Below are 72,089 nucleotides of genomic sequence, written 5' to 3'. Positions count from 1 at the left end.
TATTTGCTTTTAGGTGCCCTAGCGCACCTTAAATCCCTTAGGTGGCGACTCTTCAAATTCCATACCCAATTCCCAAAAGGAAATAAGTTGTTCCTAATGAAATGTCGAAACCTGGACTCCGCGAGGAAAAAGGGGGAGCGACATTACCTTGTCGAGGTTAGTTATGATACTTGTTGAGTACATGGGGTCAGTTGTACCCATACTACATTTCTGCACCTTGTGTGCAGATCTTGGAGCTGAGATGCTATGGATGACAGGAGATGGCAATGAAAATATAGATGCCTTCCGGATATAGATACCACTTGTCCTTGGTAGTTTTATATTCGAATTTATGTTTATATACATTCCAAACAGAGGTTGTATTTATTTTATATCTTTTGCAAATCTAAATCTTAGCAGCTTATGATTTGTACTACCAATCATTGAGTTATTATAAGGGAATTCAACTATATTTACTTGTTGGTTTCTTACTTATGTACATTAGAATTGTGTAACTATTGTTTGGCTTACCTAGCGGGTTGGGTTAGGTGCCATAATGACTAGGTGAATTTTGGGTAGTGACAAATTGGTAAGAGCTCTAGGTTCACAGGTTCTACGAGTCATGAGCAAGTGTCTAGTAGAGTCTTGTGGATCGGTATGATGACGTCCATACACAACTTCGAGAGGCTACAAGACATGTAGGAAATTTCTCGTGTTTCCTTCTTTATCGTGCAACATTGATTTAGCTTGAAGCGTATCTCTTTAAATTCCTTCCATCCACTCGTATATTATATTGAGCACTCGATATCGATCGTGCATTGTTGTCTTGTGATGTCATGGATAAGGTGCGAGATGTGTTCTCCGTGTTGTGGAGATAAGCCAGTCTAGAGGACTTGAAGCCAAGTTTAGACCGTAGCTTGGGCTCGGTAGTTTCCATTATATGAATATGTGCTTTTGGACTTTATATGTTCGGTAGTGTCCCTAATAGTGTGGTTGATGGCTCAGTGAGTGGTTGGATAGCTATATAAGTAGTATTGTGTGACTGAGGACTATGCTTAGATAATTTGGATGTGATGAGAAGGATTTTTGCTTGGGACGTGAAAGGAATATGGAGGCTCGATTTCTATCTTGATGTGTTGTAAAGTCTTGAGTTATGAGTGTGTTAGGGATCTTTTAGTTTCTCATTGTGGGATGAAGAAGATTCTTATGTCTTGATGACGAGTTCATACTCTAGAGGATTTAACAATTGCATAATAGTTGCGACCATGATGGGGTCGTAGAGAGATGTTGGTTTGAGGCTGAGTAGGTGGGGTATCACCTGCGAGGTGATTTACGGATGTGTGACTTTATGATGTTTCGGTGGATGGTTTTCTCTACTAATGGGTTATATGTATTGCAATTTTATTTTGGATCGCTTCAATAAGTTCACACGACTGTCGCGAAGATGGATATGCCCTTAGTGGATGACTTGAGGTATCTTATGATTAGGACTAGGTGAGCTTATAAAGGGCTTAATTGAATTACAGTGCAAGGTTATGGTAGTGATGGAGTAAGAATATTGTAGGTTATCGGATGTTGTGTTCAATGGCTTCGAGCCAAGTGGGGGAGTCTTCTATTGACGATTAGATTGCATGGTCATGTATTATATTAGTTTTGGTTTGAGGCATACTTATGGATCGGTTATGACTTGAAGAGGTTGATTTCGAGGATGACTCGAGTAAGGAAATTTCTGGATGCATGATGTATCAGATTTTATGGGTATGTAGAAATCATGGAGTGATTCGGGTTTGTTATTCATTGTGGATGTAGTGTGCTTGGATAAGGGATTCACTCGGTTGCTGAAAAATGAGGTTACTTCTTAGGTGTTTTTGTGCTAATGGAGCACAAGTCGCTCGACTCATTTTGGTGGTGCATTGGAGATTATATCAGAGTAGATAACTTTTGAGAATGATTTTTAATGAGTTCATGATTCATATGTGTCCTGACGACTAGAATGACCACCATAGAAACACTTTACCGGAGGTGCACTAATGGGAGCTAAAGGTGCACTGAACACTGTCTGCTCGGGATGAGGTTCATAAGCACCATGGCCACCTAATGTACCACGTAAAACCTGGAGTGTTAACTGTATTGATCGAGTAGCATGACCTCTACAAAAATGATCCTTGCCTCCAAACGATGAACCACTAAAACCTCCAAATTGACGAGGCCTCTTATCAGATGTTGTCTCTCTCCCCTGGCCTCGAATGCTCTCAATCCTCCTAGCAATCTCAACCACCTAAGTGAAAGAAATCAAAGTCTCAGCCTCTCTAGCCATCTGAAGTCTGATACCATAATCAAGACCATGTATGAATCTCTGCACCTTCTGCCTCTCAGTAGGAATCAGGATAGCTGCATGATGAATCAAATCAACAAAACTCGTCTCATACTGATGACTATCATACTATCCTACTGAAGAGGCTCAAATTGGCTTCGGAACTCATCTCTCTAAGTTAGGGGAATAAACTTCTCCAAGAACAGTAAAAACTGAGCTCGTGTAAGAGGAGGTGATCCTACTGGTCTACCCATCTCATAAACTTGTCACTGCATATTGGCTAAACCATGATTTGAAAGACGGTAAAATCCACTACGTTGGACTCAACTAGTCCCAAATTGCGTAATATCTCATGACAATGGTCCAAAATATGAATCGTTGAAGTGAGAAGGAGAAAACTTCAGGAACTTGACCATCCTCTTTAGCTCATCAACTGACATAACAGGCCTAACCTCAGGCTGTGCGGGAATGATAGGCTGAATATCCCAACTGATAACACTCTTGGGGTCTAATATCTCTAGTCCATCTGCTCTGGGGTACTAGTGGAGAGAGTCTAAACTCCTCCCCCAACCTGTGAAGTGTGGGGTGCCTTAGGAAACACACTGACATGAGCCATACTCTCCCTAAGGCACACTATACGGACCAAGGCATCCTGAAGTACCTGATAGCAATAAACCCCTTTGGGACCAATGCTGGTCATAGTGGCTCAACCTGAACTGGAATCTCATCATATGGGTCAATTTGAGGCTCAACTAACACTGCTCTAACACGAGCGTAAGTGGCTGTGGGTGCAGATGCACGTGCCCAAGGCTGGGCTTTAGCTCTACCCTTACCCCAGCCTCTACCTCGGCCTCTACCTCTCATAGCGGCTATGACCTAGGGCTCCGGCTCCTGATCAGTTGTAGCTAAAACACGTCTCTTCACCATCTGTGAGAGAATAAGAGAAGAAATATTCAAACTTTTAGAATAGAACAAAATCGCACGATAGAGAAAGAAAGAAAGTGAAGTTTTCTAAAAGCCTTATAGTCTTTAGAAGATAAGTACACACGTCTTCATACATATTCTCAAAACTCTAACAAGCTTGCTAATGACTCGTAAGTCCTATTAAACCAAGTGCTCTGATACCAACTTATCACGATCTAAATTCCCAACCAAAGGGTTGAGATAACGCCTAATACCGCTGGTTAGGCAAGCCAGCACTTAACATAACCAAAGGAACAATATTAGCATAAAATAATATTAAATCATAAATAAAGGATATAACCCAATAATATATAACACAACTAAAACCAACAACCATCTAACACCTCCTAGAATTGGAGCCACTGAGTACATGAGTGTCAACAAAATTACTAAGTACAACGTCTGAATAAATAATACACTATTTGAAGCAAATAAACAGAAGTAGAACTATAAAAAAAGGTGACTCCAAGTACGAGAGTGCGGCTCTACCTCGAGTATCCTCAAATCACCAGTTAGTCCGTCATCTGAGTATTACTAGGTTCGACAACAATACCTGCATAAGTGCAGAAACACAGTATGAGTAAAACCGACCCAATATACTCTATAAGTGTCAAGCCTAACCCCCGACAAGGTGTGGCGAGGCTAAGACAAGACACCTACATATAAACTTGTACAATTAAGTAACGTAAAAACAACGAGAGCCATAACAATTAAGAGAACAAGAAAAGTAGACAGTAAGATAGTAAATAAGTAACAAGTGAATAACAAGAGTAGTATCAAGAAGAAATAATACGAGGAATAATGAAAGAAATAACTAAGGAGTATATTGACTATAACCTCAAAATAACACCAAATAAGCCTTTCACAACAATTCAATTCTAAGTAATTTAGCAACACAACCATGAAGCAACATAGCCAAGCTCTCAATCCGTATAGTAAAATCAAGGAATAAGAGACAACAATCAAATGGCACGACCTCACCTTTCGTGCTTTTACTCTCATCCTCATAAGCACGAAAATACCCTTCATGCATATTCACTTTTCCTCACAAGCACGAAAATACCCTTCGTGCAATTCACTCTTTCTCACCAAGCATAAACATATAAAGCAGTACCAAGCAAGGTGGAAGCACAAACAATATCAAGAAGAGTGATTAACATAACTCGCCATATGAAAAATTGTCATCACTTTGCACCAATAGCCAAAACAACATTTCAATAGTCTTACTACCCAATATCACAACAAGCTCAATATAACTATTGAAATGAATAAGAATAGTCAAGGAATTGTACAATTTAATTAAAGCATGAAGACATTTCATGAAGCAACAAGATGTAAATAAGCTAGTTCTACCGCATGCTTGACCCATAACAAACACATGTACAGTCGTCACCTTACATATAAGCCGCCTCAATATATATAAACATAGGAAATATACACAATTATATCCTAATTCTCTCAGATCAAGGTTAACCAAGACACTTACCTCTTTCCAACACAAATCAACTCTCCAATATTGCCTTTCCTTTAGCACAAGCCTCCAAACTACTCAAATTTAGCCAATTTAATACTCAAATAATTCAAAACAAGCTTAGAAACTACCCTAATATTAAAAAGGTTTAGGGTATTATCACTTATAGCCCGTGCCAGAAACTATTTACATGTAAGGCCCCGTGAAATTTCTACTCAAAAACCCGAGTCTTGCGGTGCCAAGTTAGGATCATGTGTTAGAAATTCATAAAAATTAGCGAGCCGTGGTTCGGACCCTTTGGATTGATCTGTGCATTAAAAAGTTAAAGAATAGTGTTTTCCAGCAAAGTGCAATTCTGCGGTCAACTCTGCGGTCGCATAATAGCTATGCGGACCGCATAGTCACCGCAGACTCAAGCAGTGTGAAGGTTAATTTTGAGGTCAACTATGCGGCCAAATATGCGATCGCATAATCGATATGCGGGCCGCATAGTCGTCGCATAATCACCCTAGAACTTTTGCGAGGAGCAGTTCTGCGGTGCATTTTGTGACCGCAGAACGGGTATGCGGACCGCATTCTGGTCACATACCCAGGTAGATTGTTCAGGTTTTTGGGAGCATTTTTGCGGTCCATTCTGCCGGCCGCATATCAATTTTGCAATCGCATATGCGATCGCAGATCTGAGTCGGGGCTTCAGATTTCTAAATTTTACACCCGACCCCCTGTCGTTATATTCTATGCAATAGCTCATAAGAGAGGGGAAGTGCCTTTCATCAAAAGTTCTCCACAAATCCTTGTTAAAAACATTGAAGATAATCAAGTGGAGCACCAAAACCTTCATCCCAGGAGGTAATACTTCATCACATCAGCTCTTAATTTTATACATAGCTATAAGGGATCATTAGTGAGGAAATTCATGGGGATAAGGGTGATTGCATTGCATGCATGTGTTCTTAGAAAATATGGGAAAATTATAAATAGAGAAGCATGGGAATGGGCTAAGTGTAATCTTGCATAAAAGGACCATAAGGCCTTAATGAACACTTAATGCTTATGATCTTTTCCTGATTATGGGTTCAATTGTGCTATATTGCTTAAATAGATTGAAGTGCGAACATTCCGGAACGTTATAGGATTAAGGAAAGCTCAGTTGAGCTATGTATGACTAAAACCCGGTCTTTTAGAAATCAAGCTCCGTCGGTGTTTTCATAATTATGGTAAGATTAGAGTTGAATTGTTGTATGGATTGTTGTTTCACATGAATTTGGGGTTGCGACTTTATATGCGTGAAAGATGTGTCTCAATATGATAAATGTGCTATTCTTGTTAACTTGAAAGGGTGCCAGAAATATGAATCATGTGCTGAAATGCCTAGACCTTAAATTGAGATTGAAGCTGTCTATATTGTGTCCTCTATGTGAAGTTTCATCTACACTTACAACTTTATTTGCTCTTGTGTGCACATATTATCCTAAATTACCAATCTAACATTGAAATTGGGAATGATGTGAAATGTGGCCTAGTGACAAATATATGACGTGATAGCTGTGGCCCCAAGTGCCTATGAAATGATATATGTGATATAAAGATTGAATTGAGATGATTGATGGAAAAGGGAAATGCCTTGGTAAGGTGGACTAGCCGATCGGGCCGAGATCGGACGCCATGCCGCACACAGGGTGGTATTGTGTTGATATTGAACCCCGGATAAAAAGGGGAAAATGAGATTGTGATTGAAGTGTATGTCTCAAATGAGGCAACCTAGCCGATCGGGTCAAGATCGGACTCCGCTCAAGCTAGCGGTGGTATAGCGAACAATGATGAACAATATGAAATGCCCCAAACTAAAGGCTATGGAAACATAATGTGAAAATTGTATGATTCTTCAACATTGATAACGTTGTGATCGTTTAAAGCTTTTGAGTTATACTTGTGCTTTCCTTATGTTTGGTATGAAAGTTCTTTCTAACTAGATGGTGTTTCGTTATACATACTAGTACTATTCCATAGTACTAACGTCCCTTTTACCGGGGGCGCTACATTTTTAAATGAATGTAGGTGGCTCCATTGCGGATAGTGTCGATCGCGCGTAGCGGAGTACCTTCTTCTCAAAGTCTTGGTGAGCCCCTTTCTCCTTCAAGGGGTTATATTGTACATCTTTTGTTGTGGACTTTCACTTTTGAGGTATAGTCGGGGCCTTGTTGTCGGCATTGTCATACTTGTCTTTTACATCTTTAGAGGCTCCGTAGACATATGTGTGGTGATGTACGGGTGTTGGATGGGTCTGCGAACTATGTTGTAATTCTAACTCTTGCTTCTCTAAAGTATAATTGTATGGAATCTTGGAACTTAACTATGACTTAACGTTGTGATATAAAATGAACTAACAACGTTGTATGTACTGTCTTTCCTCGTTTAAATAAATGAAAGCATGGTTTCCTTATTCATATCGTGTTGGGTAAAAAGTGTTTGATAAGGCTTGCTCAGTTGGGTTCACTCGATTGAGCGCCGGTCGCGCCTCCCGAGGTTGGAGCGTGACATTACATCTGATAGCCAAAGAAGTGTATAGAATTTGTATAATTTTTGTATATAACATACCGAATGTACATATATACAAAAAATATATAAATTTTATATATTTTTTCGGCTATTATTTTTACAGCGGCTATAAAGTGTCATTTTTTCAAAAGGTTTGGCCTATGACATATTTGAAAAAGTTAACAAAAAGTCAACCCGGGCCCACATGGCCGAAATCCAAAATTAAGACCAAATTTCGTTTACCCATTCTCCCTCGAGTCCAAATATGTGAATTGTATCAAGATTGGACTTCAAATCCCCAAAATTAGCCCTCAAAAGTTTTTTTCAAAACTCCACTTTCTACACTTTAAAGTACTAGATTTAGGGATAAGAATTTATGACAATTAACAAGAATAAATCAAACTAGGTAAAAATTACTAACCTTAGAAGTTGATATGAAAATTCTTTAAAAAATCTGCGATCTAGGTCTCAAAAAGGTAAAAAGTGGCTAAATCTTGATTTTCAACACTATTTATAACTAGGCAAACTTTCTTCTTCACGTTTGCGAAGGGACCCCCGCGTACATGAAGACCATGGTCTGTGACTACCGTGTTCGCAAAGCCCAGCTCGCGTTCGCTTAAGGCAATTTCCCACAAGCCTTCACGTTTGCGGCACAACCTAGGCGTTCTCAAAGGGAAAATCCCACTATGCCAAGAAGGCCTGGAAGCCTACTTGTTCGTGATCCTACCTGCTGTGTTCGCGAAGAACAAATGTCCCCTGGCCCCTAACTCCTTCTACTTGATCGCTAGACCACCATCACAATAGTGGAGAGCATTTCCCCCCAGTGCTAGAAGACACTATGCAATTGCGATACTTACGAAGAACAACCTGCCCCTAACCCCAATCCTCTTACATGATTGTGAGACAAACTTTGCGATCGCGAAGCACTATAAAATACCAGCAGATCAACTATCTCAACGAGGTAAAAAATAATCTGAAATACTCCTAAACTCACCCAATCCCTCGGGTATCCACTCTAAACATTCACACAAGTACATAAATTTTCATACAAACTCGCTCGTAAAGTCAAAATACCAAAATAACATCAAGAATCAACCATCAAAACTCAAAGATTTCAAAGTGCTTAAGTTTAAATTTTTAACTTTCCACAATAAGAATTGAAATGGCCTTAGGCCACCCGAGACCCCAACCACACATGCGTACAAGTCTAAAATCATTATACCAACCTACCGAAATTATCAAAACATCAATCCGAGGTTACTTACCAACAATGTTGACCGTAGTCAACTCTAACAATTTTAAAGTTCAATTTTTTTTTTTTGAAAAATCGCACTTAAAACTTTCCAAAAATTAAAACAAACTACGCACACAATTTATAAACCATCAAATTAGGCCATTCAAATTCTTAAAGCATGAAATGAAAAGTTAGAACTTAAAACGACCTATCAGGTCATTATATATAAGTGTCTCAAATGTGGCTGTAACAACCCGACCGTTCATTTTGTGTAATTGCACTATATTTCCCTTTTTGATGCTTCACACATGCGTGTTTATAGTTTTATGACTTACGAGATTGATTGATTTTGTTTCGGAAAGATTTCGGGTTGAATTGGACCCTTTGATTCTTGGTTTGGAAGCTTGTGTTGTTTTTGTTGACCAATGATTAACTTTTGTGAAAATAACTCTGGAATGGTATTTTTATGACTCCGATATCTTCGTATCGTGATTTTAAACTTGGGCATATACCCGGAATCGAATTCAGAAGTCCGTAGGTTGATTTGTGTTGTTTTGCCGAAATTTGGCAATTTGAAGTTTAGAAGTTTGACCAAAGGCTGATTTTTGGATATCAGGTTTGGAATTTGATTTTGAAACTTGGAATAGGTTCGTTATTCTATTTAAAACTTGTTTGCAAAATTTGGTATCGTTTGGAGTTGATTTGATAGGATTCAGACGCTTAGTTGCAATTCTAGACGTTCTTGAAATTTACTTTGAAATTCATGCACTTTGGTGCCTGATTCATAGTTCTAGATGTTATTTTTGTATTTTGATTGCTTGATCAAGTTCGTATAATATTTTTAAACTTGTGTGGATATTTGTTTTATAGCCCCGAGGGCTCGGGTGAGTTTCGGACATGTGTCAGAATGTTATGGACTAAAAACAGGACCTGGTGTGCTGATGCCTTTGGTGTCGCATTTGCGAACACTGGGTTCTAAATTGGGAACTTAACAGGGTCGCATTTGCGATAAAAATGTCGCATTTGCAATAAAAATATCACATTTGCGACCTCCTCTTAGGCTTCCAGTGGCCGCATTTGCGAGAATTTCTTTGCAATTGCGAATTGCGAACCCATGTTGCAATTGTAACGTCTGCAGCTAATTATAAAGGCTGGGAGTCGGGAATTTTCAACATATTCACTCATTTTAGAACTCTAGACTCGATAGGAGGCGATTTGGAGAGGGGATTTTCATCTATAAACATTGGATAAGTGATTCTAATCAAGTTCCAACTATATTTCATGATTATATCTTAAATTTAACATCAAATTTATGTGAATCGAAAAGGAAAAATTGGAAAACTTTGTCAAGTTTTTGAAAAATAAGAATTTGAGTTTGAGAGTCGATTTAGATTCGTATTTTGAAACTAATCACATATATGGACTTGTGGGGTTATGCATAGTCATAATCTACCCTTGGACCCGGATTTTGACCGGACGAGCCCCGAGTTGACTTTTGTTTACTTTTTGAAAAAAGTGTAAATATCATAACTTTAGCTATTGTAATTATTCTTACTTGCATTGTTTGATTATATTAAGTCAATTTTGGTAGATTTGAGCCATGAGGAGGCGAATTTTAGGGGAAAAGCTATTTTCGAGGGTTGAGTTGGCCTAGTTGAGGTAATTATCTTGCCTAACTTTGTGTGGGAGAACTACCCCATAGGAATTGGTTTGTTTGTGCTAATTGTGTTATATGAAAGCCGTGTACGTAAGGTGACGAGTGGGTACATGGGCTATATTTTGTATATGACCGGTTTAGGCTATTTAGACTCTTACCATGCTTTTACTTGAATTGTCTTAGCATGTTATATATTTCATTATTAATCCACCCTTTTCATGTGCTAATCTACACTTACATGCTTTATTTGATATTGTTAACACTTGTTTCACCTCTTACTTGCTAATTTAATCTTATATGCTTTAGTTGAAGTTATTGTCTTTCTTGTATTTTGTTACATCTTTAAATTGTTGAATTACTTGTAATTGAAGTTGTTATTTCGTGAAATATCTTATTGTTGAGTTATTGGTGCTGAAATTGAGAAATCCGTTATCACATTGAGGCGAAGTTGTTAATTGTTGAGTTATCTTTTTTGTTGAGCTATTCACTTTTATTTTGTTATTGTCGAGATTCTTGTGCACATTATGGTTGAGCCATGGGCTATTTATTATGAAAATATTGATATTGTTGATTCTTTTGACAAGTTGTGGCATATGAGCACTTGTGGTGATAGTTGTGATATTGATACACATGCTGTGGTATAAGACTTGGGATTGATATGCATGCGGTGAGATAAGGTGGGCTTGATACGCGTGTTGTTAGTAGGGAAACTACTTGAAGCCACGCGGTGTGATAATGTGATCTAAAACGCGGGTAACTATTTAAAAAAAAATGACTTTTAAAACTAAATGTAAGGCTCTCGCGGTGATATAAGAAAGATTGTGATTGAAATTGAGAAATGTGAATTCGAGGCAGTACCTCAGTTGTGATTCTTGTTGCATACGAGGTGATACCTTGGTTGTGATTCTTGTTGTATACGAGGAGGTACCTCGTTTGTGATTCTTGTTGTTTATCTCATGTTATAAAGAGTTATTGGTGAACCAGTTCTTATTGATTTCATTCTTCCGTGTCTTACCAGTTTTGTCCATATTGACTATTGTGGTTCTCTTTATTTGTTTCCTTCTTGTTATCTCTATGCTTATAATCCTGTCATTAGTCTATGTTGTTAACCTACTCCATTATCACTTATTTCTCCATTTTCTATTAGGTCTCGTTATTAAGTTTTCATTCTGTTTATTAAGTCCTAGAAGGTATCTTGACCTGGCCTCGTTAATATTCTACCGAGGTTAGGCTTGATTCTTACTGGGTACCGTTGTGGTGTACTCATACTATGCTTATACACATCTTTTTGTGTAGATCCAGGTACATCTGTCTGTGCCGAATGTTAGTGTTTGATTGTAACTGTTATCCGCAGACTTCAAGGTATATCTGCTCGGCGTTCGGAGGACTCAGAGTCACCTTCCCTTATCTTTTCATTATGTTGTATTTCTCATTCTGACGGTGTTGAAGTACACATTCTAGATTATTCTGTAGAGCTTATGACTCAGTTCCTTCGGTTTTGGGAGAGTTGTGGTTGAGATCCTAATTTGGAAGTTTATATGAGTTTATCAGTCTTGCTTTATTATTTCTGTTTGATTATTTCTGTTAAGTTATTATTGCATGTTAGGTCTACCTAGTCTTAGAGATTAGGTGCCATCACAACATCCTAAGGTGGGAAACTGGGGTCATGACAATGGCAAAGACAGGAAAAGAACTTCACCTGTATGAACATAGAAGTGGTGCTGCTTCGAATGAGAGGTGGAGTTACTCTCATAAATGTTCATGAATTTTGGATAATATATGACCATAAAAGTGCTAAGTGTGTTTGAGTGGAAAGCAAGAATAAAATATTTATATTTTTGGTGTCATCGATGTTATCACAAGGAATAACATGTTCAAATCTATTATGCTACATGAGATTTCAATTTTATTTTGTGACATTGTACTAAGGTAATATTGAAATCGAAAGATACATTACTCTATGGATAAACATAACTTGATTTTGAGTTTTAATTTATATTTAGATAAGTGGAGGATTGTTAGAAATTATTTAAATAAAATTAAATATTTTAAAACTAGAAATTGTGCCTTTTATGTGGAAGGATGTACCTTTTCAAATTTGTAACTACTTTTGTCTATTTAAAGACAATTGGTCTCGCTTTCAAAATAGATTCCAATGTTAACTTTGCAGAGAAGATACTTTATTCCTTTTACAATTTTCCCAAACTCTTTTCTCTCTTACATTGAATTGATCAAGTTGAGAGTTCTTGCTTTCCTAGGATGAATTTTTTCTCTATTTGCTTAGTGTAGAATTCAAAAGGTTTGTTGTATCCTCTAAATCTAGTTGCATACAATCTCATAGCAATCTCGCGGAGAAGAGCGAACAAATATCGCTTTCAGGAAAGCGTTTCATATATACGTGTTTCAAACGTTAGATTTGTGTTCTTTTAAAATTTTCAAGCCTTCATCTTATGTTCTTCTTCATAAATATTTTACCACATCAAATACTTATCAATAAACTCTTGACTAACTAGACCGTTGTCACTAGCATTAGCTACCAAAAACCCTATGGGAACGACTCCAACTTAAATTAAGAATCCAATTCTACTTATATTTTTGGTTAAAAGATAGTATTTTCATATATTATGCATCACTAAAAACTAGTGGGTTCGTGGAGATATTGGAGTCCTTTGTTGTATAGCTATTACAAATATTAGCACAATTAGCCGAAATACATCTTTCAAAAGGAGTTCCTAGACCAAAAAGCTTCCTTTGCAAACACGAGAGGAACTGCTAGTGCTATCAAAAAGTTGCTTGTGCGCTCCTTCCTTAGCTAACGAGTCCGCCATTCTGATTTGTTTCTTGTAGCAGTGTCTAAGCTCAGGGTCCCCTAAGCGCGTCATTAATAACATGCATTCATTCAACACATTAAAAGTAAGTATCTTTATTATTGTTTAATATATAAGGTAGTAATTACTTCCATTGAGTGAATATGAATTTGTAAAGGTTGGTGGTTGTTTTCTTCTGCTATTTTTTATCAATGCAAAAGAGATTCAGACATGTTCGTACTTCTTTGGAGACCTGATCATGAATCACAAAATCCAGTTTCCCTTATTATCTCTACAAACTCCTCATGTTCCCGATCGAGTTTCTTAATGAAGATCTCCGTCCGTGTTTAGCATATGGTATCCAGGTTTAGGAGCTAGCTTCCCGGTTCACCAAAATGGTTTTCTTATCCTTTGAAGGATTCAATATATTAGTTAGTAAATGAAAATCTCTTAATGGTATTTTTAATAGAAATGGAATTATTCTGATTTTTAAACAGGTTTTTCTGCTTAACCAAATATTCCAGAGAATTCTTAAAATATAAAGCTCTCTTTTCTTTTGATTTTATGTTGCCACAATTGAGTTGACAATTGAATTTGGTGGTGTTGCTATCTATGAATTTATAGGCTGGATTGGTGGTAAAGATTCTTGAATTATATATTCAAGGACCAAATAAGAGAATCTTTCCCCTTGGCAAGCGTAAGAATAAAAATGTTAGTGATATTGTGCTTAATATGAACTGGGAGATCAAAGGAAATAGTTTCTAGAGTAGTATTTTTGGATAGCAAAGTACTCTTAAAATATAAAGCTCGCTTTTCTTTTAAAATAATTTTATGTTGCAGCAACTGAGAATTCTTTTCCTGCTCATTAGCTATCTGAATATATACAACCAAGCAATCTTAAACTCCAAATAATCCCATCCATTTGCTCTCAAAAACTATCAGAAAACGATTCAAAGACTTTCGATAAAAAGATAACCAATCCATGCACTCAAGATTGAGAAATTGATTCATCGCTACAAGTTCATAAAACTGATTTATGTACTACTAGTGTTGTTTTGGAATTTCATGGCCCGAGTTATATACGCTAATTACTGAACTAGAATTCACTAGATAAATTATTACACGTAAACGTTATTTTCAAATTTCATGCTGCTATTTATTTTAATGAGTGATAAATGTGTTTCACAAAGTAGAGAAATCATGTGGTTAAACAAGGGAATAATTGTCGAGTGAATATATTTAAATGTAAAAAGATTAAAAGGCAGAAACTGAAAAAAACTAGTACATTATAATAACGCATAATACAAACCGGCTTTCATTCTTCATTGCTGCAGTATGTCGATACACATTGTATTTAGTTCCTTACCTTATAGACATATATTTTAGAAACTCAAACTAGATTATGAGTGATCAAATTTGTATTTTCTTTGATTTCACAAAGTAGGAAAATCACATGATAAAGAAGAGTGTAATTGTCAAATGAATATATAAAATTCTTTTTAAAGGTAGACGATTTTCAACAGAAGAAAATTAACGCAGAATAAAAATTGGTTTCATCAATTCTCTATTGCAACAATCTATCAATATACATGGTATTTGATCCCCTACTATATGCAGTTACTTTAATTTAGAAATTCAAATTAGATTTTGAGTAATCAAATTTGTGGTTTCTTTAATTTCACAAAGTAGACAAATCAGAGGTTAAACAAGGATATAATTGTCAAGTGAATATACAAAATTCTAAGGTAGAGAATTATAAACAGAAGATACTTCAACATGATAATAACGCAAATTAAAATACGAACTCAGTTTCATTCTTCATTGCGATAATTTGCGTATACACATTGTATTTAATCCTTTACCTTCTAAACAAGTACTTTGGAAATGCAAACTAGATTATGAGTGATCAAATTTGTGATTTCTTTGATTTCAAAAAGTAGAAAAATCACGTGGTTCAACAAGGGTATAATTGTCAAGTAAATATATAAAACTCCTTTTAAAAGTAGACGAAAATTCAACATGATAATAACTCATAATGCAAATTGTATTTCATTCTTCATTGCAATAATATATGGATATATATGGTATTTAATCCCTTACTTTCGGCAGTTAATTTAGAAATTAAAACTAAAATATGAGTAATCAAATTTGTGATTTCTTTTCTTTTGCAAAGTCGGAAATCACATTGTTAAACAAGGGTATAATTATAATTATCAGGTGAATATATAACATTGTCTTAAAGATAGACGATTTTCAACAAAAGAAACTTGAACATCATAATGACGCTGGATACTGTTTGATTAAACCCAGGGCCGAGAATAACAAGTTGTGTACCTTTTTGATACAACGGAGATTGTTGAACTCATCACCGAAAAAATTATCCCAAGTCAAACTTTGAATCTCTTAAAAACAAAGTTAGAATTTCACGAACTAAGCATCTTTTATCTTGTGTGGTTTTTGAAGAGGGAGAATTGTCCTTGCTTAGCCAAGCTATTCATTCGACCCTGTCATATGTGACCTAATCTTGCATGTCATATAATAACATCAACATCATTGTTACTAGAATAGCATGCTATAGCACAACAATCAACATAATAGTTATACGTAGAAGGATTACAATCTAACATAATAAAACTATCATAACGATGTCCAAAATCATAAATAACATTGTCTAGAGTAATTCTAAACAATATTACTGCTGAGACGAAATCTATACAAGAAGAACAAGTACCAACAAATATAGCACTTCATCTCACTTTTATCTTTCTTCTTGTTATACCGTTTACCCTCTTAGAATTTGGCAGGTTACTTTTCTTGGAGGATTTATCTTCGGTCACCTTTCTCTTTCCCGCCCTTTATTTTTTAATTATACATATGCTTTAAGATTGAAAGCTTTTTACCACATGATTTTGTAGGCACTAGGTATATAACTTTAGCAGCATCAAGCAGCTCATCTTCAAACTCCACAAAGGCAGACAATATCAGCAAAAGTTTTGATGTTATTATTAAAGGTTATATTAACCTTTAAAAGTTTCCAACTATTGGGAAAAAGACTGAATCACTCCTTGAACTTGTTTCTCATAAGAGAGAATATGACCAACATTTTTTAAGTTGAGCAATTATTTATGGATATGTCATGTGTTGGTCAGTATTACCCTCCTTAGGGTGAATCATAACATGGTTTATACCTTCCAGAGTATCTTGCTCTTCCAGTACATACCACATCTTACGACTCAATATATTATAATTTGCCATTCAGCTTATCACCCTAATTCATATTAGCAATTATATATTTTGAAGCCATAGTCTGTTATACTTATAAAAGATAATCATGCAAGTATCACTCATCAATTATGCATGTGATATACATATTCAAGCAAATCACTCATAATGACTTCCCATTTATGTCACGACCCCGGTTCGCCCTCCGTGAACCATCGTGACGGCACCTAGTCTCTACAACTAGGTAAGTCTAAAATGCGGAAGATAAACCAAATTTACGGAAGAAAACAATTTAAAACAGGAATAAAGTAATAAAACAACGTTTAAAAGTGTCGCTCGACATACACAATATTAACTCGTAAAACCAATATATTTTTCCCAAAACCCGAAAACCCATGAATCACAAGCTACGAATATAATAAAAATGCTCTAACTCCAGAATGTCTACATCAACAGAAGAAAATAGAAGGGCTATCACTACAAGATAGAATGGAAAGGGACTCCTCGGTCTGCGAACGCGACATATATACTTCGAAGTCTATGGAGCAGTTGCCTCGCCTCAAGGGTGATAGGACTGAGTCAAAGTACCTGGATCTGCACATGAAAAACATGCGCAGAATGGGCATGAGTACACCACAGCGGTACTCAGTAAGTGCCAAGCCTAACCTCGGTAGGGTAGTGTCGAGGAAGGTCAGGGCCCTACTGAGATTAAATAAAATATAAAGTTCGACAATGTAGAACAGAACAGTATAAATAAGTACAGCAGTAAAAGTAACACAAGATATAAAGGGCAACAACAACTATTACAGAGGCAAGGTAAACACAGAAAGAAATACGGCTCAATACCAAAATAACAATCGGGGATCTCCCTGGATACCATCCTGTAGTCCCAAATATACATATCCAATGGATCTCCCGGGATCCCGTGCCGTAGTCCAACTCATAGTGCGCGGGGATCTACCGGAATCCCATTCCGTAGTCCCAAATGTAAATACCCAGTACTGGGAAAATCTACCGGGTTCAGTCCCATAGTTCCATATAATTGTGCAGGGAGATCTACCGGAATCCCACATCCGCATTCCCAAATAAACAGACAAGGGGGAGCTACCGGAATCCCACATCCGTAGTCCCAAATGTAATTACACAGCAGCATCAGGAAAATATTCAGAAAATGTCAATTTCATATTAAGGCAAACAAGTAATTCTAGCCTAGCATGCTGCACAGAATTCAGGTAAAGCAGTTTGAGCAAATAAGGCAATTAAAACACTTAGACATGCTTTCCTAAGCTAACAACAGACTTTAAGTGTAGGTAATATAAACAGGAAAAGAAACATACTAGTAATTACTTAATGAAAACAGGATTTTCAACAATTAGCACAAGTACGCACTCGTCACCTCACGTACAAGATATTTTGAATTAACAGTAATAATACCAAATCCTAAGGGGAAGGTCCCCCACACAAGGTTAGGCCAGCCACTTACCTCGAACCGGCTCAAAAATTAACCCGAAACCACGTTCTTGCCACGAGTACCAGACTCCAAATGGCCCAAATTTATTCAATTCAACTTCATAATGTAAATAACACTTCAAGTAACTGATTCTATAAAGAAATTCTAAGCTAGTACGCGAAATTAGATAAAATGACCAAAATGGCCATCGGGCCCACGTCTCGGAATCAAGTAAAATTTACATTTCTAGAATCCTCACACTCTCACGAGTTCAGTCATACCAAATGTACGAAAATTGGACCTCAAATAGTCCCTCAAATCATCACTCATAGGTCTCTAATTAATCAAGCCTTAACCCCCAAATTACCACTGATTTTCCTTAATTTTTCATGCTTATAATGATAAAATCACTCCAATAATGAGTTTAGGGACCAAAGACCTTACCCCCAATGAACTCCTCTGAAAATCTCTCTTGAAAATGCTCCCCAAGTCTTCTTCCCGTTTGAAAAGAGGTGAAAAATAACTCAAATTCGCGAAGGCAAGAATTTATATGTTTCTGCCCAGTTAATCTGCTTCTGCAGTCATGGGACCGCACCTACGGTCCCGCTTTTGTGTACCAACGGTCGCATCTGCAACAATCACTAACCCAACCTATTTCTGCACCTGTGATTCCCCATTCGCAGATACGGTACCGCTTCTGCGGTAAATTTTCCACATTTGTGGACCCTGCTGCTCCTGCCCAATTCCGCTTCTACGATGACAAATGCTGCTTCTGCGGCTACGCACCTGCGGGACCCAACCGCAGGTGCGGTTATGACAGAAGATCAGCAGCTTCAGCTGCAACTCCCAACTCAAAATCCTTCCGTCAATCATCCGAAATCATCTCGAGGCCTCCGGGACCTCAACCAAAGACACCAACAAGTCCAATACCCCTATTCAAACTTATACCAATCCTTAAAACACCTAAAACAACATCGAAATGACGAATCAACCACGAATTCAAGCCTAAGAACTCAAAAACTCTAAAAATACGCTTTCGATCAAAAAATCTACCAGCCCTCGTCCGAATGACCTGAAATTTTGCACACACATCACATTCAACACTACAGAGCTAGTCCAACTTCCGTAATTCCATTCCAACCCTCGGATCAAAATCTCACTATCAAACCGGAAACTTCAAAATTCGAGCTTTCGGCATTTCAAGTCTAAATTAGATACGGACCTCCAAAATACAATCCGAATACGCCCCTAAGCCCGAAATCACCAAACGGAGCTAATGGAACTATCAGAATTCTATTCTGAGGCCGTCTTCATACTGTTCTGACTACGATCAAATTTCCAACACTTGAGCTCTCATTTAGGGACTAAATGTCCCAAAACTCTCCGAAACTCAAAACCGAACATCCCGACAAATCAAAATAGCACAAATAAATACGGAAAAAGCAGTTAATAGGGGATCGGGGTGTTAATTCTTAAGACGACCGGCCGGATCGTCACAATTTAGTGTAGAGTCAAAAGATCACGTAGTTTCCAATCATCATCTACATTACCTAACGTTTAATCAAAAGTGAAAATTACTTCTTAGTGTGTCTTAAATTGCATTTATGACTAAGATCACATAGATTTTTTAAGTCTCATCCTCTTACAATAGTCCGTTATACATACAAATGAGCAGAAATATAATAGAATAGACAAAACATTTGTTCATAAAAGAATTTATAAAATTATAAGTCATATAAATATTTGTCTACGTTTACATGTCATTGTCCTTATTATACTGCTGATGAAGATTTATAACACTATCAGCCAAAGTCTTAGCCAGCTTATCTATAGAAGAATGTTGATAAAATCAGGCTTAGGACATGTCTTTAGATGCCATGATCTCTTAATTTTAGCTTCAACGTCCTTTTTCTCTCACTCAGCTTCAAGCGCCCGAGTGTATCCCCAAAAGTTCTCACTTAGACCAAAATTATGATAAATACTAGTCAAAACATCGCCCTAATGACTTGAGAGAGAATCCATAAATATAACTAAAGCTCTCTATGTATTGACTAATATATGATAAGAGAACAGTTCTGCTAGTTTCAACCTAAAAAGGTGAAGATAAATTGGTAGAGTAGCAGATGAGTCCATCTTGAACTTTTTAAATTCTTCATATTTTCTTCTTCCTTCCCTACGCCGAGCTCTGTCATCCCTAAAGATGTTTTGTATTGAACTCGAAATGTCATTCCTAGTGACTTCAGAATCTGAATCTGAATCTGAATCATTACTAAAACAGGTCCTTCGACGATACACTCTTCTACGTTGTCTCCTTTCTCGACTTTCAGTACCACTCTCATTTAGCGTACTTCGAGTAGGGATGACAAACGGGGCGGAGCGGGGCAGGGCGGGGCAGGGCAAAACCTCAATGGGGTATGGCAAGGCAGGGCAGGGCAAAGTCTTAATGGGGCAGGGTAGGGCGGGTCAAAACACATTTTAAAAAATTAGTAATTGGGGCAAGGGCAGGGCAGGATTTTAGTTGTCGGATGTCAATATAAGGAAAAAAATTAGTTTTTCACAGCCGGTGGATTTGTTGGTGAAACCACGTAATATCCTTACTTGCCCTCTTCTTTTTTTCTCTTTTATGAAAAACAAAAGTTCTTTTACATAATTAAGAATTTTTTCTATTTTTTTTTTGGTCAATTTTTTTTCACCTGAACCAATTTTACAGCAACATACTGTTGTTGCGAAAGGAAGAATTTGATGCTTATATAATATCCAGTTTATACAATCACAACATCAAAAACTTTCAAGCAACTTTGGACAGTTTCTTTACCCCTTCAACTCTATTATTGTTATGATAAATATCACATTATGGTGGATGTCTACTCTTCTTCCATGATCTTCATCTCAAATGCTTAATGACATATTCAATGACATATTTTGTATGTTCAATGACATATTCCATGACATATTTTCTTCACTTTTTATGCCTATATAAAGGCCTTGTAATAGATAGAAAAATACACACAATTGAAGAAGAAAATCTCTTCCTTCTCTCTATCTCCATTTCTTGTTCATGTTTTACTAAATTGCTTTTATTTCCTTGTTCCATATTGTTACTTTGAGTTATATTTCATAACACGTTATCAGCACAAGACTCTACCATCTCAAGAAGATCTTTGAGAAAATTAAGGTATAATTTTTCTCAAATTTGTATTTTTTTAAATTATGTCTGATATTATGAAAAAAAGTTTGTTGTCCTTGAAATTTCGGGCAAGAACTATATGACATGGATATTGGATATTGAAATCCATTTAGATGCAATGGGTCTTGGAGACGCCATTAAAGATAAAGATAAAGCATCTACCCAAGAATGTGCTAAGGCCTTGATTTTCTTGCGCCATCACCTTGATGAAGGGTTGAAAATTGAATATCTCACAGTGAAAGATCCACTTGTTTTGTGGAATAGTTTAAAGGAAAGATATGACAACTTAAAGTTGGTCACTCTTCCACAAGCACGATATGATTGGGCTCATCTTAGGCTCCAAGACTTTAAGTTTGTTTCTGAATATAATTCTGCTATGTTTAGAATTACTTCTAAATTGAAACTCTGTGGAGATAATATCAGTGACTATAATATGCTTGAAAAAACGTTTACAACGTTTCATGCCTCCAATATGGTCTTGCAACAGCAGTACCGAGAGAAAGGCTTCACAAAGTACTCTCAGTTGATTTCTCTTCTACTTGTGGCTGAATGAAACAATGAATTGCTTATGAGAAATCACGAAAATAAACCCACTAGGTCTACACCATTGCCTAAAGAGGATGAGGTGTATTCCCATTATGCTAATCGTGGAAAAGGTCGTGGTCATATTCGTGGTCGTGGTCGTGGCCATATCCAAGGAAGAAAATTTCCTGGTGTTAATCATCCTCCACTGAAAAATAACTTCCAAAAATGGAAAGGGAAAGATGAGAAGCGAAATGCAGAGGGTTCAGAAACTAAATGCTATTGTTGCGGTAGAAAAAGGGCATTGGGCAAAAATTTGTCGCATACCAAAATATTTGGTTGAGCTTTATCAAGCATCTCTGAAGAATAAAGGCCCTGAAGCCAATCTTGTCTATGACAATGAATTTGACATCACGCACTTGGATGTGGCAGATTTTTTTGAGCACCCTGATAAAGCAATTTAATTTTTATGCTTTCCTACTCGTAGTATGTAATGAATAAACATCTCGTAATTTTTATTGCACTTTATAATTCTTCTTATGTAGTTCTTAAGAATATTTTTATTTTCGAAATTTTATAAATTTCACAAACAATGAGTAATATCCTATTAATTAGTATTCTAGTCTTAGTGATCTTTTAACAATTTTAACTGTTCTTTACGTTGCTTTAATTCTCTTTAAGAAAAGGTTTACAAGCACCCTGGAAAAACTTTTGTTACTTCACCCTCAATTTTTTTTTATGAGTATGTTCTTTTCTTAAACGGATCAATTATTTTTCATACAATGTGTAGGAAAATGCAAATAATTTATACATGTAAATAAATTTATTGTAGTTGTATTAGTCATATGTGTACTTGTATTATTTTTTGCGTAATTATTTGTATAATAATTAGAATTTTCCAGAAAATGCATTAAAGGCTGATATTGAATTATTGGTTTAACTTTATTTCTTTTCCATTTTTCTCTAAAATATACTAATATTTATTCATATACTTCTTTTGTATGTCAAACTACGGGAAGCAAATATGGATATCTTTCAAAGCAAACTTGGATCAAAGTTCAATTATAAAAATATTTGCTTAATTGATTCATGTACGACACATACAATATTCAAAGAGAAGAAATATTTCTCTCATTTAAGTATGTGTAAGGCAGATATTACTACAATTTCTGGTAGTAGTAATCTAATTGAAGACTCTGGAAGAGCTACTATAACTCTGCCTATGGGAACAATAATTATCATAGAGAATGCAATGTTCTCCTCCAAGTCCAAGAGGAACTTGTTGAGTTTTAAAGATATCCGCAGAAATGGATTTCATATTGAGACAATAGATGAGAATAATATGGAATATCTCATCGTTACCAAGAATGTCTCTGGCCAAAAAAGAATTATTGAGAAGTTCCCTCTTTATCTTGTGGCCTGTATTGGACAAAAATTAGTGCAATTGAGGCATATTCTACCTTAAACCAAAAGGTTACTGCTTCCAATACTTTTGTACTTTGGCATGATCGATTGGGCCATCCTGGATCAATTATGATGAGACGAATCATAGAAAACTCAAATGGGCATCCATAAATAGTGAATTTTCTTGCACTTCTTGTTATCAAGGCAAGTTAATTATAAGACCATCACCAACAAAGGTTGGGATTGAGTCCCCTGCATTTTTAGAACGTATACAAGGGGACACTTGTGGACCTATTCACCCACCTAGTGGGTCGTTTAGATATTTTATGGTCTTAATAGATGCATCTTCTAGATGGTCTCATGTATGCCTATTGTCATCTCGCAACCTCGCATTTGCAAAATTAATGGCACAAATAATCCGATTACGGGCACAATTTCCCGATAATCCAATTAAGTCTATTAGACTTGATAATGCTGCTGAGTTTTCATCCCAAGCATTTAATGATTATTGCTTATCAATTGGGATAAAAGTGGAACATCATGTAGCTCATGTTCACACTCAAAATGGCCTTGCGGAGTCTTTAATTAAACGTCTGCAATTGATAGCAAGACCGTTACTCATGAAAACGAAGTTGCCCACTTCTGTTTAGGGTCACGCCATTTTGCATGCAGCAATGCTAATTCGTCTTAGACCGACAAATTATCACAAATATTCCACGTTGCAATTAGTTTTGGGTCATGAACCTAATATATCTCATCTAAGAATTTTTGGATGCACTGTATATGTGCCTGTAGCACCCCCATATCGTACCAAGATGGGTCCTCAAAGAAGGTTAGGAATATATGTTGGGTTTGAATCGCCCTCCATTATTCGCTACCTTGAAACATTAACGGGAGATTTGTTCACTGCTCGTTTTGCAGATTGTCGATTCGATGAGGCATTTTTTCCAAAATTAAGGGGGAAAATTAGTGAAACCGAACGTGAAATTTTGTGAAAAAATACATCATTGTCTCATCTTGATCCATGTGCCTCTATTTGTGACACAGAGGTGCAAAAGATTATCCATTTGCAGAAAATAGCAAATCAAATGCCAGATGCATTTACGGATCTGAAAAGGATAACAAAATCACATATCCCTGCAGAGAATGTTCCAATCCGTATTGATGTCCCTATTGGACAATCTTCTAGTGTCATAGCTAATGAGTCAAAAGCATGCCTAAAACGTGGCAGACCATTAGGTTCTAAGGATCAAAATCCTAGAAAAAGGAAAACAAATGATCAAGATGACACTACGAAAGAGTCTCATAATGAAATTCACGATTTAACCAATCCTGAGATTCATGGGGAAATCAATGAGCCTGAGACTCAAGAAAATAAGGAACTATCAATAAATCCAATCGATATTGAGACAAATTTGAATCGAATGGATATAGTGGCAGATTACATCTTTGCATATAATGTTGCATCTAGCATTATGCAAGAAAGTGAGGATCTTGAACCTCAATCTGTTGGAGAATGTCGACAAAGACTTGATTGGCCAAAATGGCAAGAAGCAATCCAATTAGAGTTAAGTTCACTTGCAAAACGTGAAGTTTTTGGGCCTATAGTCCAAACACCTAATGGTATTAAGCCTGTTGGCTACAAATGGATCTTTGTACGCAAAAGAAATGAGAAAAATGAGGTAAAAAGATATAAGGCACGCCTTGTTGCACAAGGATTTTCACAAAGGCCTGGTGTCGATTATGAAGAGACATATTCTCCTGTTATAGATGCTATAACATTCCGTTATCTCATTAGTTTTGTTGTCCATAAAAATCTCGACATGCATTTAATGGATGTAGTTACAGCCTACCTTTACGGATCACTTGATAATGAGATATACATGAAAATTCCCAAGGGATTTAAAATGCCTAACGCACAGAATTCAAAGTCCCGGGAAATATTTTCAATCAAATTGCAAAGATCTTTGTATGGTCTAAAACAATCATGAAGAATGTGGTATAACCGTCTTAGTGAGTATTTATTAAAGGAGGGTTATATACATGATGCCATTTGTCCATTTTTTTTATAAAGAAAACAACATCGGAATTTGTTGTACTTGCCGTATATGTCGATGACATAAACCTTATTGGAACTCCTACAGAACTCCAAAAGGCAATTGATTATTTAAAGAAGGAATTCGAGATGAAAGATCTCGAAAAGACAAAATTATGTCTCGGTTTGCAAATTGAACATTTGACAAATGTGATTTTTGTTCATCAATCTGCCTATATTAAAAAGGTATTGAAACGGTTTTACATGGATGGAGCACATCCATTAAGTGCTCCGATGATTGTTCGATCACTTGATGTGAATAAGACCCGTTTCGACCTCAAGAAAAGAATGAAGAGCTTCTTGGTCCTGAAGTACCATATCTTAGTGCAATTGGTGCACTAATGTACCTTGCTAACACTACAAGGCCTGACATAACTTTTTCGGTTAATGTCTTAGCAAGATATAGCTCTGCTCCTACAAGGAGACACTGGAATGGGATCAAACACATATTGCAATATCTAAAAGGGAGTATCGATATGGGCTTATTTTATGGCAATGATTGCAATCCTGATCTTGTTGGTTATGCCGATGCTGGGTATTTATCTGACCCGCATAAGGCTCGATCTCAAACAGGTTATGTGTTTACATGTGGCGGCACTGCCATATCTTGGCGATCGACTAAGCAATCAATCGTGACTACTTCTTCTAATCATGCTGAGATAATTGCTATTCATGAAGCAAGTCGAGAATGTATTTGGTTGAGGTCTATAATACATCTTATCCGAGACAAATGTGGTTTGAAGTGTGAAAAACTACCCACAATTTTGTATGAAGACAATGCAGCATGCATAGCCCAATTGAAGGGAGGATTCATAAAAGGAGATAGGACAAAGCACATTTCACCAAAGTTATTTTTTACACATGATCTTCACAAGAATGGTAATATGAATGTGCAACAGATTCGTTCAAGTGATAATATGATTGATTTGTTCACCAAATCTCTACCAACATCAACCTTCAAGAAACTGGTGTACAAAATTGGGATGCGAAGGTTCAAGGATGTGAGTTGATGCTCTCATCAGGGGGAGTTAATACGCGTTGTACTCTTTTTCCCTTAAAAGGTTTTGTTCCACTGAGTTTTCCTTGCAAGGTTTTTAACGAGGCAATAAAAGGCGTATTTCTAATCATGTGTACTCTTTTTCCTTCACTAGATTTTTTTTCCCATAGGGTTTTTTCCTAGTAAGGTTTTAACGAGGCACATTATCTTTGGACATCCAAGGGGGAGTGTTATGATAAATATCACATTATGGTGGATGTCTACTCTTCTTCCATGATCTTCATCTCAAATGCTTAATGACATATTCAATGACATATTTCATGACATATTTTCTTCACTTTTTATGCCTATATAAAGGCCTTGTAATAGATAGGAAAATACATACAATTGAAGAAGAAAATCTCTTCCTTCTCTCTATCTCCATTTCTTGTTCATGTTTTACTAAATTACTTTTATTTCCTTGTTCCATATTGTTACTTTGAGTTATATTTCATAACAATTATTTGTTTTTTCTAGATTTATGCTAATTATTATCTACATACGCATGTAAATCTTACTTTATGAATGACACTTTTGTAGTCTTAGTTGCTGACTAGATTTGTATATACTAATATAGTAATCTTTATTCCTTTGAAAGTGTCACTTTTGAGAATCTAAGTGTTTGTGGATTGCCAATTAGATTGTTCAATTTTTGCATCAAATGGTATTTTTGACATCCTAAAGTGTATTGTGAATTGCTAATTAAATTGCCTCAAGAATTACTGGATGGTTTGTGGAAAATTCCATTTGGTTCAGACGGGCAGATAGTAAGAAAGCAGTTCACATCAAAACTGTTGTCGGATGTTAATATAAGGAAAAAATTAGTTTTTTTTATAAATTATATAATATTAATAAAAATTATATTTATTCAACCAATATGCACAAACAACTCTTATTGACATCACAGTTTTAAATATTTCAATAGAAAGTTGAAAAGGTAAAAGAAATTAAAAGCATACTACGTACAAAATAAAAAATAAAAAGAAAAAAAATGAAAAAGAGTCTAAATGGGGCAGGGTGGGGTAGGGCTTAATAGGGCGGGCGGGGCAGGGCAAAGTTCTGACATAAGGCTAAACGGGACAGGGCACGGCGGGTCAAAATTTTAGCGGGTCAAGACTTGTCGTGCCCCGCCCTACCCTATCCTGCCCTATTTACATCCCTAACTTCGAGCTTGTTCCCGTCCGGGCATTTCTAAAATGGGAACAAGGAAAAAATTCGAATTATTTTTCATAATTATTCTATGTGATAAAATATGTCATAATCACGTGTAGAAGAGAAATCAAAGTTTAAGGGTCATTTATTTATTTAGAAATAAACATTCGACCCTCTATGACCAGTAATGTATCAGTAAGAAATGATTGAGACTTGGTTGAATCCTTTCACTCAGGGAACAATGAGTACACTATAGATCATATCTTTAAATATTTAAATACTTAGCCCAAGCATTTAGAAAGCATACGACCACATATCTAAGTTGAAATGTCTTATGTGTTAGTAGTATAATTGTATTCATTATCTACCCATATTAAATATGGTCAAAGAGATGACACCAACCAATCAAACTTAACTTTGCAATTGTAGATAACCAAAAAAATATCATACAGAGTTAAACATTGGGTTTAACTTCTCAATAATTATTATTAAAAGAACTGCTTTTTGCAACTTACTTGGGGTAAAATTAAGAACAACCAACCCCCGCTCCAAGTAATGACAACCAAAAAAGAAAATTTCTGACACATTTTTAAATGGAGGTTAAGACTATTTACGACAACAACAATAACGATCCAGTGTAGACCCACAAGTAGGGTCTGAGGAGGGTAGTGTGTACTCACACCTTACCTCTATCTTGATGGGGGTAGAAAGGTTGTTTCCGAAAGACCCTCGGCTCAAGAAGACGAAAAGACAAAAAGAGATAATATATCAGCACCATCATGGAAATAATAACAACAACATAAGAACCAGCGAATAGATGAAAGGCAGAAACAATGACCAGTAAATAAGGTTCGTCATGAAAATGGAAGAGTAGTGTAAACACAACACTGACCACTAGCAGTCTAAGAGTAAATCCTATCAGCCTAGCCTCACACTAGTAGACTAAATATGCTCAACTACCTTCTAACCCACAACCTTAATGCTCGACCTCCACAACTTCCTATCGAGTGTCATGTCCTCGGAGATCTGAAGTCTCGCCATATCCCGCCTGATCACCTCTCCTCAATACTTCTTAGGCCTCCCTCTGCCTCTCCTTGTACCCACCAACGCCAACCGCTCGCACCTCCTTACCGGGGAATCCAAGCTTCTCCTCTAAACGTGCCCGAACCATATGAGTCTCGCTTCCCCATCTTGTCATCAATAAGAGCCACATCCACCTTCTCCCGAATATCTTCATTCCTAATCTTATCCATCCTAGTGTGCCCGTACATCCACCTCAACATCCTCATTTTTGCTGCTTTTATCTTCTGGGTATGTGAATTCTTAACTGGCCAACACTTAGCTCTATACAACATGGTCAGCCTAACCACCGCCCTATAAAACTTACCTTTGAGTAGCAGAGGCACTTTCTTGTGACACATGACTCCAGATGCTAACCTCCATTTCATCGATACTATCCCTATACAGTGTGTGAAATCCTCGTCGATCTCCCCATTCCCATAGATAACTGACCCAAGGTACTTGAAACTGCCTCTCTTGGAAATGACCTGTGATTCAATCCTCACGTCCATGCCCGCTTCCCTCGACTTGGCACTGAACTTACACTCAAGATATTCTATCTTCGTCCTGCTCAACTTGAAATCCTTTTATGCTAGGGCCTGTTTCCAAACCTCCAACCTCTCGTTAACGTCACTCCGCATCTTGTCAATCAGAACAATGTCATCAGCGAATAACATACACCATGGTACCTGTAACGACCCGACCGGTCATTTTGAGAAATTGCATTCGGTTTGGCAGTTTGAGGTCACGAGCAGCGTCATATTATGTGTATCGACTTGCATGCAAGGTTGAATTCAGTTAACGGATAATTCAGAGTCAAATTGGAAGAAAGAAACTAGTTTTGGAAGTTTAAACTGTGAGAATTTGACCGAAATTGGACTTTTAAGTAAAAGTCCCTAGAATAGGTCGTGGGTGATCTAAACAATTTTTTATGGTGATTTTGGACTTAGGCGTGCGTCCGGATTCGGATTTGGAGGTCCGTAGGGTAATTTGAGGCGTTTCGGCGAAAGTTGGAAAAGTTGTAAGTTTGGAAAATGGAGAATTTTGACCCATGGTTGACTTTTGTGATATCGAGGTTGGAATATGATTCTGAGAGTTAGAAAGCTACGTTATGTCAATTTGGACTTGTCTGCAAATTTTGGAGTCATTCTGGGTTAATTTGATAGGTTTCGGCACAAGTTTTGTAAGTTGGAAGGTTTGAAAGTTCCTAAGTTCGATTCTTGGTGCGATTCGTCATTTCGGCATTGTTTGATGTGATTTGTGACCTTCAGCGAGTCCCTGTTAGGTTATATGACTTGTTACTATGTTTGGACGGGGTCCCGGGGGGCCTCGGGTGTGTTCCGGGTGGGCTACGGGTCATTTTCCCATTGTTTGGACTGTTGTATTCTGCTTCTGGTATTCCTTCTTCGCGTTCGCGTAACACGCCTCGCTTTCGCGATGTGTTGTTGCTGGTCACCTCATTTTCCTTCTTCACGTTCGCGTAACACGCCTCGCGTTCGCGAAGTTCTGCCTTATCCTTCATCGCGTTCGCATCCCCCTCACGCATTCACGTAGTTATACCGCTCCACTCTTCGCGTTCGCGTACTAGTTCACGCGTTCGCGAAGAGTAATCTCTGGGCCATAATATTTTCCTTTTTCGCATTCGCGTGCATGCTGTCGCGTTCGCGAAGCACAACTGGGCAGCCTTCCTTTTTCTTCTTCGCGAGCGCGATACTTCCTCCGCGTTCGCGATGCTTTAAGACCTAGGCAGAATAAATAGTACTCTATTCCGAGGGTTTGCCATTTTTACCATTTTTGGAGTTCTAGAGCTCGATTTTGGGCGATTCCTTGTGGGTTTTTCAAGCAAAATGATTGGGTAAGTGTTCTTCACCTAGAATTGATTATATTCCATGAATTTGTCTTCATTTGTATCATTTAATTTATGATTTGGGTTGAGGAAAATGTTGGTTTTTGAAGAAAATTCCTAAAATGAAAAATCATGATTTGAGGGGCCAAATGGTATCGGAATTTAATAAATTTTATATGGTTGAACTCATATTAGAATGTGTATTCGGATTTTGTAAAATTTGTCGGGTTTCGAGGCGGGCCCAGGGTCGACTTTCGGACCAATTTTTGGATTTTGTTAAAGATTGTGACTTTATGATTCAGAATAGTTTCTTATGTGTTTTATTTGTACTTTGAAGTTAATTTGGTTAGATTTGAGCCGTTCAGAGGTCTTTTTACCCGAGAAGTGCATTTTAGAGTATCGGTTTGTCGTCTTTGAGGTAAGTATCTTGTCTAACCTTGTGTGGGGGACTCCGCCTTAGGATTTGAGTCTTCTATGCTAATTGTAGTTCGTGCATGTGAGGTGACGAGTGTGTGCTCGGACTTATTTGTGGGAAATTTGCTCTAGGGTTCTTAGGTCCTTATGTTCATTTTGTGGAAAGTATCCTATTATGATTGGGTTTAATAATTGCTTAAATTATCTCTATATTCTCCATATGATGTTGTTAGCTTTCCTCTAATCCTCATGTGTTACATTGACCCTTAATTGCCTTAATTAGAGTGATTGTCTTCCTTATTGTTTTGATACTTTTTGATTGTGAGTTCCTCTATGACTTCGTGTAAATAAGTTACATGTCCAATTGTTGTGGTTACCGGTGTAGTTATCATGTGTTTATTATGTCTTGTTTGTTTTGTTGAGGTTATCGTGCTTCTTGGTTTTTCCGTGACCCTCATTATGTACCTGTTGTTTCCCTTGCCGGAGTGTTATTGCTTATGATATTGTTTCCCTTGCCGGGATATTGTTGTTATGTTATTGTTCCCTTGCCGGGATATTGTTGTTATACTAATGTTCCCCTGTCGGGATTCTTTTGTGATTGGTGTTGATTTGTATATTAGGATTGGGTTGCACGCCGCAACAGTACTATATAATTGGGATCGGGTTGCATGCCGCAACAAGAAAGAATAAAAAAGAATATTGATTCTTATGGTGAGAACGAGAGTAAAAGCACGAAGGGTGATGCCGTGCACTTTCTGCTGCTGTGTTTATTTGTTGTTATCAATTCAAGTGTTTAAACTGTTTAAATTCCTTTATTGGTATGATCATTTGTGTTAGAACCCACACTGTTTTCAATACCTCACCGTATATATATATACCTTCAAATACTTCAAACTTCAAAAATTGTTACATCCTTAATTCAATTAGTTTCTCAATTATATCTCCTTAAACCGTCTGAGGTTGAATTTTTCTTAAAAAGGAATTTCTACTAAGTTTTAAGTTATTAACTCTCATATTAAAGGTAATAATTCATTTAATGTTGTATTTTAACTTAAAAGGGGTACTTTCTTTACTCAAATGATTTCAAAAGGAACAACTTCATCTTTTCTCGTTGGCTTTCCTAATTAGTTTAGAAATTGTAATTTACTTATATTAGGTAAATGAGACTTCTTGAACATCTTGAGTGCATTTGTACGGACATTATGTATTGTACAGCATGTGAATTTTGTTGTTAAAATTGAGATGGAAAATATGGGGGCACAAGGTGCCATGTGTGCTGAAGGTTCGGAAGTTGAGATCATGATATGAGAAATCGAGGATTGAGATGGTCAGGATTGTGTATTAGACATGATGTGATTGATTGAGTTGGCATTGCCTTTTTTTGTTTGAATACATTCTTACTTGTCTTTGTTCCTGTTATGTCAGTGTTGATTTACTTGGTTATCTGATTTACTTGGTTATCTTCGTTACTACCCGTGTCTCCCTTTATTGTTCCTACTATTTGTATTTTGATTTCTCTCCACTATTGATATTACCTCGTTATCTTTATATTGATATTTTATTATCATATCCTCTTCATTTTATTTGACCAGTAGGTGTCTTGATTGTCCCTCGTCACTACCCTACCGAAGTTAGTCTTGATACTTACTAGGCACCGTCGTGGTGTGCTCATACTACTTCTATACATTTTTGTGTACAGATCCAGGTATTGATCGATAGTAGCTGTGCGGGTCATCGCGGTGGAGACTCACGGTAACCTGTTACTGCGTTCGCAGGCCTCGGAGTCACCCTCATTTGTATTTATGTTCCATTGATTCCTTCTCGTTCTGAAACAGTGTTGTATTTATTTTGTATAACTACTCTTAGAAAGGTTTATGACTTGTACCGCCGATTTTGGGAATTGTTTATTGAGAGTTAATTAATTTGAAATCAGTAAATATTAATATTATTTCAGTAAATGTTAAGCTTACCTAGTTTAGAGACTAAGTGTCATCACGACTCCTTCGGAGGGATTTTGGGTCGTGACAATACCTCTCCTTGAACATGGTGTGCCAGTGCATCCATTACCAGAGCAAACAAGAATGGGCTGAGCGCAGATCCTTGGTGTACCCCATAACAACCGGGAAATGCTCGGAGTCGCCTCCCACTGTCCTAACTCGAGTCTAGCTTCTGCAAGGAGTAACGAGTTCAATGTCAATTTAAACTGTAAATCTGGATAGCTCCGTAAATCATGAAATATTTATAATATCATGCATATGCGTGCGAATGTCATGTCGTGCATAAGTACATATTTCATAACATCATCAAACCTCTGAGGGCATCCCATCATATCATTTCAGCCACTGTGGGCAATATCATCATCGTATACCAGCTGATCAAGTGGTGGTGCGTATATAACGCCATGACCTTTTCCCATAGCCCATATACATATATACGCGTATATAACGCCGTCTGAGTCATATTTCAGCCACTGTGGGCAACATCATCATTGTATACCAGTTGATTAGGTGGTGATGCGTATATAACGCCGTAACCTTTTCCCATATCCCATATATATATATATATATATATATATATATATATATATAACACCATCTGGTCATGGGTCAATGCACATGTATAAATGAATGAAATGCATGAAAAATACGTAATAATCTCAATATTCCTTCCGGATAAAATTTTCCAACTGTGTATTATTTTGAGACCCATGAACAGAGGTTAATAATAATTCTCATGGGGAATCAAGAATATAGACACCCCTACTATTTCTATGAATAGAGTAATTTATGAAAACTGTGTATTTGCTCGTTTCTTCAGTATAATTTGGATCATGCCAAAAGAAAGAAGGGAGGACCATAATATACTTGATTATTATCAGTTAGCACAGCTTCTAACAACAACTTGCTAAAATCTTTAATTCTTCTTATCTTCCACAGACATTACCATAGCAGCTTTGTATCCTTCAAAAATATGTGCAAAATGAAAAATAAAGAGTCCTATTGCTTTTCACAACCTCAAAAGAATGTCCTCATGTGTAAAGTTGGCATATGTCAGATGCAATTTTGTCTTGTCCTTATGGTTTTGAAGAATATACCTCTAGCAACCCAATTTGTACGGTTTCAAAATGGATATGAAGCTGCCAAACCAAGCCTAAACAAATAAAGTATTTCCATCTTGCTTGAGCAAGTTTATGCTGTTCTGCACTCTTCAGTCCCATAAAAAAAAAACTAATTTTAGCAGATATGATATAGGATCAGGACATCTCCGGAAGAAGGGTAAATGTTATTGTTTTAATAAAAGGGCCCTATGTTGGATTGATTGCCACATACTCTCATATGACTTAAGAGTCATACATATTCTTTAAGGGGGTGTTGCCACGTGGGGGTGGGGTATTTTAATTTTTGTCTACTTATTAGGTAATTAACTAGTGTCCCGCTACTCGGTAATTGAGTCGGTTATTAATCGATTACCCGCATAACTAAGAATTATCCCAAATTACTTAAAATACTACTCACTTTTAATACACTTTATGTACCCTACTATCATGATCATGTGGTACTATATATAAAATAAAGACATACACTATTGTTTCATTAAAACATTCATGTAAATATACATATACTTTTTCAACTTCTAATTTTTCTAATCTCATATAAGAGTACAATTTTTCGTACGCTTAATTCTTAAAATGGTAAAAAGATAACCTCTTTTTCTTGTAAAAAAATAATTTCTATCTTTACAATAAAGAAAATCTCATATTAGGTATTTAATTTATCATATCCGAAAATAGTAATAATGGTAACTATCCAAAATTATACTTATAAAACTTTTACTAAAATACTCCACTTAAAGAAAATATCACACTAACATAATATTTAATGATATTAAGGTTGTAAACTTACAGGGTCTCATAATAATAATGTCTTAAGCCCTCTATAACCTCCTAATAGATATAATTCCTTCGAACTCATGTGAATTTACTATGGCACATCCTAATGCTAAGGTACGAGATGTAACAGTTGAACAAAGTAACAATTAAGAACAAGTATCCCCTGCCTCGCATTGATGATTTGTTTGACCAGCTTCAGGGAGCGAACGTGTTCTCCAAGATTGATCTCCATTCAGGTTATCACCAGTTGAATATCAGGGACCCGGATATTCTTAAGATAGCTTTCAGGACCCGATATGGTCATTATGAGTTCCTAGTGATGTATTTTGGGCTGATCAATGCCCCAGCAGCATTCATGCATTTGATGAACAGCGTGTTTCGGCCTTATCTCGACTTGTTTGTCATAGTTTTCATTGATGATATTCTGGTATATTCACGTAGTCAGGAAGAGCACGTGGAGCATTTGAGAGTTGTGTTGCAGAGATTGAGGGAGGAGAAGCTTTATGCAAAATTCTCCAAGTATGAGTTTTGGCTCAGTTCCGTGGCTTTCTTGGGGCACGTGGTGTCCAGCGAGGGTATTCAGGTTGATCCAAAGAAGATAGAGGCGATTCAGAGTTGGCCTAGACTGTCCTCGGCTACAGAGATTCGCAACTTTCTTGGTTTGGCGGGTTATTACCGCCGGTTTGTTCAGGGATTTTCATCTATCGCATTACCCTTGACCAAGTTAACTCATAAGAGTGCTTTATTAAGGTGGTCAGGTGAGTGTGAGGAGAGCTTTCAGAAGCTTAAGACTGCCTTGACCACAGCTCCAGTGTTAGTTTTGCCATTAGCTTCAGGTTCATATACTGTATATTGTGATGCCTCGAGGGTTGGTATTGGGTGTGTGTTGATGCAGGAGGGTAGAGTTATTGCTTATGCTTCTCGTCAGTTGAAGCCCCATGAGAAGAACTACCCTTTTCATGATCTGGAGTTGGCTGCCATTGTTCATGGGTTGAAGATTTGGAGGTATTATTTGTATGGTGTGTCTTGCGAAGTGTTTATTGATCATCGTAGCCTCCAGCACTTGTTCAAACAGAAGGATCTCAATTTGAGGCAGCGGAGATGGTTGGAGCTGCTAAAGGACTATGATATCACTATTTTGTACCATTCGTGAAAGGCCAATGTGGTGGTTGATGCCTTGAGTAGGAAGGCGATGAGTATGGGAGTTTGGCATACATTCCAGTTGTGGAGAGACCTCTTGCAGTTGATGTTCAGGCCTTGGCCAATCGGTTTGTGAGGTTGGATATTTTGGAGCCTAGTCGGGTATTGGCTTGTGTGATTTCTCGGTCTTCCTTATTTGATCGCATCAGAGAGCGCCTGTATGATGATCCTCATTTGCTTATCCTAAAAGACAGAGTTCAGCACGATGATGCCAGAGATGTGACTATTGGTGATGACGGGGTATTGAGAATGTATGGCCGGATATGTGTGCCCAAAGTGGATGGGCTTCGGGAGTTGATTCTAGAGGACGCCCATAGCTCGCGGTATTCCATTCATCTGGGTGCCGTGAAGATGTATCAGGATCTGAGACAACATTATTGGTGGAGGAGAATGAAGAAAGACATTGTGGGATTTATGGCTCGGTGTCTCAATTGTCATCATGTGAAACATGAGCATCAGAGACCAGGTGGCTTGCTTCAGCGGATGGATATTCCGGAGTGGAAGTGGGAGCGGATCACCATGGACTTTGTTGTTGGGCTCCCATGGACTTTGAAGAAGTTTGATGCTATTTGGGTGATTGTGGATCGGCTGACCAAGTTCGCGCACTTCATTCCTGTGTGTACTACCTATTCTTCAAAGTGGTTGGCAAAGATCTATATCCGGGAGATTGTACGTTTGCATGGTGTCCTGTTTCCATCATTTTAGATAGGGGCACTCAGTTTACTTTACAGTTTTGGAGGTCTGTGCAGCGTGAGTTGGGTACTCAGGTTGAGTTGAGCATGGCTTTTCATCCTTAGACAGACGGGCAGTCCGAGCGCACTATTTAGATATTAGAGGACATGTTGCGTGCTTGTGTCATTGATTTTGGAGGGTCATGGGATCAGTTTCTACCACTCGCAGAGGTTGCTTATAACAACAGTTACTAGTCGAGTATTCAGATGGCTCCATATGAGGCTTTGTATGGGAGGCGGTATAGATCTCCAGTTGGTTGGTTTGACCCGGGTGAGGCTAGGATATTGGGTACAGACTTAGTGCAGGATGCTTTAGACAAGGTGACGGTGATTCAGGAGAGGCTTCGTGCAGAGCAGTCGAGACAAAAGTGTTATGCTGACCGGAAGGTTCGGGATGTGTCCTACATGGTTGGTGAGAAGGTTCTATTGAAGGTTTTACCCATGAAGGGTGTTATAAGATTTGGGAAGAATGGTAAATTGAGTCCTCAGTTCATTGGGCCTAGAGGATTGGGGAGGTGGCTTATGAGCTTGATTTGCCACCCAGATTGTCGAGTGTGCATCCGGTATTTCATGTTTCTATGCTTCCGAAGTATATTGGCGATCCGTCTTATGTTTTGGATTTCAGCACGGTTCAGTTAGATGATGATTTGACTTATGATGTGGAGCCAGTAGCTATTTTGGAGCATCAGGTTTGAAAGTTGAGATCAAAAGATATAGCTTCAGTGAAAGTGCAGTGGAGAGGTCGGCCCATGGAGGAGGCTACCTAGGAGACCGAGCGGGAGATGCGGAGCAGATATCCTCACCTATTTGAGGCTTCGGGTATGTTTCATGGACTCGTTCGAGGATGAATGTTTGTTTAAGAGGGGGAGGATGTAACGACCCGGTCGGTCATTTCATGTGTTACCGCTCCATTTCCCCCATTTCTGCTTCTTATTATTTTTTTCAGCTATGTTATACGTTATCGGGTTGATTGATTCGGGTTCGGAGAGGTTTTTGTAAGGTTTGAGACACTTAGTCTCTTTTGAGTAGGCTTGAGTTGGAAAAGTCAATCGAATGTTGACTTATGTGAAAAAGGGATCGGATGTGAATTTCAATGGTTCGGATAGCTTCGGAAGATAATTTGGGACTTAATAGTGTGATCAGAACGTGTTTTGGAGGTCCGTAGTAGATTTAGGCATGAATTGGCGAAAATGGAATTTTGGCTATTTTAGGTTGATAGGTGAGATTTTGATATAGGGGTCGGAATGGAATTCCGGGAGTTGCAGTAGGTCCGTTGTGTCATTTGGTTGATTCGATGTTGTTTGAGGCGTCTTGAGGATTGGTATAAGTTTGGATATTGGTATGTGACTTTTTGTGCTTTTGGTTGAGGTCCCGAGGGCCTCAGGGCGATTTTGGATGGTTGACAGAAAGTTAGGAATTTGGAGTTGCAGCTGAAGTTTATGGCTGCTATCATAACCGCATTTGCGGTTGAGAGGCCGCAGGTGTGACTCCCGTAGATGCGGAATCAAGCCACAGAAGCGGCCAAGAGGTGAGACGTGAGGAGCCGCAGAAGCGGATGCCTCGACGCATCTGCGATGGCGCAGGTGCGAGTGAGCGACCGATGGTGCGGTCCCAGGACTTTAAGTGAGAACTGCAGATGCGGTGGGCTAGACCGCAGAAGAGGGACCGCAGAAGCGGGACCGCAGAAGTGGGAAATGGACCGCAGAAGCTGCAAATGGACTGCAGGTGCAGAATCCCTGGGTCAGAAAGTATATAAGGTTTTAATCAAGGTATTAGTGGGAATTAAGGAAGAAAATTGAGGGATTAGGGCTTGATATTTGAGAGCTTTAAGTGAGGATTTGAGGGGCCATTTGAGGTCCGATTTCGATGCTTTTGGTATGAATAGACTCATGGGAGGATAAGGATTCTATTGATGTAATTTTTATGAAATTTGGGGACGTGGGCCTGGGGGTCGGGTTTGGATCAATTTCGGGATTCTTGATGTAATTTGATTATTTTAGCATGGGCTTCGTTCTCTTAGCATATTCTAATGTTATAATTCTGATTTTGGGTAGATTCGGCGCGATTTGAGGCCGAGACGAGAGGCAAAGGCATCGTGAAGTAGTATTTCATCCGGTTTGAGGTAAGTAACCATTGTAAATATGGAACTAAGGGTATAAAACCCCGGTATTTCGTATTATTTTGACAAATGAGGTGACGCACATGCTAGGTGACGAGCATGTGGGCGTGCACCAGTAGGGATTTTGACTTGGTCCGTCCCTTAGCGACTATTAAGCCGCGTAATTAATTTGAAATCTTATGATATCACGTATTTTAGAGATTAATACTATATTATGAGTTGTATGCCATGTTTGGGGCCTTGTGCCGACTTACTGAGACCCTTAGGGGCATTTTTACTGTTTTCCTCACTCTATTATCTTGAAAGCATATCCTCAGTCACGTTTTACTTGTTTATTATTTAAACTTGGTTTTTAAAATGTGAAAACTGTTTGGGCTGATTTCCCTGATTTCTACTGTTGTGCCCGAGTGGTTGTGAGGTTAATGACTGAGAGAGGTTGAGGACCTAATGGTGAGGATATATATATATATATATATATATATATATATATATATATATATATATATATATATATATATATTATGGATCGGGTTGCACGACGCAATAATATTATATGTATATTATGGATCGACCTGCAAGCCGTAGCGATACTTATATGGATCGGGTTGCACGTCGCAGCGATATATATATTGGATCGGGCTACGCGCCGCAGCGATATGACACTTGGGCTATAGGATCCCCTCCGGAGTTTGTACACCCCAGTGAGCGTAGTCGACTATAAACTTTGGATCGGGCTGCACGCCGCAACGGTTATTATGATTATTACCATTATGAGATATTATTGAACCTGAGTGCTGAGTGTGAGTACTGTGTGACGAGAGATGAGTCACGAGTGACTGAGAGACTTGCCCGAGAGGCTATATTTATGAGTGATAACTTGTCCGAGGGCCCCATTTATGATATTTTTGCTCATTTCACTCTTCTTTTATAATAAGCCTCTGTTGAAAAAATGCTAAGTAAATGATTTCAATGTATTTCAACTGAAACTGAAGTTTTACGAAGAATTTGGCTTTTAAACTGTTGAGTTTGATTTGATACTCTGTTGTGTACTCTTATATATGATTTTTAACTGCTCATCTCTGCACTCAGACCTTATTTACTTTAGTTATTTACTGAGTTGGCGTACTCACGTTACTCTCTGCACCTTGTGTGTAGATCCATGTGCCCGAGCGGCAGAGTGAGGGTCCCCAGCATTATCGAAGCTTACCGGAGATTGTAAGGTAGCTGCACGGCGTTCACAACCCTGCTTTCCTCCTTTCTATCATTGTTTTCTACATTTTAGGGCTTATTATGTATTAGTCAGTCGAACTTGTTGTATTTAGAGGCTCTAGACTTGTGACACCAGAATGTTGGGCTGTGTTTGGGTTGTTGTTATACTGTCTTTCCAAACATTTCAGTGATTTAGATATTTCTAATGCAAATTTAAAACTTAATCAGTATTAGAAAAATAGTTTACTAAAAGGAATTTACTGTGATTAGGGGTTTGGGTTGGCTTGCCTAGTATTGTGATAGGCGCCATCACGACTGGTGTATTGGGATCATGACAAGAAGTAAGTTTCTTTCACGATCCGGAATTCCCACCGTCGAGACCGTGATGGCGCCTAACATTTCACTTGCTAGGCAAGCCAACATTAGAATATTTTATCTATTTTTAACATTTTAAAATTAATTAATAAGGAAGAAATGAATAAACTACAATAACCAAAATAAAAATACAGAAGCTAAAACAACCAAACGTTTGATACAATCCCTGGACTGGTGATACGAGTGCACAAGCTACTAGAATAGTACAAACAAGGGTCTGAAATAATCATAAAGTTGTCTGAAAAGAAAGTACACAACCAAATTAAAAAAAGGAAGGGGACTCAGGAGCTGCGGGCACTGAGCAGTTGTACCTCAAGTCTCCACAAGTTGTCTGATTCGAGCACGCTAATAACCGCCGTTGGGACCGACTCCAAAATCTGCACAAGAAGTGCAGAGTGTAGTATGAGTACAATCGATCTCATGTACTTTGTAAGTGCCGAGCCTCAACTCGACAAAGTACTGATGAGGCTAAATCAAGTCACCTACACTACAACCTGTATGCAGTATATAATAAGGACAGAAAAGGAAATACAAAACAAAATAAGATAGTCAACGGAAGATAATAGCTACAACCTTAAGAAATAAGCAAGTGAGGATCAGAATTACCAATCCTTAGAGTTTTAAGTGAAAATACCGAAAACCATCACAGCTCAAGGGAATAGAAACACATAGGTTGCTGCTGCACACAATCTGATCCCACCGTACAACACAGAATCCTCCCTTATTTCATCGTAACAACATCAACAACAATAAATAATATATATATTGCGGCATGCAACCTGATCCCACTATATAACAATATCAATATCATAATTCACCTTATTCACCATAATAATCTACCCTTATTCCACCTGTTGCGACATGCAACCCGATCCCACCGTGTAAGTACAAGTTCACCCTTATTCCACCATATCAGTCCACCCTTATTTCACCTATTGCGGCGTGCAACCCAATCCTACCATATAAATATCAAATACTTAATGTACATAGTCAAATCAATAATTCAAATTACAAGAACCTTTACGATCAATAAATACCAAGCTGAACCAAAAAAGGAACCTTGTACCACATGGGAATTCACACAGGTAATACTACACAACAAGTCAAGTCCGGTAAATGACATTTAGAAGGTGCAAGTAAGTTAGTTAAGGTAAGCAGCAGTGAATCATGAAAATTTGAAAGGATCTAACATTATTAACAGAAGAAAACATTGATTAACAGGTAGCAAATAAGCGTGGAAGGCATTTAGAGCATATAACATGTTACGCCCTGCAGTATTACGTCGATGTTATGTTGTGCAGTAATATATTACGATGATGTTACCCCTGCAGTAATATATTACGATGATTTTACACCTTGCATTATTACATTACGATGATGTCACGCTTCCCAATATTAAGTTACGACAATGTTATACCCTAAAGTATTGTACGTTGAATTTGTCGTAAGGTAATTGACATCAGTCCAAGTAAAAGATTATTTGAAAATTATAAGGATTATGCTATTTCACAAGTGATAAGTAAATTCGTGAAGGTGAAAGGGGAAGTAAGTCAAAGAAAATAAATTTTTGTCAAAGCTTGGCATTTTGGGGTAAAATACGACCGAGCTAAAATACCCGATATTTATGAACTAGTACCATACAAGGTATCCCATGGCCATAATAGTAAGGTATATAAGGTGTGCTAAAAGTAGTTAGTATTTTAAGTGATGTGAGATAATTCTTAATTATATGGATAATTAGTTAATTATTGGATTAGTGGGAATTAATGAATTGATTAAGGAATTAGGTGGATAATTTTTGGATAAGATTTATAACCATTTATGTGGCAGCCATAGAGGTCTTGAATGATGACTCTTAATTTCATATGAAAGGTGGCAAAGATTGGAGAAATTATTGGCCAACTAAGTCATAAAGTGGGGCCTACTGTCAAAGGTTAAAGATTCATATGGTTGTGACGTGATTCTCTTGAAGCAGAATTCAAATGAAATTTCTTAGCAATGTGAGATTTTACAATTTTAAGGAAGTACGGTGCAATTTTTCTCAAGAATATTATACGAATTTTTCCCTACTTTTATTCGCCGTTACATAGTTTATCGCAATCAACGTGTGTTAGAAGGATTGACAAGAGAATTGGCTAAGGTATGTTAAGGCTATCCCTTCTTTCTTTTTGGCATGATCCATACGATACGAACGAAACGTGCAAATGCACAAATTCCATAAATGACTCTATTCATAGAAGTATTAGAGATATCTATGTTCTTGAATTTCCATGTGTCATAATATTTTATCATTTGTTCATGGGTCTCAGAAAAATATAAAAGTTGAAAAGAGTTTACTTTATGATATTACTCAAAGGCAAAATGGTCTTATGACATTTCGAAAGATTTTATTAATGTACTTTTCATGCATTGCATTCATGTACATTGATCCGTGACCAGATGGCGTTATATACGTGTATATATGTATGTGTATATATGTGTATGGGATATGGGAAAGGTTATGGTGTTATATACGTACCACCACCTGATCAGCTGGTATACGTTGATGATTTTGCCCACAGTGGCCGAGATGATATGATGGGATGCCCTCAGAGGTTGATGATGTTATGAAACATGTACCTATGCACGACATGACATTCATACGCATATGCATGATACTATAATTATTTCATGATTTACAAAGTTATTCAAACTTATAGGTGGAGTCATTTACTCTATATTTCCTCCATGTCTGTTATGTACTTATTTATGTGCCTTAAATAATCAGTACATTATTCATACTGTCCTTTTGCCTGGGGATGTTGCGTTTCATACCTGCAGGTCCCGATAGACAGGTCGAGAGCCCTCCAAGTAGGCTATCAACTCAGCGGAAGATGTTGGTGCGCTCCATTTGCTTCAGAGTTGCTTGTTTGGTTAGTATGATTTAGACGTGTATTGTTTGGTATGGCGGGACTCTGTCCTGACCTTTATGATGTTTATGTACTTTTAGAGGCTTGTAGACATATATCGTGTACGTGAAAGATTGTACGGCCTTGTCGGCATATGTTTTAAGTTTATAAATGATCATGTTGGCCTATTACGCCCGTATGTCACGTGTATATGATGATGTAATAAGAAAGATACATTATATTGGTACTCGGTTGAGTAAGGTACCAGCTTCCCATCGTGGCCCATCGGTTTAGGTCGTGACACAACATATAAGACAGGGAAGGAGATAATAAGGAAAAGCATAAGATCAAGGAAAACAAGTAATTCGGTGGCGTATACGCACTCATCACCTTGCATATACTCCGCAACACATGAAATTCACATAGCACATAGTCCGAGGGTTCCTAATTCCCTCAAGTCAAGATTAAACTCAACACTTACCTCACTCCGTAGTCAATTCAGAGCTCTACCGGGGCCTTTTCCCTAGAATCCCCCTCCAAACCACTCGTATCTAACCACAATTCACTCAATAATAACAAATATTGTTAAGGAAATCAACTACAATGCATAAATTTAGAATTTCCAAACTTTTCCCCAAAAAGTCAAAAATTAACCTCAGGCTCGCTTGGTCAAAACCCGAAATTCGAACCAAAATCCGATTTCCCATTTACCGCCGAGCCTGGTTATGTAATTTGTTTCGAAATCTGACTTCAATTTGTGGTCTAAATTTCAATTTTACAAAAATACTTAATTCTACCAAAACCCGCAATTTCTACCATGAAAATCCTAGATTTTAGGTGGAAATTTTATAAAATATAATGGGTGATTGAAAGGAAGTAGATTAGAATAAATTATCACCAAATTGGGGAAGAAAAACTCTTGGGAAAATCGCCTCTAGGGTTTTCTAGTTTTGAATATTGAAAGAATGGGCAAATTCCCATTTTCGGACTGTTTTAATCATTGGCGTCAGGTGTTCATCGCGTTCGCGTGAACCCTGACGCGTTCGCAAATAGTAGAGACTGTTTGGCTTATGCGATCATAGGAAACTCAATGCGTTCATGAAGGTATAGCCTGCCTAACCTCCTCATTCGCGAGACTGGACTCGCGTTCTCATAGAGTCACCCAGATTCCCTACCCCCACCTCAATACACTACGCATTCGTGTGTGATTGGCCGCATTCGTGTAGAGCAGGACCCCAGTGCTCCACGTTCACGACCAGTGTCTCGCATTCACGTAGAAGAAAAACCCACCCAGCTCAGTTCACTCTTCACGATCGCGAAGAAGGAAACCAGATGACATCTGAAGCTGAGGAAAACACCAGATTTTTTAAGTCTAAAACCATCCGTAGCCTATCCGAAATTCACCAGAGCCCTCGGGTCTCCAAACCAATTATGCACACAAGTCCAAAAACCTAATACGAAATTGCTCGCGATCAAAATGCCAAAATAAAGCCTAGAACTACGAATCAGACACCAAATCAAATGAAATTTTCAAGAAAACTTTAAAACTCCTATTTTAACAACCAAACGTCTGAATCACGTCAGACTAACTTTGTTTCTCACCAAATTTGACAGACAAGTCATATATATAGTAATGGACCTATACCGGTATCCAAAACCAAAATACGGACCCAGTATCAACAAAATCAAACATTGATCAACTTTTAAAAATCATCAAACTTTTAAACTTTCAATTTTCGACAAAAATTAATAACTCGAGCTATGAACCTTTGAATTCGATTTCGGACATACACCTAGGTCCCAAATTACAATACGGACCCATCGGGACCATCAAAATACGGATCCAGGTCCGTTTGTTCAAAATGTTGACCAAAGTCAACCCAAATGGATTTTTGAAGAAAAAATTCATATTTTAGTTTTAAAGTAAAAGCTTTTTGAAAAAATACCCAGATTGCGCACGCAAATCGAAAAAGGTTAAAATGAGATATTTGAGGCTTTGAAATAATGAATTAGGTTCTAAATCTTTAGATGATCTATCGGGTCATCACATTCTCCACCTCTAAAACAACTGTTCGTCCTCGAATGGACATAGAAAAGTACCTAGGCTGGTGAAAAAGTTGGGATATCTACTCCGCATGTCCGACCCGGCGTCCCAAATAGCTGCCTCGACCGGCTGGCCTCTCCACTGCACTCGAACTGAAGGATAATTCTTATACCTCAACTGTCAAACCTGCCGGGCTAGAATAGTCACCGGCTCCTCCTCGTAAGTCAAATCTTTGTCCAACTGGACTGAGCTGAAATCTAGCATAAAGGACGGATCATCGTGGTACTTCCGGAGCATGGACACATGGAACACAGGATGGACTGTTGATAAACTAGGTGATAATGCAAGCCTATACGCCACCTCTCCCACTCTCTCAAGAATCTCAAAAGGTCCAATATACCTAGGCCTCAACGTTCCCTTCTTTCCGAACCTCATCACACCCTTCATGGCTGAACTACCCCAACTGGCGGGGCTGCTGGAGTCTGATACTGGATAGCCATCTACTCCGGAGTATGAGTAGCGGGAATCTGTGCTCCTCCCCCAGCCTAAGAGACAGATGGTTCCAAAGGAAATGTACAGGCCTGGGCTACACTCTCCATAAGGCCCACCAAATGGACCAAAGCGCCCTGAAATACTAGGGTGGCGATGAACCCCTCTGGGACCTGAGCTGGTCCACCGGGTACAGTCTGAGCTAATCTACCTGAGGCTTCATTGTTGGTGCTGTTGCTCGAGCTCTAGCCTGAGCTCTGCCTCTGCCTCGACCTTTGGCACGATATCGGCCTCGACCTCTGCCCCTAATAGGAGCTGCTGCTGGGGGCTCCGGCTGCTATCCAGTTGAAGATGCGGTGCGTGTTCTTGCCATCTACGAGAGAACAAGTAGAAGGGTTCAATCAGAAATGATAGAATAAAAATCACACGATATAGAAGAATAGAAGTTAAATTGTTCCTAACTCCATAGCCTCTAGAAGATAAGTACAGACGTCTTTGTGCCGATACTCCAAATTCTACTAAGTTTGCTCGAGACTCGTGAGACCTATGTAATCTAGTGCTATGATACCAACTTATCACTCCCCCAAATTCCCACCGTTGGGACCGTGATGACGCCTAACATTTTACTTGCTAGGCAAGACAACATTAGAATATTTTATTCATTATAACAGTTTAAAATTAATTAATGAGGAAGAACTGAATTAACTGCAATAATCCAAAGTAAAAATGCGGCAGCTAAAACAGCCAAACGTCTAATACAATCCCTGGACCCGATGTCACGAGTGAACAAGCTACTATAATAGTACAAACAAGGGAATCATAAAGCAGTCTAAAAAGAAAGTACACAACCAAATAAAAAAAGGAAGAGGACTCGTAGAGCTGCGGGCGCTGAGCAGCTCTACCTCAAGTCTCCACAAGCTGTCCGATCCGAGCACGCTAATAACCGCCGCTGGGACCGACTCCAAAATTTGCACAAAAAGTGCAGAGTATAGTATGAGTACAACCGACCCATGTACTCTGTAAGTGCCGAGCCTAACCTCGACGAAGTAGTGACGAGGCTAAGGCGGGTCACCTACACTACAATTTGTACGCAGAATATAATAAAGACAGAAAAGGAAATACGAAATAAAATAAGACAATCAACGGAAGATAATAGCTATAGCCTCATGAAATAAGCCATGATGATTAGAATTACCAATCCTTAGAGTTTCAAGTGAAAATACTGAAAACCAACACAACTCAAGGTAATAGAAACACATAGTTTCTTGTGGCGCGCAACCCTATCCCACCGTACAACATAGAATCCTCCCTTATTTCATCGTAACAACATCAACAATAATAAATTATATATATGTATATATATGTATGTTGCGGCGCGCAACCTGATTCCACCATATAACAATATCAGTATCATAATTCACCTTTATTTCACAGTAACCATTCACCCTTATTCAACCTGTTGCGGCATGCAACCTGATCTCACTGTATCAGCACAAGTCCACCCTTATTCCACCATATCATTCCACCCTTATTTCACCTATTGCGGCGTGCAACCCGATCACACCATATCAATACCAAATACTCAATGTACACAGTCAAATCAATAATTCAAATCACAATAACCTTTACGATCAATAAATACCAAGCTGAACCAAAAAGAGAACCTTTTACAACATGGAAATTCACATAGGTAATACTACACAGCAAGTCAAGTCCGGTAAATGACAATTAGAAGGTGCAAGTAAGTCAGTTAAGCCAAGCAGCAGTGAATCATGAAAATATGATAGTATCTAACATTACTAACAGAATAAAACATTGATTAACAGGTAGTAAATAAGCGTGGAAGGCATGTAGAGCATATAAAATTTAAGAAAGGGAATGAGATAATTAAGGAAAAGCAAAAAATCAGGAAAAACAAGTAATTAGGCGGCGTATAAATACTTGTCACCTCGCATATACGCCGTAACATATGAAATTCATATAGCACATAGTCTGAGGGTTCCTAATTCCCTTAAGTCAAGGTTAAATTCAACACTTACCTCACTCTGTAGTCAATTCAGAGCTCTATCGTAGCCTTTCCCCTAGAATCTGTCTCCAAATCACCGTATCTAACCACAATTAACTCCATAATATCATATATTGCTAAAGGAATCGATTACAATGTATAAATTTGAAATTTCCAAACTTTCCCTCAAAAAGTCAAAAATTGACCTCGGGCCCGCTTGGTCAAAACCCGAAATTCGAATAAAAATCCGATTACCCATCCACTTTCGAGCCCGGTTATGTAATTTGTTTCGAAATCCGACCTCAATTTGAGGTCTAAATTTTAATTTTACAAAAATCCCTAATTCTATCTAAACCCTCAATTTCTACCATGAAAATCCTAGATTTTAGGTGAAAATCTTAAGAAATGTAATGGGTAATTGAAAGGAAGTAGGTTAGAATCACTTACCAATAAATTGGGGAAGAAAAGCTCTTGGGTAAATCGCCTCTAGGGTTTTTTAGTTTTGAAATTTTGAAAGAATTGGCAAAATCCCGTTTTTGGGACTGTTTCAATCACTAGCGTCAGTTGTTCATTGCGTTCGCGTGAATCCTGACGCGTTCACGAAAAGCAGAGCCTGTTTGGCTTACGCGATCGCGAGAGACTCTACGCGTTCGCGAAGGTATAGCCCGCCTAACCTCCGCGTTCGCGAGACTGGACTCGCGTTCGCATAGAGTCACCCCAGATTCCCTACCCACACCTCAATACACTACGCGTTTGTGTGTGATTGGTTGCGTTCGCGTAGAGCAGGCTCCCAGTACTCCGTGTTTGTGACCAGTGTCTTGTGTTCGCGTAGGAAAAAAAACCACCGAGCCCAGTTCACTCTTCGTGATTGCGAGAGTACCTTCGCGGTCGCGAAGAAGGAAACCAGATGACAGCTGAAGCTGAGGAAAATACCAGATTTTCTAAGTCTAAAACCATCTGTAGCCTATCCGAAATTCACCCGAGCCCTCGGGGCTCCAAACCAACTAATCACATAAGTCCAAAAATCTCATACGAACTCGTTCACGCGATTAAAACGCCAAAATAACGCTTAGAACTACGAATCGGACACCAAATCAAATGAAATTTTCAAGAAAACTTTAAAACTTTTATTTTAACAACCGAACGTCCGAATCACGCCAAACCAACTCCGTTTCTCACCAAATTTGACAGACAAGTCATATATATAGTAATGGACTTGTACCGGGTTCCGGAACCAAAATACGGATCTGGTATTAGCAAGATCAAACATTGGTCAATTCTTAAAAATCATCAAACCTTTAAACTTTCGATTTTCAACAAAAATTAATGACTCGGGCTAGGAACTTCCGAATTCAATTCCGGGCATACGGACTCAACGAACTCAACGGGACCGTCAAAATGCGGTTCCGGGTCCGTGTGCTCAAAATGTTGACCGAAGTCAACTCAAATAGATTTTTGAAGCAAAATTTCATATTTTATCATTTTTTAACATAAAAGGAAAAACACCCGGACTGCGCACGCAAATCAAAAAAGATTAAAATGAGATATTTTAGGCTTCGAAATACAGAATTAGGTTATAAAACTCTAGATGACCTATCGGGTCATCACAATTTCTTTCTTTTCTTTTCTTCTAGAGAAAGGGAAACTCAACGTGATTCATGTAAAATAGAAGTTAATCCTCATTAAAAAAAATAATAAATTAACCCATCACTATTTAACTGTGTATTATGATTTATTTTGAGTAACTTTCTTTTACCTTATCTCTTTTAGATGGTCGGGTCAGCCCACATAAAGCGTCCGAGATCCAAATTCAATATTCAACAGATACAAACTGGATTTTATTCTTCGTTGTGACAATCTGTCAATATACATTGTATTTAATCCTTTACTATATGCAGATACTTCAGTAATTCAAACTAGATTATGAGTGATCCAATTTGTGATTTCGTTGACTGTAAATGTATAACTGATAATTATAAACTCTAGTATTTCACTAAAACAAAGTAAATTTTTTTGTATTTAATATCATCATATCTAAACATTCACTATTGAAACACATCTAAACTATTCACCTTTTCTTTATGGGAAAATAAAAAATTATAAAATAATACTTTTATAGCAATATTACTTGTCTTTATGTTTTTTCACGCATACATACACACTTCTACACACATAATTTCCATCTTTATTGTTAAAAACAGGAACTAGATATTATGCTATAAATAATTGATGAAGGATGCAGGTTGATTTATAAAATCAGCCAAATAATTACTAACTACCAGTCAATATGAAAACAAAGGGGACTATGTAATTCATAATTTCCGTGCTTATTATAAAACTTTACAATTTTACAATTATCATTTATAATCTCAAACCGCGAGATAAAGGAAAAATAGAGTAGCCATTTAATATGCCTTGTAAAATAATTCAGATTGTATGAAGTCAAACTTTTGTTAGATTGAATAACCAAAAGAAAGGGGAACTGGCCAAAATTATTTATTTATTGGGTGAATAGATGAATTGGAGCAAGGCTATATATAGGGTGTCAACTAAACCAAGTTTGTATTAGAACAAAATTTATGTGCTAAATTTTGTCCAATCTATTAGCGCCAGTAACTAATTATATAAGCTTGATCAGTTTGCACAAATTAATTAAATATTGAGCTGACCACATTAATTAGTTCATTGATTAATGCTATAGATGTCAACCACACACTGCATATTTCTCCTATTAGTTCCAGTTTTCATTAATAAGTGTTTCAAAACTCAAAGAGAAATAGGACTGAAAAATAAAGGTTGAACATAACAACTAATTTTGACTTACTTCCCGTTAATTTGTTCCATTTGCAATTATATAAAATCTTGACAAGGTTTATGTAATCTTATTACAATGTTCAAACAAACATCTCAAACACCATAAAATGGCCTTCTCCATTCTTTTTTCTTCATTCTTTCTCATACAATCAACCTGCAGTTTGATCCTATTTAAGATTCATTCCCATCCTTCTCCTTCTCCTTGTCACAAATGGCAACATCATCTAATTCTAGGGAAAAATATATCATGAAAGAGTCGAATGAATTGATGAGAAACTTCCCATCGAAAAGGCTTGATGTGTCTTTTAGAAATTCCCATACGCTTCTTCCTTCACTCACCTATATCCCTATCGATCAACAAAGTGCTCCTAGCCCTCTTGAGTCTTTGTTCATGTTTAAACAACCCCAACGAACTCCATCCAACATCTGTTTCGAATACGGGTGGAGGAATCCTCAGGACAATTGGTCCTTATGGGTGCGAAACATGCATTCAAGATTCCAGGATGTGTGGAGAAGAGCTGGTATCTATGATTCCATATGTGGTTCCGTTTACAAAGTCCATAAAAACGTAGATTTATTGTTTGTTTTCGGGGAGAAATGGTGCCCGAAAACTAACACATTCGTCTTTCCATGGGGTGAAGCAACGATCACCTTAGAGGATGTGTTCGTTTTGGGAGGTTATTCCCTACTAGGGGAATGTGTAGTAACTTCAGCTTTTCTTGTTTCAGAAGATGAAGTAAGAATAGACGATCGATTATTGGAAGCTTATACAGAAGGAGTGAGAACTCCTAATCGCAAAACCACTCATTCTTGGTGGTTAGAACAATTTATGGGGAAGGGTAGCGACGTTGAACACGAAGCCTTTCTCGCTCTATGGCTGTCGCGATATGTCTTCCCGGGGAGTTTGAATAACATGGTAAAGGAAGTCTTCCCCTTAGCGATTCGTCTTGCTCGGGGTGTACAAGTTTGCCTTGCACCTGCCGTACTCGCTAGCATCTATAGAGATCTACGTTCACTCAAAAATGCTATATTAGAAATGAAGGATGGAGATTCTCCGCGAGTTAAAATTCAAGCACCTTTCTTATTAGTTCAACTCTGGGTATGGGAACGATTCCCCACCTTGCAACCAAGGCCTAACGCGATAAGGCGTGGGGAACCGAGGATATCTCGTTGGGGCTCGACTAGTAGAGGATTTAGCGTTCAGGAAATCCAATTGGCTATCCGTGTTGCAGCGCCCGATTTCTTGTGGCGCCCTTATGCCAAGGATCTGGACGGATTCGTGCCGCCTGCATTTTACAGTGAGGAAGAAGAGTTGGAATTGATTGGGCAAAATGTAAGTGGAAAAGCTTGGTTACTTGTTTTGTGCATAAGGCCAAGTGTGTTGGTCGGGCTAAAAGGGCTGCGTGAAAATTATTTTCCACATCGAGTAGCAATGCAATTTGGATACGATCAAGATATTCCAGCAACCATAGAGTTCAAAGCTGAGAATTATATTGTAGCTTGGACAGACTTTACAAGGAGAGTTCAAGACAGGAGCCTCTACATTCCATCAAAAAACTTTGTGGCTGGTGTTACTGATAGATATGATGCATGGTGGAAAGTGTTTATGGAATGCTGTAGGATTAAGGGTTTAGATATATTAAGAGCATAAATAGGCCTTTTGCTGTCATATGATGAGCATTTTACCCTTTAGTTATTCTGAGTTTGAAATTTTTCCTTTCTTTGTAATGTCATTGTCAATGGACTTGATTCTATCTATAATTTAATGAAGATCAAATGTTTGCGCCTGCTAAATCTATCATGTTGAACCTTTACAAGCTTTAGAATAACATCCTTATTTAAAAATAAAAATAAAAAATGGGGATTTTACTTTTTTTTCTTGCCTTCCTCGAGTATAACGACATGTGAATGGTAAAGAAGTTGAAAATTTCTGTAAAGTATTAGATGAATTTTGATCAAGTTTACATTTATAGGGCTCAGCCGCTCAAATATCAAGCCGGCAATAGAAAAGGAAAAAAGAAAAATTGAATGTAAACTCACAAAATAAGTGACTCATGAAATAATTTGTAGATTTACAATGCAAGATGTGAAAAGAGAACTACTGCCAGTTTGGCCAAGTTCAATAGTTTTTTTTAAATATTGTAACTCTATAAGTGTGTTAAAAAATTTAATAAAAATATACGCATTAAATTTAAAATTCAATTATTAACACTTGAGATCATTATTCTAAAATTCAGAATACATAAAATTAAAATTTTGGACTCCACCTCTTTCTATATCTCTGGCATTAACGTGACACAAATAGTAAGTTAACTGTGTATAAATATTATATTTGACGTTGCACTCAAAATTTTCATCATCATCGCAGACGGATGACTCTAAATATATAGAATTTCTTTCGAGTGGAAATGAAGGCCAATATTTATTTTGGCTAAAAAGATATTCAAGCTAACTAATTAGCAAACCACTGATCCCACTTTTGTGATCACAGAGTCAGATCACTTGTATTAGTTTAATGTGAGCCAGATCATCTAGAAGATCATTCTCCCAATTTGGTGCTAATCATTGTGGAAGTTAATTTAAACCCTCTTGATTATGGCTGTTGTAGTACTACTAAAAAGGTTACCATGTATTATTAAGAAAGACTATCTAATTTTCTTTCAAAATTCTTTCCTTTATTTCAACAGAAGTTCATTAATTTAACATTGATATTATTCTTTTAATTGCTTTTCTCCGTTGTATATATTCTTAAGTAAATGGTTGATAGAAACTAAGAGTCCACCAAACTGTATAGAGAACCAGGTTTTCTATCAGTTCCCACAGTACACGGCAGTAAATAAAGAATGCACAATATTTATGTGGAAAACTCCCAGCTCACGGGATTAAAAACCACGACCTACCCTCGTATGATTTCAACGTCACTAATTGAGCAAACTTTAGATTACAACCTATTGCAATCTAGGAATCAAACTCTTAATCCCTCACCTCGTACAATAACTCTATTGTAAGCTCTTTGTAATAACTCTATTACAAAACGACTCTCTTGACTAACTCTAGTCAATAACCAAAAGCAATGATAGTTAAATAATCTCCTACTAAATGCTTCTAAAAAGCTGTGTAGGAATTACAAATAAATAATATAAGACAAAGACATAACAATACTAAAGGACACACGGCATATTCAATGTTATGATCTGATCCTTTGTTTTGTAGCTGCTTTGTTCTTCAATGCACCTGAGGGAAACAGAGGCGACTGCACAGTTGAGAGATTATATGTTTTTGCAACTGCAAGTGTTAGGTCAAATCCTTGTAACATGTTGTATATATAAGAGAGATCATGAGAGTTGTTACAAGCGCATTTCCGGTCTCTAGCGAAATGCAGATGTGTTGTTGCAAGTACAATGCAAAAACTTTAACAACTGTAGATTTGACTATCTCAAGGACCGGGGGACCTGATGTTATATGTTCCCTGTGCAGTTCCTTTGTCTGTTTTCCTTGAGAATGAATCCAGACAACAGGACATCTCTTAATGAGCAAGAGGGACCTGATTATATCAGGTTCCTTATCTGGTTCTTTCATGAAGTTTCACAAATCATCAATCAAACTCGCGTAACTTATCAATTTTCCCCTTTTGATGATGAAAAACTTAGAATTGATGTTGCCTCTTGAGAGTCAGATTTGCACATGAGAATCAGACACTTTTCCCCTGAGAACCGGCTTTCTCCCCTTCAATTTTCTTCCCCTTTTCGGCATCATTAAAAGAATGAGACAGGCAAATGCAAAAAGAAGTCCAGCAACATTAACTCATGCCACTTGTGTGCACACAACATAACTAAAAACAAAATGCGAGAGTATAACATTGCATAGAAATAGGCAGCTATGCTCAATAATTATAAGAGAGAAGGAAAACATAGGAGTAGCAAAACCTTATCACACAAATCAAAAAGCTTAATGTACCATGATCAATAATTAAAATCATCAAGTAGGAGAGGATTGGGAAAAAGTGCAAAAACTAGGGACACTGGATGGGGGACAAGAAGGATCAGGGAGCAAGGGCCTTGATGAGACTATCCATTTGATAATTTGCAGCCCTTTGATCATTGATCAACTGCTCCTTCAGGTTCTTCACTTATTTCCTCAGCTCAGCATTCTCAGCTTTCAGATGGGAAACCTCTTTTCCCTGAGCATTGGAAAAACCAAGTTCCTTGCTTGCCTGAGTGAGCTTAGACTCAAGAATAGCATTTTGTGCTTGCAGACGCTGTCGTGCCCCCTTTTTTTCTCGCGGGAGTTCGGGTTTCGATATTTATGGGGAACAACTTATTTTCTTTTGGGAATTGGGTACTTGAAGAGTCGTCATCTAACGGATTATGGTGCGTTAGGGCACCTAGAGAGATTAACTCATGTAACTAGTTTGCATTACCAGAGATTAGGGTAAGGGCTCAAAATAACCTTGAGGGGAAGGTGTTAAGAACCCCTTGCGGTCCACAACGGTGGATCCCGGCCAAACTTAAATTATGTAAATTAGTCCTTTTAACAAGTAAACAGTTTCAACACGTATTTGCAAATAAAGGTAGTTTTCACATTATAAAGACATATATGATCAAGGAAATTCAGATAATGAAAATAAGAGAGGTTTGAACAGCTTACACATGTATATGTAAAGGAGAGGAAGTTTATAGAATTTAAACGCATAGGGGAATTGGGAAAGGGAAGTCCTAAGTTGATTAGCCTACAGGATCATACCCATGCAATAACTGGTAATCACTCCTCAATGAGAGAGGCTACACGTGACATTAACGTGCATGTCATCATATTCTTTTTCTACCCATTACCCTCCCCTTAGCGGTTATATAAGCGAGTTTAATTAACAACCTCTAAGTGTGCTACTACCCGTCCCTTTCTTATGGTCCTAGAGGAATTTAGGACTTCTAAATCTGGACAGTTCTAGACAACCTAAGGTTTTTAAAAGGTAAAAATCTAGACGGCAAGCAAATAACATGTTGGACAAGCAAATAGGGACAAATAGTTAGAAGGCTCATATTTACCTCCGCACGTATATAGGCAAACAAACAGCACGTCTAAAACACAGATTATGAAGAAGTTAAGAAATCCTAAGAACATAATATCTACAGGATATGCATAAAGAAAGTGGAAAAATCCTAACCAGTTTGCCTATTGGTTTTATAGCCTGTTAAGCTTAAGCAGTTTAACACAATCAAACGAAGTTTCCAATTTAGATACTGATAACCTAAGGCTTGCCTAGGCGGAAGACTGTTTGCAATCACAATTACAGAAGACGATTAACAGTTTAAGAAATTGTTCAAACTACAAGCATTGCTATTCCGGATGACACAGATTATAACAAGTGTTTTATTTTATTTTAAGACATGATGCTTGTGTGTGAGGCTGTTTAAACCTTTTCATAGTCAGTTATTTATTTCAATCGAAATAGATAGGGTTCAAATAGATGCAAGCAGAGTTCTTAAAGCAGGATATCGAATGCATACATGGGATGACTATGTTTATTTAAAACGGGATTATTGACCTAATGGCAGGATCTCTATGGGATAGTACTTATGCACCAATCAAAAGTTGGAATAATGGTACATGATATGTAGTATGCTGAAGCGATAAACGTGCATGCCCTAAATCAGGATGTCTAGTGCACAAGTTTGGCATGGTTTGAATGCAAATAGATATAGTAATCCTAGAGCATGATTTCTAACATAGATTTACACAATGTAAGACCTAGAAGCATGTTTTCTACCCAGTTCTACCCACAGTACTGTACAACTACCCTTCATTTTCACTAGTCACCCGAATATTTGTTTACAATTAATTATTACAGACCAATAGCTGAATAAATTACATAAATATAAATTAAGCTATAGGGAGCCTGAAGTAGGCCCCAAAGTAAATCCTGGTGTACCAAGCTTTCACTAGTCTCAAATACCCAAGATTCATTGCCATACTTGTGTCCAAGTGTGTCAGAGTTCCCTAAGGACCTCAAGGATCCCAGGCAGTGCTCATACCCAAACTTTCTCAAATAAGGACTGATTATGTGCAGTGTGGAAGAGCCAGCCCCGATATGCTAGAGTTCAGAGAGATCTCAAGGGTCTCTAAGCAATACACACAGCAGAGGGGCAGGACTTAATAATCTAAGAATAAGTGAGAGTGCACAACTTTGAAAGGGTTTTGGTGAACAGTGTAAAGAAGGGTCTTAAAAGTGAAAGATTTTTTGAAAACCAGTACTAGTTTGGTGGTAAAACAACTTGAGAAAAGCATGAAAAACATTTTGAAATCAGACCACAAGTCACAGAACAAACAGCTTCAGAAACACTTTGGCAAACAGATTCCATACATGGAGAGAGGGGTTGGGGACACATAGAATACACCCTAGTGTATAAGCAAATAGATGCACAGACTTCTCAAGAATTTGTAGAATTGATAAGTTAGTTATAAAGATTACAACAAAGACATGTTGAGAACATATAGACCTTAGACACACAACTAGAGTTGCCTTGTAAGATCCCATTAGTAAAGTAGAGTAGGCAAGACTTAAATGAACAAACTAGGCATGCACTACATAAACACTCATAGTTTAGAGATACTGATCACATATAGAGCAAGCAGAGTTTAGACATGCTGGATGAGACAGTAAACAAGCAGTGTAGTTTGGACATGCTAATGAGCAACAAGATGCATGCAATTACCACAAGACAGGATTGGGCATGCTAAACAAAATAGTAAGCAAATCATTGTGGGTAAATAAAATAGTCACAGATTCTGACAAGATAAACTCCAACATGCCAGGTGAGATAGTAGTTAGGCAGTGTGATCTAGGCATGCTAGCTACACATTGAGCAACATGATAGTAAACAATAAACAAGGTTGGAAGTCACAACTAATGAATTGAAACAACAATGAAACACATAGAGTTTTGGACTTTGAATTGAATCAGGACGTACTAGTTAAGGAGAGAGAATACAGAGTATAGAGCATATATGGTCCAAATAGCTAGCCTTGGCTTACAGACGGCTAGGTCAGTGAGAATTGCAAGTAATAGAGAAGAATAGATAGAGAGATTTTAAGAGTGTAAGAGTATTTTGTGAACCAATATTCGTGTCCAGAAGTGAGAATAAACGAGAGTATATATAGTAGTTAAGAGCAAGGAGAATAAGGTAAAGAAGATCAATCATTCAGCAAATTAAGGAACCCACAGAATCAATTACACACAAATTAGCATAATTTTCCCTTAATTAAGGGTAATTACCCAACGGTAAAGGCAGAATACATTTAAGGAAAGAAGAATCAGGTGAAACTTAGGCATATAATGGGTAATTGGGGGTAAATAACAGGGGTTTAATTAAGGAAACAATTAGTAAGAATCACCAAGTATCGTAGACAATTCAAATAAGGCAAGAAATTAAATAAGGCTGCAAATAAAGAAATAATCAAGACTCAACATTTAAGTTTTAACAAAATAAATTAGTAAATCAATAATTCAAAACAACACTGATTTAAGGAGAAAAATATAGGTTTTCCATGAATAAATAGAATGAATATAGACACATAGAATCAGTCGAGGAGTCGAATCAGGAACCTTAATAGAGGCACATTAGGGTAAAAATCACAAGACATCGAATTAAGCTAAAGAAAATCACAGGAACCAAAGCATAGAACCAAGTCAGTGCACAAGTAACCCGGACAAACTCAGAATCCAAACAAAATATCGAAAAATTGGGGTTTTAGCACAAACTAGTTAGGGTTAAAGCAAACTCTACGAAATCGGTCAAAAACATATAAGAATGGAAGATTGAATATTTAAAATTAGCAAAACGTTTTGAAAAAAGAAATTCTCGGAAACCCTAGTTTAGGAAAATGGAAAACCACTCGAAAATCAAAAGATTTTTGTAAAACTCATGTGAAATAGGTTCGATCCATCTCAGATCTTGCACAGATCTGGGAAGTTCAAAGGACGAAATTAGAATTTCGAGAAAAACAACACAGAGATGAAGAAGTAGGCTTAGAAATCCATAGGTTTAAGGCGAAATAGGAAGATCTTACTCGAAATCGAACCGAAACAGCCTGAAACAGGCAAGAAAGGGTCATAGGTGTAAGCGGACTAGCCCTGGTCCCTCGAGGACCTTTGAGATGGCGATACTAGCATAGGAGAGGTCATTAGAGGTCTGATGGTGGTGAGAAACCGCCATGAACGGCAGTAGATGAGTGACGATAAGGGTGAATTAAGGTTAGGATTGGAGAGTATTTGAGAGGAGGAGAGGTGGGTGACGACGGTGAGAGGAGAGGAAATGAGAGGTTTAGGGGGGGTCATTAGGGTTTAATTATGGTAGGAAAGTTCTGGGCCGTTGATCAAAAATGATCAACGGCCAGGATTTAACAAGAGTTGGGTCGGGTAGATAAGGGGTTTGGGCTTAGGGTCTTTGGGCTGCCTAATAAGGGTATTTGGGCTGGTAGATTTTAGGTATTAAAAGGATTAAGTTTGAAAATAAAAAGGCTATTTGTTAAATACCCAAGTACTTGAATAAAAATTATTTTATAAAATAACTAATAATGAGAAAAAATAATTTTCATGCACGGGGATACTTTAAAATAATTATTAAATATTTTAAAAATATATCGGGCTAATTTCTGGTAAAATAATGTAGTGATGTATGTCTGGCTTATAATTGCAAAATTATTGCAATTGTAACCAAAAGATGTAAATCTGGCTATTTATGAAATAATTTGAACTTAATAGGACCATAAATAGTAATATTAAATCAAGGAATGTTTTAAAACATTTGTGATGCAATTTTGTAATTATTTATATGAATAAAATATTGAGATAAATTAATTTAAAAATGTAAAAATTATGAAAAAATCCCAATTGATGCTAATGTGTAGTTTTAAAGGTATATATGCATTTCAAAAATATTATAGGGAAAATTCGGTATCAACATACGCTTAATCGCTTCATTTGCAGCCTCCTGAGCATCAATCAACTGAGATACAATGGAGTTGCTTCCTACTCCTCCTTTCCTTACCACACACTCACACTCGTCCAAGGTATTCATGATGAATATTTACTTTCTCATCCACATATATGCTTTTCCCAAAGGAACCTCAAAATGTTCAAAGACCTTGGTGAGAAGAAACTCATAGGGGAGACCATGATTACCATCCCTGAAATCTACCATTTTTAGCGTGTGTTCAATCATAATCCCAAGCAGACTGATGGAAGAGAAAGAGTCCAGTGGTTCTAGAAGAACCAGGTCCGCAATGGAAGCGATAGACCTTTCCTCAGCTCTAGGTAGCCGCACCTTGTTCACCAACTCAAACAGCAGTTGGTATTCTGGTAGAAGTGCCTTTTTGTGCATTCTTTCCCCCGTCTGAATAACTTGCTTCTCGATGATCAGTTTCCTGAAGTCAGGGGAACCAATTCCCTCCATAGTCTTTAACCCAGTAGGTGCTCATCCATAACAAAGTCAAGTCTACTGGCTATTAGATATAAAAGAGATCCAATGATACCCATATATATAGTTATATTAAAAGGAGAACCAAGTTCGTCCATGTCCAGGCAAGTAGCAGTAGCAATGGTATTATCGATGTTCTTTGAGCTTTCCATGAACTTCTGTTGACTTATCATAGTACCTTTTGAGGTTTTCTTTACTTATAACCCCAGGAAGAAGTTTAGTTCCCCCATCATGCTCATCTCAAATTCACTTCCAATGAGCTTTATAAAATCCTCACAAATAGAATCATTTGTTTCACCAAAAATGATGTCTTCAACATAGACTTGCACAATCAACAAATTTCTCCTTCGTTTCTTCAGAAGTAGAGTGTTATCAATTTTTCCTCTAGTGAAGCCATTCTCAAGAAGGATCCCGAACAATCTCTCATACCATGCACGAATATAAAGCTCTTGTCAAGCTTGAAGACATGTTCAGGATGTTCATGATATTCAAACCCAGGTGGTTGCTTTACAAAAACATCCTTCTACAAATACCCATTTAGAAATGCACTTTTAACATCCATTTGGAATAGTTTGAATTCCATATGAGATGCAAAAGCTATAAGAATTCTAATGACCCCCATTCGAGCAACGGGAGAAAAAGTTTCATCATAGTCGATCCCTTCTTCTTGATTGTAACCTTGGACCACCGGCCTAGCTTTATTTCTTGTTGAATTGACAAATTCATCAAGTTTGTTTCTTAACACCCTCCTAATTCCAATCACTGTTCTATTTGAGGGCCGGGGAACTAGGTGCCACACTTTGTTTCTCTCAAACTTATGAAGCTTTTCTTCTATAGCAGCAATCTAGTTAGCATTTTTCAATGCTTCCTTGATGTTTTAGGCTCAATTTGGGATAAGAAGGATGATAAGGCAAACATATTTTTTGCCTTAGAATTGTTTTGAATGCCAGAATCCAAAGGAGTGATCACATTTTATTGAGGGTGTGAACTCATGTGCTTCCAGTTAGATACATGAATTTCAGAGTGCGAGCGACTAGGTTCCCCCACATTTGACCCATCATTAGCATCAACAGAAGTATGAACGCCACTTATTTGTCTTGCATCAGGAGTACCTAATACAACATTATCAACCTTATAATCAGCTTCAGTTGCGGTGATAGAGGAACCAAGTTCCTCTATTTTGGCTGAAGATTCCGCTGCATCTTCTTCACCGACATACTTGACTTGACTCATTAGATTAGTCTTCCTATTTTCCATATCTATGGATTCTCCAGGAATATTTAAGAAATCTCCATTTTGATCATCCTTTTCTTGTGAATCCTTCCCACTTGAGTGATGAGATTCATCAAAGATCATATGCACACTTTCGTCTACACATTGAGTCCTTTTGTTGTAAACTTTATATGTGTTGCTTTGAGAAGAGTAATCAAGAAAAATTCCTTCATCACTTTTTGCATCAAATTTTTCCAATGCTTCCTTGCCATTGTTGAGAACAAAGCATTTGCATCCAAACGCCCTTAGATAAGTCAGCTTTGGTTTTCTCCCATTAAGTAGTTCATTAAGAGTCTTGTCAAGCAGGGACCTGATCATGCACCTATTAATCAAATAACATGCAGTGTTAACTACTTCACCCCAAAAGCTCTTTGGCACACCACTGTCGATCAATATTGTTCTAGCCATATCCTCGAAGGTCCTATTTTTTCTCTCCACAATACCATTTTGTTGAGTTGTTCTAGGAGCAGAAAAAGTATGACTTATACCACTTTCAGCACAGAATTTATCAAATTTGACATTATCAAACTTGGTGCCATGATCAAATCTGATACTCACAATATTATAGCCCATCTTCACTTGAATCTGCTTCACAAAGGCAACAAATATAGGAAAGGTTTCACCCTTGGTCCTCAGAGATAAAGTCCATGTAAACCTGGGTAGTCATCAACAATCACAAAGATATACTTCTTACCTCCTCTGCTAGGTATCCTCCTAGGTCCACACAGTTCCATATGAAGATGATCTAGTGGCCTCGAGGTGCTCACCTCCTTCTTTGGTTTGAATGAAGACCTAACTTGCTTCCCTTTATACACGCATCACACACTTTATGATCCTTGAACTTTGACTTAGGCAGCCCACGAACCAGGTCCTTCTAGATTCGCTTGTTCAACAAGAAGAAACTTGCATGCCCAAGTCTTATTTGCCATAGCTCAACATCACCATCAATAGAACTTAGGCATGTAAGATCCCTACAATTTAGAAAGTTGAAATCTGCAATATAGATGATTCTGAACCTTTTTGCAAACAGTACCACTTCACCAGTTATAAGATTGGTGACAGTACATGACTTTGACAAGAACTCCACTTTGTTTCCTTTGTCACAGATTTGAGAAACACTCAACAAACTGTATTTCAATCCATTCACATAATACACATTTTCAATTGAGTAGGAGAATGTTTTTCCAACTTTTCCAACGCCAAGAATGTATCCCTTCTTGCCATTTCCAAAGGACACACTCCCACCTTGCAGGGCATTGAGTGAGAGGAAATTGTTCATTCTTCCAGTCAGGTGTTTAGGGCAGTCACTATCTATGTACCATTTTAAACTACTTCCCTTTGCTTCTGCCTGCATAAGAAAATCACTGATTAAACTTAGGAACCCAAACCGGTTTGGGTCCCTTGTAATGATAGAATGGGTGGATCACACTTCTTTTTTTGTCATGCAAGCATCACATATTTCTTTCTCAGAGGACCAGGTCCCTTAGCAGTAGGTTTATTTACAATAAAAACTTTATTTTTCTATTGGGACTGAATTTTGGCTTTACAAGAGTCCTTGTAATGACTAGTTTGACCACAATGAGTACAAGGCCAGCTATCAGTCATAGTTACATACTTGTTATGTTCTTCCTATTACCTTTATACATAGAAGTGATTGTATTAGAGGACCGGGTCCACTTGAGTGACTTATCTAGATCATTTTTAATCCTGCTTAAGTCCTCCTAAAGTTGTTTATTCTTTTCAAGTCAACAACAAGACCTAATTTTATACTTTTGAGGTTCACTTTCAAGCTTACGTTGTGTCTCACTTGCCACTTCCTTTCCTTTATGGGTGTTCATCCATTTTTTCATTTGATTTTTTAACAGGGTATTTTCTCTCATTATTTCTTCCACTTGTTCCTTCAGATCTACAACTACAACCACCAGATCATCTCTCTCTTGTTCTACCTCTCTAATTTCCTCAGTTAAAAGTATTTTTATCACTACTGAGGTTGTGATAAGCATCAATCAAAATATTTGCTAAAGATACCAGTTTCTTTTGAGAGTAAGTTTTCAAGTTTCTTGTGACAACAATCATTTCCTTTCGTATTTCTGCTAGAACTACCTCTCTTGGGAATTCCTCCATTCTGCGAACCATTTTCTGGAATCTTTGAGTAAGATAGGCTATGTATGTTTCATCACCACTTGAGTCACTATTGTCAGCCTTGAGAACCAGGTTCTTCTCTTTTTTGGGTTGTCTTCTTTCAAGATCCTTTTCTTCTTCTTCTTCTTCTTCTTCTTCTTCTTCTTCTTCTTCTTCTCATAGGTTTTCAAATTTCAAATTTCCAATGAGTTCATCAATGGTCAGCTTATGCAGATCCTTGGATTCAGTGATAACATTCACTTTACTCTTCCTGGAACCTGGTAACACACTGGTATTTTTCTGACCAGTTTGTTTCTTGGAATGACTTCTCCAAGGGAGTGAACCTCATTAATGATGGAGGTAAAACATATGTGCATGTCCTGAATAGACTCATCCTCCTTCATCTTGAAAAGCTCATACTCAGTAGTAAGCTTATCAATTTTTTACTTTTTTACCTGAGTGGTTCCCCCATGTGCAGTTTGGAGAGCTTCTGAGATCTCGTTAGCAGACTGACATGCTGAGATGCGATTGTATTCATCTGGTCCAATGCAACAAACAAGAATCTTCTTTTCCTTGAAGTTCTTCTCTATGGCCTTTCGATCAACATCATTATACTCCTTTCTTGTCTTGGGACTATAGTTGTTCCCTCACCAATAACTTTCACGGGAACAAAAGGACCATTACATATCACATCTCATAGCTCTGATCCTCGGCTATGATAAAATCATGCATTCTTGTTTACCACCAAGCATAGTATTGGCTGTTGAATCTTGCTGGTCTGTAGGTCGATTGCCCTTCTTCAAAGTTTGGTGGAGCAGCCGTGAGGATCCTTTCTAGGTGTTAACCTTTTAGAAAGAACCTGCTCTAATACCAATTGATAGAAACTAATGGTCCATCAAACTGTATAGAGAACCAGGTTATTTACCAGTTCCCACAGTACACAGTAGTAAATAAAGAACGTACAATATTTACGTAAAAAACTTCGAGCTTACGGGATTAAAAACCACGACCTACCCTCGTAGGATTTCAACTTCACTAACTGAGCAAACTTTAGATTACAACCTATTGCAATCTAAGAATTAAACTTTTAATCCCTCACCTCTTACAATAACTCTATTGTAAGTTCTTTATAATAACTCTATTACAAAGCTACTCTTTTGACTAACTCTAGCCAATAACCAAAAGCATTGATGGTTAAATAACGTCCTACTAAATGCTTCTAACAAGCTGTGTACGAATTACAAATAAATAACATAAGACAAAGACACAACAATACTAAAGGACACACAACATATTTAATGCTGGGATCTGGTCCTTTATTTTGTAACTTCTCTGTTTTTCAATGCACCTGAGGGAAACAGAGGCGGCTGCACACTTGAGAGATTATGTATTTTTGTAATTGCAAGTGTTAGGTCAAATCCTTGTAACATGTTGTATATATATAAGAGATCATGAGAGTTGTTACAAGGGCATTTCTAGTCTTTAGCGAAATACAGTTGTGTCGTTATACTGTTGCAAGTACAGTGTAACAGCTTTATCAACTGTAGAATTGACTTGCGCGATGACCGGGGGACCTAATGCTATATGTTCCCTGTGCAGTTCCCTTGTCTGTTTTCCTTGAGAATGAAGCCAGGCGACATGACATGTTTTAGTGAGCACAAGGAACCCGATTGTATCAGATTCCTTATCTGGTTCTTTCATGAACTTTGATAAATCATCAAAACAAACTAGCTTAACTTATCACAGATGCATCCGATATTTCAATTTGTCGAATGCTGAAAGCAAGTAAGAAAGTTCTAATTACTTCATAATCCAACAAATGCTTTCTGATTCATGGAATGAAAGCTAGCTTGTTTCTTCAATGTGGGCATTTTAAGTCGATATTCTACCTCTAGCTAAAGGCAAATCACCTGACCATCTAAGAAAGTGATGGAAATTAAACTTGATACGAAATGAAGAAAAAAGAATAACGTCAAATAAATGTATTTTGGTAGATGGCATTCTCGTAAACATGTTCCTTGCATTTTCTCTACACTTCATTCTCAATTGTTTTGTGTTTGTGGCGATAAATACTAGTATAAGAAATTGATTAAACGGATACTACCAACCTATCTATCGTTTGTCGCATAACTAAACTAGTTGTGATATTAAAAAAAAAAGTACCAAAAAAGAGAAGTACTTTTGTGCTTCTTATGTATGGGTCAAAATTAGATCAGAGAAATTCGGCACGCGAAGACATAAGGTCGAGGTCGGACAGGCCAAGGTGGGACGGTCATCAATAAGGCCAAGGTCGGACAGTCATCAATGAGGCCGAGGTCGGACAGGCATCAATGAGGCGAGGTCGGACAGGCATCAATAAGGCCGAGGTCGGACAGTCATCAATAAGACCGAGATCGGGCAGTCATCAATAAAGACAAGGTCGGACAGCCATCAATAAGGTCGAGGTCGAACAGTCATCAATAAGGCCAAGGTCGGACAGGCCGAGGTCGGGCAGCGATGAAACAGCTAGTTTGCTTTGGAGTCCTCAAAGGGAATATTCTGTGCTTTTTAGGATTTTCTGTGGATACCCCTTATAAATAGGAAGAGAGGACTTCCTAAAAAGGGGGCTCTCTCTCCCCCTCTCTAGAAAACCTGTAAACACTCCTCTTTAAAGAGATTAAAGGATCTGTGATCCCAGACCTTGAGGAGATCCAAAAAGGGTCCTAAGGTTCTTATATTTGTCTATCATTCAACTTTATCAAATACAAGAGGATCTGCCTCACTCAAGATTGGGTGACCATTTTTCTTTATTTACATTTTATTGTCATTTAATGTTACTTAATACATTTCTCTTTATGCTATTAAATCTGGCCATAATCATTGCCAGCACTTATACTCAGCTATGTTTTTCTATTCATATTATTCATTTCGGATCTAGAATTAATTATCCTTAACTAGGATTTACCCTCCATCTTCTTATTCAATTAGTTTAACAAAAAAAGTCTCATACTTTTTTGCTCAAACAATTTGGCGCCGTCTGTGGGGATTTTCTAGTTAAAATTTTAGTTTCTTCTAGATCTAAAATTCGATTCTAGCAAGTTCGTAGAGTCGCGTCGCTATTTGGGATTGCTGCACAAAAAGAGGATCAAAATCTATCGAGATATAGATCTAGCCAAAAATGAAAAAATTCCGGAATTGTATCCGGTTGTAAAAGATTCAATATATAAGCTATGGTTCTTGAAGTTAATATATCTTCACCTCATATGAGGTCACAGACGCAGACTGCATTTTTGACTTCATCATCATTAAAAAGACAACAATCACGAGGTGATGAATTTGGGAGTTGTTCGACTCTACTCCAGCATCACCGCTTCCTGCTACCTGCGCTTGCCCTCCTAGCATTTCTTTGCACTTAGATTAAATCGAGGTAACGAGTAATTTTATTTGGTTTAACTAACTATTTTTCTAAGCGGGATAGAAGCAGGAGAATTCTTCCAGATACGCGAACAGAAAACGCCTCATATTCTCCAATGCAAGCAAAATTAAGCAAATTGGGACTCACTCACAAAATGTAGAAGCTAAGCGAAACTGGGACTCACCCAGAGGACGCCCGAAACTCTCCAAAAACTGGGAACCACGACGAGTTAACATTTCGACCAGCTCGAAATAACACCCGACGGCCAAGGGCCATCGCCAAAAAAAAAGAGTTCAACCCCGTTCGAACCACGACGGGTTAACATTTCGACCAGGTCCAAATAACACCATGATGGCCAAGGGCCATCGCCAAAAAAGAAAAGAGTTCGACCTCGTTCGAACCACGACCAAGGGCCATCGCCAAAAGAAAAGAGTTCGACCTCGTCCGAACCACGGCCAAGGACCATCGCCAAAAAAGAAGAGTTCGACCTCATCCGAACCACGTCCAAGGGCCATCGCCAAAAGAGAAGAGTTCGACCTCGTTCGAACCACGACGAGTTAACATTTCGACCAGCTCGAAATAACACCCCGACGGCCAAGGGCCATCTCCAAAAGAGAAGAGTTCGACCTCGTTCGAACCACGGCCAAGGGCCATCGCCAAAAGAGAAGAGTTCGACCTCGTTCGAACCACGACGGGTTAACATTTCGACCAGCTCGAAATAACACGCTGACGGCCAAGGGCAATCACCAAAAAAGAAGAGTTTGACCTCGTTCGAACCACAACGGGTTAACATTTCGACCAGCTCAAAATAACACCCCGACGGCCACGGGCCATCGCCAAAAAAGAAGAGTTCGACCTCATTCGAACCACGACGGGTTAACATTTCGACCAGCTCAAAATTACACCCCGACGGCCAAGGGCCATTGACAAAAAAGAAGAGTTCGACCTCGTTCGAACCACGACGGGTTAACATTTCGACCAGCTTGAAATAACACCCCGACGGCCAAGGGCCATCGCCAAAAAAAAAAAGAATTTGACCTCGCCCGAATCAACATTCGGCGACCTTGTCCGAATTCACATTCGGCGACCTCGCCCAAATTCACATTCGGTCTCCTCGCCCGAATCTACATTCGGCAACCTCGTCTGAATTCATAGTAGGCAGCCTCGTCCGAACTCCCATTTGGCGACCTCGCCCGAATCAACATCCGGCGACCTCGCCCGAATTCACATTCGTCGACCTTGCCCGAATCATCATTCGGCGACCTCGCCCGAATTCACATTCAGTTTTCTCGCCCGTCCAGATCCAAGGACGCGAGTGACCTCCTCTGAAGCCTCCATCCTTACCAAATCTGCCATCCTGGCCTCGACGGCCTTCTCCAACTCTACCGTCTTCTCGATCAACTCATCACTTGAGTCATTTGCCCTGATCGAACTCTGCTAAAGTTCAGCCTGCGGGGATACCACTTTGACCTAAAGATCGGCACCCTCAGCCGTGATCTACACTAGTCGAGCTCCCCATCCGAATTTCTCAAACTACGATTAATGAAGTCCGCTCACCGAGCTCGACCAAGAGACGACCTCGATAAGCGGAGGGACTAACTGTATGGGTCAAAATTAGATTAGAGAAATTCGGCATGCGAAGACATAAGGTCGAGGCCGGACAGGCCAAGGTCGGACGGTCATCAATAAGGCCAAGGTCGGACGGTCATCAATGAGGCTGAGATCGGACAGTCATCAATAAGGTCGAGGTCAGGCAGTCATCAATAAGGCCGAGATCGGGCAGACATCAATAAGGCCAAGGTCAGACAGTCATAAATAAGGCCGAGGTCAGACAGTCATCAATAAGGCCAAGGTCGGACAGGCCAAGGTCGGGCAGCGATGAAACATCTAGTTTGCTTTGGAATCCTCAAAGGACCGAATATTTCCTCTAATTGTGCTTTTTTAGGATTTTCTGTGAATACCCCTTATAAATAGGAAGAGAGGACTTCTTAAAAAGGGGGCTCTGTCTCCCCCTCTCTAGAAAACATGTAAACACTCCTCTTTAAAGAGATTAGAGGATCTGTGATCCCAGACCTTGAGGAGATCCAAAAAGGGTTCTAAGGTTCTTATATTTGTCTATCATTCATCTTTATCAAATAAAAGAAGATCTGTCTCACTCAAGCTTGGGTGACTCTTTTCCTTTATTTACATTTTATTGTCATTTAATGTTACTTAATACATCTCTCTTTATGCTATTCAATCTGACCATAATCACTGTCAGCACTTATACTCAGCTATGTTTTTCTATTCATATTATTCATTTCGGATCTAGAATTAATTATCCTTAACTAGGATTTACCCTCCATCTTCTTATTCAATTAGTTTAACAAAAAAAGTCTCATACTTTTTTGCTCAAACACCTTAACCTTTTTAACGTTTGATAATAAATGAAGTTTTCTCTGTCAAAATTCAAAAATCATAAGTAACTCACCAGTTTTAACAAAGTATAAATTCCCTTGGAAAGGGCTTTAAGTCAGGATATATCTGTTTTTCAAATTAGCGGCAAACCAGATCGACTTTGCCAAGCTTTTCAGCTACTCTGATTGCATAACTTGACATTTATGTGCATTATTCTAACATTTTAAACATGATATTTGGGAACTGCTATAGCTGTTTCCTTAATTTTTTTCTAAAGAATACTTCTACAGCGCCTGTGTGAGTTGGCTTATTTATCGGTCCCAAACCCGAACAAAAAGATTGAGGTATGTTGACAGCCTCATTTATCGGTGTCTAAGATGAATTTAGAACAGCATGGTCGACCCCAACTTGCTTGAGATTGAAGTGTAGCTGTAAGGAATACTGTTGTAGCTGAATTATTATCTAAAAGCAACTTCCTAAGCAAAATGCCATTGATTCACGACACTGGCTGCTAAAATATACTGTGTTTTAGCTGAAGATTGGGCTAACCACAAATCTACAACATTCAAATGAGTTACCGTAGGGTGCTCAGTGCTTCCTCAGCATATCCAATTAGCGTATCATTTTCCTTCGTCGAGTAACATAGACCATCATCAACAGACAACACTACTACTACAGTATCTCAAAACTTAGTTGAATTCTCCTTAGTGAACTTGACTATGAATCTAGATATCAGACTTGCAGAGAACATTATATCTATCGACTGGCTTATAATTACAACGTACCCTTCTAGTTATCAACCTTACTATCATAACTATCATTCTCATTCTCGGACAATTTTTCATTCACAAAAAATTGATCTTGTCATGTGAAACTTCTTTGGCAGCTTCCAAGGTATATTTTCTTGAGAAATGAATAAACCACACTGATGAGTTTCATTTGAAACAATATTTCATCTCCTAAATAATCAGACATCTCAAACTCTTTCTCCATATCGAGCTTAAGTTGTTGGAGAGACTTGAGTCTCCTCCTGTCACTAACAGTTCATCAACATATTAAGGGGAAACGAATTTTTCGTGTTCAGTTCCATCACATAAAGAGTTTCTTCACTTTCACTTCTTTTAAATCACTGTTGCAGCAAATGGGAATCTGTTCCTTTTTTTTAGTCTCTTGCCAGTCTGTTTTTTTAGTCCTTTTTTTGCATGAAGCTTGTAAACTTACCTTCATAACCAGGAACAACTTCTACTACACCATTCAGAAATGCCGATTTGAGATCAACATGATAAATTTCCAGCCAAACTTTGCTGCTAAATGCAACTACAGGTAATATAATGTAACGTTTTGCTGCAGGAGCAGAAGTATCTATGAAATCCACTCTATGTTGCTGGAATATCCTTTTTCAACCGATTCAGCCTTTAGGTTCTTTCAAATATCCATCATGATTGAATTTGGTTATGTAAAACCACCTAACTCTAGCTATTTTTTATGTTTTGGTCTTCCAACAAGTCCAAGGGTCTTTTTTTTTTTGGAACTTGTTTGGGACTGAGGCATAGTTGTAGTTGTTGTATTTTTATCTCCTCATGCATTGCAAATTTAGTTGCTCAATGTCGAATAGTATTGAAAATCAAAGTGCAAAATAGAGAATTGGTCCAACTCCAAGAGGGTGAAAAAAAGAAAGAATTCTATAACTTTAATATTCTAATTGCAAACTAGAAAAAGAAGAAAAGACATGTACAGGTGTGAGCATGTTGTTTATGTTCTCGTTACAAGATATGAGAGTCTAAGCATTGTCATTATTCTTTCAGGTAAGCTCACCTTTAAGAGCATGAGCAGCTCTTTGAATGGCCCTTGCAGTTCTCCAGATCTCATGCTGAATTGCTTCATTGTGCTCTTCGCTGTTCAGTCCCGAGGATCTAGAAATTGCATTGGCTATTCCTGGAAAGAAATCTAACTCACTTTCACCATCATTACGAGGGCCGTAAACCTGCATTCCCAAAACTCAAACAGTTAGTAAGACCTATTTCTACCTTCATCCCGATAAAGTAAACCTAGCTTGACCTATGAGTAAAACATTTTTATACATTTATTAAGTAGTTGGGTAAGATACACGACGTGTGCCATCTTCCATGCCACTTTTGTGGTGGCTGCAAATTATCTTCATGTCAATTTTTTCATTTCGCAATTAATGAAATCTTGAAACTGGATATTTTTCCTCTTTTTGCAGGGACTAAGTTTCATTATCATTAACATATTTTCTTAGAGCCTAATGGAAGAAAAGCACTTGTGTGTTCCACTCGACCACAGATAATGTGCTCTTCTACGTGTCCATTTACTTAATTGCTCTTGGTAATGGGATATCAGCCTACCGTTGTAACATCTGGAGCATATCATTCTCACGAAGATCGTCCAAAACAAAGTCACTCAAGGTCGCTTTCTTTAGCTACTCCCTTTGTTCCATTTTATGTGATGCACTTTTCTTATTAGTTTTTTTCCTACACCTTTCTACACCTAGAAACAATTAAAACTTAAACTTCCCATTTTGACATTAATATCATGATTTTATAACCACATAAAAGGTCTGGATTGTTTAAGACCGCAAGTTCCAAAATCCTTCTTTCTTAAACTACATGCCCTTTCAAACTGGTTCTCACAATATGGAACGGAGGGACTATTAATATACAACAGTCCAAATTATTAAGATGTATTTAGTACTTTCTCCATTGGGCTGCGAAGCTCTGTAGTTATCATGGTTTCATGGAGCAGAGCGAATGTGGACCCAAATGATGAATGATGAAATCATCTTAACTATTAAGGAGAAAAAGCTTACCATATGCTTGAACCATGGTTTTCCCTGAAGCCCTTCCGCATCCAAAAAGCCCCTCTCAGCAAGCATGAGTCGATCGTTTAACATCCGTTGCTTCAGTTCAGCATGCTCGTCGATGGCTTCATCATCTTTCAGTTTCTAGGTTTAGGAAGAGAAACGGAGAACCAGAGTGAATATGAAATCACCAGCATAAGAGTAATATTAAAAATAAACCTAAAACAAAGAAGCAAGCAAAACATAATATAGTGTTGACAAAATTTAGATGTCAATCCCACACAATTTAAAATGCACAACAAGTAGGAAAAGGTGGCAGTCTTTGGCCCTTGTCCCTTACTTTTACTAAACTCACACACTGAATCTTTCATTTTTGGAGAACAATTTGGAACATCATCTCATGTTATAAACCTATGCTAACAGCAATCCAAGTAATAGAAAACAAAGGCATCATTTGTTGTTTCTCCTTTTCTTTTCTTCAGTTTTGATTATCAGGAA

The 72,089-nt window shown here is 37.9% G+C and overlaps 3 protein-coding genes across 3 annotated transcripts in view; 1 reads left to right on the top strand and 2 right to left on the bottom strand.

Moving 5' to 3' along the window:
- Positions 1 to 28,158: 28,158 nt before the first annotated feature.
- Positions 28,159 to 28,602, bottom strand: LOC138877471 (uncharacterized). The gene has a single exon (XM_070157081.1). It carries the CDS (start codon positions 28,600 to 28,602, stop codon positions 28,159 to 28,161), a length of 444 nt encoding a protein of 147 aa, XP_070013182.1.
- Positions 28,603 to 50,324: 21,722 nt separating this feature from the next.
- On the top strand, positions 50,325 to 54,334 carry LOC104216514 (protein MAINTENANCE OF MERISTEMS-like). Its single transcript, XM_009766573.1, has 3 exons — positions 50,325 to 51,729; positions 53,327 to 53,422; positions 54,234 to 54,334. The coding sequence occupies exons 1-3, from the start codon at positions 50,325 to 50,327 to the stop codon at positions 54,332 to 54,334; spliced, it is 1,602 nt and encodes a 533-aa protein (XP_009764875.1).
- A 16,103-nt stretch (positions 54,335 to 70,437) lies between these two features.
- LOC104216513 (probable glutamate carboxypeptidase AMP1) overlaps positions 70,438 to 72,089 on the bottom strand; it is a 9,344-nt gene continuing 7,692 nt past the window's right edge. Inside the window, exons 9-10 of the mRNA XM_009766572.2 lie at positions 71,601 to 71,735; positions 70,438 to 70,757 (exon numbers count right to left, since the gene is read on the bottom strand). Of these exons, the coding sequence (XP_009764874.1) occupies positions 70,575 to 70,757; positions 71,601 to 71,735 (318 nt within the window). The 3' untranslated portion in view covers positions 70,438 to 70,574. The remainder of the gene's footprint in view (positions 70,758 to 71,600; positions 71,736 to 72,089) is intronic.

Source organism: Nicotiana sylvestris, chromosome 9, assembly GCF_000393655.2.
Source record: "Nicotiana sylvestris chromosome 9, ASM39365v2, whole genome shotgun sequence".
In the NCBI taxonomy this organism is placed as follows: domain Eukaryota; kingdom Viridiplantae; phylum Streptophyta; class Magnoliopsida; order Solanales; family Solanaceae; genus Nicotiana; species Nicotiana sylvestris.
The sequence above is the reverse complement of the archived record's forward strand: the minus strand, read 5'-3'. Positions and strand labels throughout refer to the sequence as shown.

Coding starts and splice junctions, on each gene's coding strand:
- LOC138877471 (XM_070157081.1), bottom strand. CDS start 28,602: ATGGACGTGAGGATTGAATCACAGGTCATTTCCAAGAGAGGCAGTTTC.
- LOC104216514 (XM_009766573.1), top strand. CDS start 50,325: ATGGCAACATCATCTAATTCTAGGGAAAAATATATCATGAAAGAGTCG. Junction 51,730..53,326: donor GAAAGTGTTTATGGAATGCT/GTAGGATTAAGG, acceptor TTTGTTTTGTAG/CTGCTTTGTTCTTCAATGCA. Junction 53,423..54,233: donor AAGTGTTAGGTCAAATCCTT/GTAACATGTTGT, acceptor CTGCTCCTTCAG/GTTCTTCACTTATTTCCTCA.